General features: G+C 31.2%; 8 protein-coding genes and 1 pseudogene across 11 annotated transcripts in view; 6 read left to right on the top strand and 3 right to left on the bottom strand.

The window, feature by feature from the left end:
* The window catches only part of LOC111312337 (uncharacterized), a 4,378-nt gene extending 3 nt beyond the window's left edge, over positions 1 to 4,375 (top strand). The window contains exons 1-4 of the mRNA XM_022912512.2: positions 1 to 394; positions 496 to 583; positions 3,754 to 3,906; positions 4,156 to 4,375. The exon at positions 1 to 394 is cut by the window's left edge and continues 3 nt beyond it. Of these exons, the coding sequence (XP_022768247.2) occupies positions 7 to 394; positions 496 to 583; positions 3,754 to 3,906; positions 4,156 to 4,189 (663 nt within the window). The 5' untranslated portion in view covers positions 1 to 6 and the 3' untranslated portion in view covers positions 4,190 to 4,375. The remainder of the gene's footprint in view (positions 395 to 495; positions 584 to 3,753; positions 3,907 to 4,155) is intronic.
* Positions 4,376 to 5,314: 939 nt separating this feature from the next.
* On the top strand, positions 5,315 to 6,618 carry LOC111311258 (glucan endo-1,3-beta-glucosidase-like). The gene is made up of 2 exons (XM_022910631.2): positions 5,315 to 5,384; positions 5,548 to 6,618. Exons 1-2 carry the CDS (start codon positions 5,315 to 5,317, stop codon positions 6,489 to 6,491), a joined length of 1,014 nt encoding a protein of 337 aa, XP_022766366.2. The 3' UTR covers positions 6,492 to 6,618.
* A 3,746-nt stretch (positions 6,619 to 10,364) lies between these two features.
* LOC149520542 (uncharacterized) lies at positions 10,365 to 22,879 on the bottom strand (annotated as a pseudogene).
* A 1,062-nt stretch (positions 22,880 to 23,941) lies between these two features.
* LOC111311256 (glucan endo-1,3-beta-glucosidase-like) lies at positions 23,942 to 25,118 on the top strand. The gene is made up of 2 exons (XM_089764845.1): positions 23,942 to 24,011; positions 24,175 to 25,118. The coding sequence occupies exons 1-2, from the start codon at positions 23,942 to 23,944 to the stop codon at positions 25,116 to 25,118; spliced, it is 1,014 nt and encodes a 337-aa protein (XP_089620971.1).
* Positions 25,119 to 30,699: 5,581 nt separating this feature from the next.
* Positions 30,700 to 36,744, bottom strand: LOC111312336 (uncharacterized). The gene is made up of 5 exons (XM_022912509.2): positions 35,632 to 36,744; positions 34,636 to 35,417; positions 34,468 to 34,557; positions 31,616 to 32,389; positions 30,700 to 31,263 (listed from the first exon to the last, which is right to left on the bottom strand). The coding sequence occupies exons 1-5, from the start codon at positions 35,738 to 35,740 to the stop codon at positions 31,135 to 31,137; spliced, it is 1,884 nt and encodes a 627-aa protein (XP_022768244.2). The 5' UTR covers positions 35,741 to 36,744; the 3' UTR covers positions 30,700 to 31,134.
* A 3,899-nt stretch (positions 36,745 to 40,643) lies between these two features.
* LOC111312335 (mitogen-activated protein kinase kinase kinase 1-like) lies at positions 40,644 to 47,072 on the top strand. 2 transcript variants are annotated; one of them, XR_002692859.2, is made up of 10 exons: positions 40,702 to 41,897; positions 42,759 to 42,843; positions 42,974 to 43,036; positions 43,937 to 44,094; positions 44,623 to 44,695; positions 44,793 to 44,852; positions 45,502 to 45,612; positions 46,094 to 46,340; positions 46,690 to 46,865; positions 46,971 to 47,072. XR_002692859.2 is itself a non-coding variant. In XM_022912507.2 (9 exons), exons 1-8 carry the CDS (start codon positions 40,891 to 40,893, stop codon positions 46,301 to 46,303), a joined length of 1,767 nt encoding a protein of 588 aa, XP_022768242.2. In that variant the 5' UTR covers positions 40,644 to 40,890; the 3' UTR covers positions 46,304 to 46,340; positions 46,690 to 47,072. The 2 variants fall into 2 exon arrangements, 1 of the variants encoding a protein (XP_022768242.2); XM_022912507.2 differs by having other exon boundaries at positions 40,644 to 41,897; positions 46,690 to 47,072.
* Positions 47,073 to 47,818: 746 nt separating this feature from the next.
* LOC111312333 (uncharacterized) lies at positions 47,819 to 52,527 on the top strand. 3 transcript variants are annotated; one of them, XM_022912505.2, is made up of 3 exons: positions 47,887 to 48,055; positions 49,730 to 49,886; positions 51,209 to 52,527. In XM_022912505.2, exons 2-3 carry the CDS (start codon positions 49,870 to 49,872, stop codon positions 52,155 to 52,157), a joined length of 966 nt encoding a protein of 321 aa, XP_022768240.2. In that variant the 5' UTR covers positions 47,887 to 48,055; positions 49,730 to 49,869; the 3' UTR covers positions 52,158 to 52,527. The 3 variants fall into 3 exon arrangements, with proteins under 3 accessions (XP_022768241.2, XP_022768240.2, XP_089621304.1); XM_089765178.1 differs by having other exon boundaries at positions 47,901 to 48,055; positions 49,705 to 49,886; XM_022912506.2 differs by lacking the exon at positions 49,730 to 49,886 and having other exon boundaries at positions 47,819 to 48,055.
* A 563-nt stretch (positions 52,528 to 53,090) lies between these two features.
* Positions 53,091 to 54,114, bottom strand: LOC111311255 (uncharacterized). Its single transcript, XM_022910629.2, has 3 exons — positions 53,666 to 54,114; positions 53,412 to 53,573; positions 53,091 to 53,334 (listed from the first exon to the last, which is right to left on the bottom strand). Exons 1-3 carry the CDS (start codon positions 53,969 to 53,971, stop codon positions 53,275 to 53,277), a joined length of 528 nt encoding a protein of 175 aa, XP_022766364.2. The 5' UTR covers positions 53,972 to 54,114; the 3' UTR covers positions 53,091 to 53,274.
* A 5,737-nt stretch (positions 54,115 to 59,851) lies between these two features.
* LOC111312332 (nitrate reductase [NADH]-like) lies at positions 59,852 to 64,435 on the top strand. Its single transcript, XM_022912504.2, has 4 exons — positions 59,852 to 60,990; positions 61,102 to 61,242; positions 62,038 to 62,270; positions 62,819 to 64,435. Exons 1-4 carry the CDS (start codon positions 60,012 to 60,014, stop codon positions 64,148 to 64,150), a joined length of 2,685 nt encoding a protein of 894 aa, XP_022768239.2. The 5' UTR covers positions 59,852 to 60,011; the 3' UTR covers positions 64,151 to 64,435.
* Positions 64,436 to 70,601: the final 6,166 nt, after the last annotated feature.

Raw genomic sequence — 70,601 nt, 5'->3', positions numbered from 1 at the left:
AGGCAAATGATGCAACCCAAAATAATTGCATCGGTTAAAAACTTATCAGTAGCGATATTAATTAATCAAATATTAATGATAAATAATGACATAAAATCCAAAAAAAAAAAAGAAAAAACGAATGGGAGAAAAGGAAAGCTAATGTACTTGTGTATGCCTTCGGGAGGAAGGAACGTAGTAAGAGGGTTAAAAAAAAGGAAGAAATCGGATCGTTATTTCATTCTCAATAATTGGTTAGTTAATTACACAAAAAACAATCAAATGGATTTAGTGGAACTGTGGGCGATGTTCGGTCCCGGGGTCGCGGGCGCCGTGTTCGGTGCCGGCTGGTGGTTTTGGGTTGACGCCGTCGTTTGTAGCGCCGTCAATGTCTCTTTTGTCCACTATTTACCCGGTACACCCTAATTCTTATTTTTTTCAAAATATTTTTTCTGTTTCTTTTTATTTATATTTTTATCGATGTTTATATAGCTAATTATTTGTTTTTCATTTTAGGAATATTTGCATCTATTGCGGCTTTGATGTTCAGTTGTGTTAGAAAAGGCGATATTGATTACTCTCCTTATGAAGAAGGCGAGTGGAGGTTAGCTAATTCTTTTCTTATCCCTTTTAATTTCTTGTTTTTTTCAGTTGATTTTCTTTTTTCTTATCGAATTTAAGTTTGATCTGCTTTTCGGAGTTTGATTATGCTTACCATAACTGAACTGAATTTTGCTAAAATTGGAATCATTTTGCCTATGACTTGTAAGTTAAATAATTACTTAGGGTTAACTGTTCCTCAGTGATAGTGCTGTGAGTTGTGATATTTTCAGGTGAAATTGAGATTTTTTTTTATGTTAGCTGATTGACTAAAATTTTTGTTATTGAAAGTCTTACATTGAACTCCAAATTTGATAAGCATTAGGGCTTTGGAGTCAATAGTCTTGCGTCTCAACTAATTTGTTCCTTTTGGTATCAAAAATCAACAAATTTAGCAGGAAAGCAATTGAGATTTAAGTCCTTTAATTGAGTATGATGGTGCATATTTGCAGGCACTGGTCCTTAAATTCAGTTCAAAATTAGGTTTCTTGTATGTTTAGTGCCTATGTTTTGGGTTCAAGTGTGGACTGTTTGGATGCATAATTTCAGGTGATCCATCTAACTGAAGGGTCTTCATTTTCATGTAGAATCAATTAATATGGAACTGTCCCTTAAGATCATTTTCTATTAGTGTCCTGGTGTTGAACTCTCTCTTGCATACTTATCATTCAACTATGTTTGAAGCGTGGCATGACAATGCTGTGAGCTTGGAAGTTTTTTAGCTGTCTCTGTGACATAAATTTTGAGGAGCTGAGTTTTTGAAAACCAAATCAACTTTTTTGAGTTTTGAGGATTTTGCTTGTTGTATAGAACATTGATTTATATAAAGTATAACTTCTTACCCACCTTTTGTGCGTGTGTGTTGTCACTAAAGTCAACCTTTGAGGCACAGTTGTTTTGAGGAAGTGATTGTGATGATGATTCATTTGCAAATCATGTACCTTGTACACTTATATTTGATTTAGTTGCAGAAAATCTAATATAAAACCTGAAACTTATTGCACTTAATGCTGGATTACTAGTTTTCCTTGTAATTATAAGTGTTGGAATTTTGGTTTTACTGTTAGCAGGATTAAAATATAAGAAAACAGATAGAATAAAAATAACTTGAATGAAGTGTTTTTCTTTAGTTTATGCTCCATTTGCTTACAGAGTGATTATATAAAATTTGAATAGTCATGTTGTTTTCTTGAAACATTTCTTGATATGCTTCCTATAGTTTAGACTTCAGACATAAAATCGTTGTAATGAATTATATTTTGGTCATTCATTTTAGTGTCTGTTTGATTTTAGAAAACAATACCATTTTTTGTTTTTGTTTTCATGAAAAATAAAAAATGAAGGTGAAAATGTATTTGGTAATTAAAGAATGAAAACATTTTTTGGAAAATGAAAATGAAAATATGCCTGATTTTGAAAACAAACGAAAGTCATTTTCACTATTTTCAATAGAAATAGTATCCAAAGGTGAAAATGATGAAAACGTGGATGCTTTGAATTTAGCTAACGGGACCTATCCACCAACCGAGTTCGACAATAACCAAAAGCAAAAAAAAAAAAAAAAAAAAAAAAAAAAAAAAAACATTCATGCACAAAGACATGGTTTCATTCCATTATGTCCACGTGTTCTAATATAAGTGGAGAACATGTTTTTTCTCCATAATGATAGATTTAACTGTGTATGGCCCATAAATAAACTTCAACTTTCCTTTTTCCATTTTCTAAGCAAAAAAATACAATACCAAACATGATTTCATTTTTAAAAATAGTTTTTCTTTATCATTTGCCAAACACAATTTCAATAAATTAGAAAATAGAAAATAAAAACTATTTTTAGAAAAGAAAAAACACAAAATATTTTTTAAATCCAAAAACTACCTTAGTTTTTGGGTAAAATCCTTTGTGGTTGCAACTTTTCCACTTACACCTCCAATGGAATTTTTTTCCCTCTTATAACCCTAGAGTTTACTTCTCTTACTAGAAAGGAGTAACAGTCTTAAAAATAAGGGTGAGGGTAATTTGAAATTTCATTAAATTCTTGTTGATTTTTTACGTTGTTACCCCCTTCTGGTAACGGAAGTAAACCACAAAGTTATAAGTGAGAATTTCCACAGGGGGTGCAAGTGGGAAATTTGCAAAACACAGGGGGTGTATGTGGAGTATACCCTTAGTTTTTTATTGCACAAGAGCATAATTGATCCAACACATATGGTTTTGTGTCCATTTATGGTAGCTTGAGTATAGACATTGGACTATGGTGGGAAAAGGTATTACTAAGGCTTTATCCCTAGTTGAATAAACTTGGCACTGGCTAAAACCAAAAAAAAAAAAGTGCTAATGTTGTATGAGTTGTGGTTGACATTATTAATTTGTGCTTTGTGTTCTGTTGCAGTCTTAGGACTGGGCTTTTAGAAACTCTTCTTTTTTGTTTTAGATCTATTTTTCCAACTTATCCTTCATTCACTCGGGTTACTCAAATACCTAAGCTTGTTTATGCCGTATGAGTCACTACTGAATTTGCTTATGAGACACAAGAAATGCCCTTAAGGCATTTAAAGCTTTTTCTAATTTCATGCAGGTTCCATAATTGTAAGATAAATTGTGACAATTCTTAGTCAAAAGAAAGCTTAACAACCATCTTGCTTAATCAGTTCAAAACTTTCACAGTAATGTAAAGAAATTTGCACCATGTATTGATGCTGTCATCTGAGAGTGGATTGGTATATGTGCTATCAACATGCATTAAGCATGGTGTGTCCAGCTCACTCTTGTATTTAGTTATATTTAATTAATCTGATCTGTGCATGTGCTCCTGTTGCATGACAATTTCGTAGTCGGTGATCTGAGATTGGAAATCGGCACAATTATTTGGTTTTGTATGCATTAAAGCCATAGGGAATTACTAATGGTGTTTAAGCTTTTAATTTCCATTTTGTCTTGTTTTCTTTCTATGTGCCTTGTATCTTGTACATACTTGGTTTCAGATAATTGTGTCAATTGCTGATATTTAAAATTGCGCAAATGGAAAACTTCTAATCATCTGGAATGGACTGAGCTGGCCATCCTTGTATCTGTTCAGATGTGTAGTTTCACTCTAGCTTCTTTTTATGAGAATTACAATACTCCTTTGATAGCTTGTTCTGGCTAATGGATGCTAATCCCTCATTGCAACAGGTTGAAGCTCTGGCTTTTCTTTGCTTATGTTGTATCCTTTGTCTCACTGGCTGCTTCAGTGGGCCTGTTGATACAAGACTCGCTAGTGAAATCTGGTCCTTCAGTGTGGACTGGTACTGCAGGTGTCTTACAGTGTGTGTTTGTCTTAATCAGGTAAATTTTATTCCAGATTTAGAATTACAACCATCATCCATGTCATGTTAGGTAATTTTGTATAATAGTTTCAATTTGAAGATGAATATCTATCTTGTGGGTATGTGCCTGTATGAGAATGAGACACAAATAGTAATGCATACATGTACCCTTAATGTCATTCATATGATGTTCTTCAATTTCATTGTTATGTGTTAAATGTTGTTTCATCAACTCATTAATTTTGTTAATTTGAATCTTGTACCGCAGCGGTCTTATATATTGGACTTCTCACCCGGAATAACAGATGACTTGAATCTAGTGTTTAGACTTTGGAGCTTGGAACCACAAGTGTGGCAATCATATGTGCACGTATCATCTGTAACTGTACTTAAATCAATGGGATAGAGAGGTTTTTCACAGTTGTAAATTTTTGTATTGTATTAACTGTTTTGAGTATGAAAGTACAATTCATCCTGCTCTTTTGATATTTGTGATCTCATTTCAACAACCAGCACTCGACAACATTTATTATGTTCTATGTTTTCAGTTCTCAGTTCTATTCAGAATTCAGGTTCAAATCATCTATGCCCCCATTCAACAAAACCAAATTGGTCACACCAACCTCTTTCCCTGTTTTGCCAATTCGGCTTTGTTTCGTAATAAAGATCTTCGATTTGTCACTTTTAAGATCTGGTTGGTAAAAACGATGGTAAAAATATTTTAAGCTTTGTTAAGTAGGAAGTGTGAAAAAGAAAGATGGAAAGGGATAAGATTGAAAAATCAATAATCTAAAGATTAGATTTTATTAACCAATTCACAAACAAACATCGAAAGGAAGATACTTCATTCGAGCCAGCACATGGGTTGGATAGATATGTTTTCGTAGGAATTGAAAATTTTTAAGCTCATTATTGTATTTAAATAACAGGGTTGGTGGCCAGTTCATTTCTCTATGTGACCATTTTGATGAAATCAATTATACAGTGGTAGGTCAGTTCGTCTCTGATTGTTCAATTAATTTGTACAATGAAAACCAATTTCTCCTTCTCATATTAGAAAATAAAATAAATGATAGGTGCATCATACAGGAAATGACAACAAAGTGGGTCAATATAAGAATAACTATCAATTTATTGGTCAATATAAGGATAACTATTAATTTACTTTACTCTTTCACTGCTTAAGGAAAGCTTGTCCAATTGACCTAAAAAAAAAGGAAGTACATTAAAATGCATTTAATCATATTTCTAAGTAAATATCATAACAGTATTAATGTGTCCAAAAATAGAGAATCCTGTGGATATATAAACTTGGCAATGTTCACAAGAAATCAGAACCACTAAAATTAAAATTCCTTTGTCAAAAGCCTAGAAAATTGTTCTAGCTTTCCAGGTTTTGAATTTGTGAAGCAAGAGAAATAGGAAATATGGGTCCTAAATTGGCTCAGTTGTTTTTCTCAGCATTGGTGCTATTAACTCAATTGCTTTCTCTTGTCGGTAAAAACACATTTTTCTTGTGATTATATATCAAATATGGCTTAAAACATACGGCAAAAGCATGCATAAAATTGAAACTCTACCTTTAATCTTCATTCCATTTTATCTATTCTTTACATCATATATATATTTTTTATGTTAACTGATTTATCATATGTTGCAGATGCTCGCAATATAGGTGTTTGCTATGGTCTAAATGGAAATAATCTTCCATCTCCAAAGAATGTAATCAACCTTTACCAAAAAAGTCAAATTGAAAATATTAGGATCTATCAACCTTATCCTGAAGTGCTTGAAGCATTGAGGGGATCAGGGTTATCCGTCGCTATTGGTCCAAGAAATGAAGACATAGCGAGTTTCGCAACAAGTCAAGATGCAGCCAATGCATGGGTTAACACTAACATTGTCGCTTACAAGAATGATGTTTCATTTAAATGGATTACCATAGGCAACGAAGTCATTCCAGGGCCATTGGGATCAAATGTTCCAGCAGCCATGACTAATATAAAAAATGCACTCGCCTCAATCGGGCTAAACGAGGTTAAGATCACGACTGTACTCCCTGGAACTGCCTTGGGAGCGTCCTATCCTCCTTCAGCTGGTGCTTTTGCAAGTGACATAACAGCAACCATGACCAGTATTGCTACTATTTTGGCTCAAGAGGATGCACCCCTTATGATCAATGTGTACCCTTACTTTTCCTACTCCTTAGACCCTACTCATATTTCAGCTGAATATGCCTTGTTCACATCCACTGCACCAGTGGTAACTGATGGAAGCTTGACGTATTACAACCTCTTTGATGCCATGGTTGATGCTTTCAATGCAGCCTTGGAAAAGATCAACTTTGGCAATGTAAAAATTGTTGTAGCCGAGACCGGATGGCCAACCGTAGGAAATGCACCTTACACAAGTGTCTCAAATGCCCAAACTTATAACAATAACCTTTTGAATCATGTTATGAAGAATGGGACTCCAAAAAGGCCTAACTATATCATGCCGACGTTTTTCTTTGAGATGTTCAATGAAAACTTGAAGGAAAATGCAGTTGAGCAGAACTTTGGATTCTTCTTCCCGAATATGCAACCTGTCTATCCGTTTTGGTGATTTTAATATTGTTGTTGACTCTTTTGGTTTTTTCTAAAGACATTTATGTAGTTATCCCTTAGAATAAAGTAGAAGATTTGTCTAAATAAGATACAATATTTTGTAATGTTGAAAGTTTTTTTGTAAACTTCACTAGATTACTTCAATAAACCCAAGAGTTTTTCTTAATTTTTTTTTTTAAAATATATTTTTTATTAATACGAAGTTTAATTTATTGATTCATACATTTACCTTTTATGAAATAATATCTAACGAATTTAATATTCAAATTTCAATAATAACAACTCTTTCTCTTATTTTCAAGTTGTGGCTTCTTTTATAAAAAAAATACATTTTCTACTAATTTTCTCAATTTTATAAAAAATGAGTTGGCCTCGTAGGCTCATACTTCATATGATATGTTCAAAGACTAGTTATTTTGTAAAAAAGACGGTTCTAGAAACTAGAAAAGACCCTTAGACAACACGAGCCAAAAAAAATGTCATTTTGTAACAAAAACTTTATCTTTATCTATATAATTCATGTATTAGGATTAAATGGGATTCTAAATTAAGAGAATATGCCAAACATTCAAAGCACACGTTCTTGTAATCTATAATTAAAAACTCAGCTATTTTTTAAGCATATGAATTCTTCAAGTAAACAGTATATGCAGCTTGTATATCAATTTTATTCTTCTTCTGGACTAGTCTAAGCGTTTCTTTTTTATTTATTTTTTGTAATTTGTTATTGTAAATAATATTTTATTTTTTTTTTCACATCAAACAAAAAAAAAAAAGATTAAAAATTTAATGACTCAATTAATAACATTTAATCGTATTTCTCAAAGTCAATAAATCCTCAAAATTTTGAATGGTACAACAATAACTTATAACACGTAGCAAAAGTATTGAGCCTTTGAAAGTCTGTGCTGTAAAATCAACTACTACTAATTTGTTTGACACGAAGATGAATAGAATCTGCATTAAAATAAAATTTAAAAATAAAACACAACTTAAAATTTGACTTACGCATTTAAGTTTATTATTATCAAATTGAGCTCTTATTAAATGCACCTTTATTGAAAAGACGGTATTTTTTAACGATATTTTAATAATGTTGTCTTAAATGGGTTTTATATGGTGCAATTAATTCATAGATGGCAGAATATTAATTATATTATTGGTTTATACTTTATATGGCTAGGGTGCAAATTTCCTTTGCTTTAAATATATGCATATTATGAATTTAGGGCTTACTTCTATCTATTTATATAATTATATTATTATTTTTAAAATGTAACATCTAATAAATTAAAATTAAAATTTTAATACTTATAAATTTTTTATATTCTATTTATATATTAAAAAAAACATAATATTTAAAGTATTTGCGACACTAAAAAAATTAAAAATTCACGTGAGAAATGGGTTTCTTTCGAAATTGGTTGATAGTTGTGACATGATCATGCTAATGGCACATCAATTGCTTGCTTGTACTAGAAAAAGTACCTATTTTGCAGTTCAATAAATAGATTGATATTTGGAAAGATGCTTCATTTTTCATTTTTTTTTTCAGCCTTTTGTTTGCTTGTCGTAAGAAGAAAATATGCTCCTAGTCCAAAGATAAAGGTACTTGCTTAGCAGTTTTGCATTAATTATACACTTCAATTTCTATTATTTTTTTTTGTTCTACTTAAGCTTTCAGAATTCAAACTCTGATTATTAAAATAAAAATTTCAGTATTCTATTAAAAAAATCACATAATTATTGAATATATATTACAATTTCACTAAGGAAGAAAAGTTATTTATTACCAAGAATTTGCTAGGAGGGCCAGAGTCTAATGACTTTAAAAAAAATTGTAATAAAACCATTAGTTTAGATCAGGTAAATGCAATAATCTTTACAGTTGCATTTGCATATTACTTAATCGGGTAACACCAAGTCATGGGTTGAAAGCAAAAATTTAAAGGTCTATTACACAATTTAAATTGTGAGAGTATATTACATATAATTATTATAATATACTTAATCAATCATAATTTAACGTTGCATATGATTTATTGAAAAATTATGTGGAATTCACATTTTTAAATGATGGATCTCTACATAATTGCTTGATTGATTAATTGTAGTATTGTAGGAAAGAGAATTGATATGGACCCAAATTGGATATCCTATATTTGGATTGCATACCTTTTTACTCAACCAAACAACAAACTAAATTTGAAATTTGAAGTTTTATATTATTGCGAAGCTTTCTTTGCTTAACTTGTGATTAACAGCAATGTCATTTCCATGTAACCTTTGAATGGAAAACAAATTGTTCGTAACAATGATCAATCTAATGAATCTCAATCGAGTTTAGTGTCGGGGTCCTCTGAATTGTGTTTGTACGGAGAAAAAAGAAGTGGAATCTTTTAGTAGTATGAAACTATTAAGGCATGAAGAACCCATTCCAAGGCATCTAGAACCAAACCCTGCCACCTTATTTCACTTCTTAAATGCGTATAAACGGGCAGCATATAAGTTTCCCCCGAACCAGAAAAAAAAATAATCCAAAGCATCTAGAACCAAACCCTGCCACCTTATTTCACTTCTTAAATGCGTATAAACGGGCAGCATATAAGTTTCCCCCGAACCAGAAAAAAAAATAATCCAAACAAACCACAAATACACAAATAGCATAGAACTTTTGTAGTTCATCATTGGAGGGTCAAGAAATTTATCTGTGAGAGCCAATACCTGATGTATGAAGCATTACAGGGGTTGGAGATCCTAATCTCACTTGGTGTAATAAACGAGGAACTGAAAACCTGGCGTTGAGCCTATATGCAGTTAATCAATGGCGTTTCATTTGGTTGGGTCACGGTAGGTAATGAGGCAATATCAGGTTCTGGTTCAGCATATGTTTCGTAGCCATGGTCAATATGCCAAGAGGTGATGCTTGTTATGCAGCATTGGGAAAGATAAATACGACCAATGTTTCAATTGCCATAGCAGGAACTAATGGGGCCAAGCTCCTTATGCAAGTAAGGAAAATACACAAATATAATTCCAACCTCTACTTCAATATCGTTTGGAAAGGTACAACTTATGGATACATTCACTATTAGAAATGTTGGACAAGAATCAGAAAAAACCTGTTGAAGAGAAGCACTTTGAACTTTCCTATCCAAATATGCAACCTGTTTACAGATTTTTTGACGCTTGCTAATGGTAGAATCCAATTGTATTCCTTCAGTTCAGTATTGAAGTTTATATTACATTAACTTAAAACAAGTACTTGATTGAGAGGAATATATATATTCTCCGTGTGAATTTCCTATGCTTGTTAAGAATTAACATTCCCAAATTGTGAGAATTGAGCTATGCGACATAGTCCCCACTAGAATTTCCTTATTCACGTGTAACTACAGCCTTCACATAAAAATATGGGCTAAAAAGAATGAAGGGATAACCACGAAAAATAAATATGTAACATGAACTAAGATAAAAATGGAACTTTTTTATTTCCTTTGTTTTTTTCTTTCCATAAAATTGGCCAAAACACCAATAAGCTATTTGTAAAATTGAACCCTTTTGAAAGGAAGGGAAGAAGAGGACAAAGATGCAACTTTCCAGCATCTTCCCCACTGCAGACAAAATAACCCCCAATCAATCCTTTCCTCAACCATGAACCAACCAGCCTTAGAAACCTAAAGAATTCTCTGTTATAGGCGGGTAGGATTTATTGCACTATTTGCAAACTTCACATTCAAACCAAAATCCACCCCCCACGCCTAACTCATCAGGTTTCTTTCAAATAGAAGACATAAAAAAAGGGATAAAATGTGGGGAAAATAAAACCTAATCATCTGCCATAAAAAAAAGAGGAACTTCTTTGGATTTACTATGTAGGGACAGAGAAAGTCAAGCTTCAGATCCGGAGTCAGACAAGCTCAATTCAGAAGAAGCTCCATCCAAATTAGTTGCAACAGATTGAGCTAGCTTTGGCTGTATGCCACGCCAGAGTTTCAGAGATAGCCTCAGCTTCATGCACTAAAAAACCAAATGAATAGATAAAATAAGTAAATAGCATAAAATAATTGTCTAAACATTTAGAAAGATACTGATTAGCCATGGAATCAGATTGCAGATAAAAGCATAACAAATATACCAAATCTTCACGACTGTCCAATAGCTATAAAGATAAAACATATTCCATTATGTTTACCATCCAAATAATAGAGCGGTATTAGCTCCACATCATTTTCAGTAAACTTCAAGGTTCATTAGAGACACTAATACTAGGAAACAAGTAATAGAATGACTTCAATGAATATTTATTGAATAATCAGTTATATCAGCAAAGGGAAAGTACAGTAAAAAAGAAAAAAGAAAGATATATCTTACCTCCTGATAAAAAGCATTGATCTCCTCTTCTGTAGGGCTTCATCCTCACTAGAGTTCTCTTCCCAGTCAAGAGAACGAAAGAATGTAGCCTCTTCCTCATCTGGAAAAACCATAGCAGTGGAGCTCATATTCTTTTCACCATCATCAGAAAACCTTTAAGCATCTTGACAGGTGCCACCATTGGTAGTTGCTACTGTACCATTCTCATTAGCATTAGTAGTCACAGAAGCACTGACTGCTTCCTTTGAAACTTCAGATTTCTCTGTGGTGGAAGATGAAATATGAGGATCTGAATCTAAGAGACCAGCAGACGTGTTTATTGAGGCCTTCTTCTTTAGGAGATTAAAAAAAATAATTTCGGCTGTGGGTTCGAGCCAAAGAAGGTTTCTTTTCCACAGTGAACCCAGGCATTGGATTCAAGTAGCAGCACTACGTTGCCTTTTCGCCTTTTCGGTAATTTAGAATACGATGTATCTCATATTAGATAAAAAATTTTAATTATTGATAAATAAAATTAATTTTTATATTAATTTTATTCATATTTTAAATAAATATGTTTGAATAGAAATAATTATCATATGATAAATGATCATAACTGTTTAAATATAAATAGAATATTATTTATAAAAGTAATGATTATACAAAAAATCATAATCATTTTAATAAAAATTTATATATGTTTAGTCATTATAAATAAATTTTTTAGTATGATCATTTTCATTATTTCTGCTTGAAAAGTTTTGAGGCGTTATTATATTCTTTTATTTCTTTTCTCTTGTTTATTTTTTTCTAACATTTTAAAAGTAATTATACATTTATATTTCGTATAACGAAGATATAAAGAAAAGAAATTGGCATGATTTGAAAACTAATAATATAGAAGGCTCAAGATGTCAAAGGATTAATGTTTTCATTGACCAAAATGTTAATTTTCGTAAAGATCTTTATTAGAGGTATGTATTTTATTTTTTGCATAATTATTAATAAAAATATTAACTATATGAGATAAACACGTTAATAATTAATTTCATTAGTATATAAAGTCAAAATATAATATACAAAATATTGATTACATTGCATAAGTTTATATATTTACTTAAATTGGCTCCATAATTGGGTTCAATGAATTGTATTATATCTATTTGAAAAATCAATACTCATAAAGACTGAAATGGGAAAAAACCTAATAATATAAAAGATAATGACATGAATTGATCTATGATCAAATGAATTATCACTTGTTATTAAGTAACAAATTAAATTGGATTCTAATGGAATGATTGATTGTTTAATTGTCATCTCTTGGGTATATATAGAACATGCAAATTGTCCCATGATTTCTATGAAAACAATCAAAATTAGGTAAAGGAATTTACCATGAAAAATTATATATAGAAAACAAAATTTGACTGCAAGATTAGTTTTATTTTTGAATCATGGCATAAAATTGAGATAATAAGTTGAATCAAGTTATTTGTATGATTATATCTTTATTGGTCGTTTATAAATCAAAAGTTATTTTTTTTAAAATTTATTATTGGTTCAAAATTTGACTAATATTCAATTTTTTAAAAAACCAATTAAAATTAAATTGTTGTATGTGAATAATTATTATTAACATATGGAGTTTCATGGATTAATTAGTGGATAATAAACTAAATAATTGTTATTATCATAAACACGGGCAATGTGACATGTATTTTGCTTGTTGGGTGTATTATACTAGAAGTGATTTTACAAAATAAAATTTTATTGTAAACAATTAAAAAGTGAAAATTATAAATAGCTGCCAAAGAGTTAATTAATGGTTACACAAAAGCATTGTTGCTTTTCGCATATGAGAGAATGATTAAAAGGAAGGCCATGTCATAAACATTGAGACACTGGCCAATTATCATAGGTTTGATGGAAACTCATCCAATGTGTTATTAGTCATGTTTATGAATTTGAAAAGTTTTATGTTGGAATGCCATGGAGAAAATGACACAGTTTGCCATTAAAATAAATAAAAATAAAGTTTATTTTAATGCAAATAGAGATAGCTTCAATTGCCAAAATGATTTCTTGGTGAAATAAATACTAAACACAAGATAAATTTCTTATTACTATCTTTGTAATTTGTATATTCTACTAAAAGAATTGGTGATTAATAATTCATTAGAGACCTTGAGTCTCATTGAGTTTTGCTTTCTTTATTGACTATTCTTTTGATCTTTTGATTCTAAATTAAATTATTTAATTTATGATTCATGATTTTATGATATTTTATATGTGAATTTTCTTAATCATAGCATTGAATGGTCATGAGTATAAAATGGACATGGAGTACTTGCTAGCTTTGGTTATGAATATTTTATAACTTTATTATATTTTGATAAAACCGTGGTTATTAAATCAAAATGATAAAATTCTTAAGAATTACTTTAAGGCATAAAAGAAATTATGAATTTATAATCTTTTCGAAAAAGAAGCAAATATATATATGTTCTTATCATAAAGTCATATTTTATGGTCCATATTCCATGATTGCATTTTATTGACAAGATAATCACATTTCAAGACTTGTTTTGGTATGGTGATACAGATTTGAATATACTGATCACAAAATGATTGTAAAAATATTTGAAATTTAATGTTTTCAATAGTCATGAACTTGAAATTAGCAATTGGGCCATTGTTATGTATATTGAAAACTCATAGATAACATTTGAGATAGTTGGTTTTCACTAAAAGTCTTAAGTATAAATGAGATAGCATTAATAACAAAATCTACATGATCTAAGGTACGATGTTGATTATTGTGATTGGCTTAGAATAACCATAAACTAAAATTGATGCCATAATCTTAATCATGTTGTGCTAATTTTTGGTTATATACATGATCTAATTCATGACTTGTATAAATGATTTACATCTCAAGGTTTTATTAAAAGTTTTGAGATATAATGAAAGTATAAAGTTATATTTACTTTGGAAGTCATGAGTGATTCAAAGATTTTGTGAATAGAAAAAAATAGCAAGGTAAATACTATTTGACCAGTTTGGGTGATAGACATGGTTTTGCTCATGATAATAAAATGATTAATAGTGTCCATGATTAAATAGAGTCATAAGTATTTATGAATTGATATAAAAGTCTTAAAAGAAAATTAAAGAAGCATGATTATATTTGAAATATGTTTATTGATGTAAACTCTTATATTGAGTTAAAATATAAAAGTTTTAAAATTTTTATGAAAAACAAATATTAAGATATAAAATATTTGCTTGTTATCTTTTACTAAGGATGGATTTGGATGCCTTCTACTTAAAAAAAACCACTAAATAATGAAAAGATAAATGAAATCGTAACTTGATTAAGTATGTATGATATATTTATAGTTGAATGAGATATTTTTTAATAAAAGAATACATACTTGCACATGGTGGGGTGATAAGAATCAACAGAAAGAAAAATTACCACCATAATATTGTAAGATTTTAGCATAATTTTATGAGCAAATTATATAAGCTAATAAGTTTAGTATACTTATTAAAGTAAAATCATAAAAAGGCCCTTAAAAATTTTAAAATATTAAAATGGTTTGGTTTATTTATTGAGTTTATTCAATTGTACTATAAGTATAATTGTATTAAAGATATATAAAAGTATGAAAATTGAATGGTAGAAATTTATAAGTATAGAGTTGTGGCTACAACTAAAACTAACTATTTTTTAAAATGACAAGAATGATGCAGCAATGTCTAGAGCATATAAATGATACGCAAAATGAAAATTTTGGATATATTAGCTTGAAATGATTATATTAGATATTCAATCTAAAGTGAAGGTAATTACCATAAAAGAAAATTGAATTCCAAGATATTTAATTTGTAGCACTACAAGTAGAATGAATTTAGACCCTTACTATTAGACATTAGTAATGGGAATCCAACTTTGAACAAATTATTGTTATGTGTTTATTAAACACTAGTAAAATCGATTTAAATTTTAGAAACTAGTGTGATCCATTGCATAGGAAAAATAAGTTTTTATACTCTTAATAGAGTTTTAAATATCTAAAGTAATAGAGACAAAATGAAAACTCTACCTATATAAACATAAAAGTGGTGTCACTTAAATAAAAAGAATTAGAGTCTCTCTTGTCAATGTTTATGAATAAGATAAACATATGGCTATAATAGTACTAAAGCGATTATAAACCTCTAACAGAAGAGTAAATGAGTATTAAGTATGTTATATCTTCAATTTCAACACTAGGAGTTGAAGTTTAATCTATAAATACCATCAACTTTGTTAGAATTCTAAAATATATACGCTAATTAAAAGTTTAAATCAAGAGATACCCTTTTATATTCATAATATTTATTTGTGTGAAATGTTAAAAATTAAGTACTAACATTCCAAATTAATGAGGGATTGTTGATAGTTTAGAATGTAGTGCATCCCACATTGAATAGAGAGATTTAATTATTAATGAATAAAATTAATTTTTGTATTAATTTTATTCATATTTTAAATAATTATGTTTGAACAAAAATAATTATCATATGACAAATGGTCATAACTGTTTGAATATAAATAGATTATTATTCATAAAAGTCATGATTACACAAAATGTCATAACCATTTGAATAGAAGTTATGTTTGTTCATTTATTATAAATAAAATTTTTAATATAACCATTTTCACTATTTCTGTTTGGAGTGTTTTGAGGTTTTATTGTATCTTAAAGATAAAATTACTTTTAAAAAAGTATTTTTCATACCTTAAAGCCAAAATTTTTTTCTTTTATTTCTTTTTTCTTATTTATTTTTTCTAACATCCCCAACAAAAAGCTTTAGGTTGTTTGAGTTTCTTGTAGGAGCATATGTAACAATAGCAACAACATGTTGGCTAGTTGTAACTTTGCTACTCACATTTGTTGCTGGACTAGCAACATCTTTGTTAGTAGGGGATAAGACCCCATTCTCTTATACTGGTCTGAGAACCAAAAGCTTCTCAGATGCTTTTGGCATATCAAAGTTGACATGTCTATTAAGGGAAGATTGATTACCACAATGAATCCAAAAAGGTTGTTGCTGTCTACTTTTGAAAGCCATATTCAACTCACTTATTCTAACTGTAAGTTTGCCTTTCGATTTATCCACTAAATTAAAAACTTGGAACAAAAAATTAAGAAAATATTATCTAAAATTTCTAATTACTAAATAAATAATTCTTTTATCCATGCAGTGGCCTAGTAATGCCCTTGCCTAAAAAAAAAAGCAAATAACACACTAGTTAACTTGAAGTAATGTTGGCATTTCAAAATCCCTTAAAAATGTACAACAATAGTTTTAATTCGATCATAAGTCTATATCATGAAGTTATATCATAAAGATGAGTCCTTATGAACTTTAAAACAAAATTCAATATAAATAAAACTAGGGTGGAGAAGGAAAAAGAAAAAATGCTTGATTGGGTGGTGGAAGAATAAATGGTATTGTATAAATTTTTTTTTTAATTCTAATCCATCAAGAAAATAATGAGTAGGCTCTTTAAAAAGTTTTACTATTCATCAATTGAGTGTATTTATTTGATAACATTGATTAAACCAAATGCATAAGACCTAATGAGTTTCTTTTCAGAATCTCATTCTTATCTTTCAATTATGATATAAGAATATGATCAACAATCATAGCATACCCTTAAGACACAAATAATATAACCCTATATCTACCCTAACTTAAAATTTGTAACAACTTAAGGCAACATTATATATATGCAATATATTTTGAGTTCAAGTTTATGCTAAATCATAAATGCTAAAAAAGATTATCACTAACTGTAGCTTTAAGAAAATTCAGGGCATTACGAAACTTACCAAATCAAGTAATAATTTATATTAGATAAAACAAGAAATATGTCTGAATAGTACACTTGATAAAAGAGTAAGTTGAAATATAAATATTGCAAACATAAAAAGGCAGGGGAATGAAGTAAGTAAGTAATGGTGAAGGCAGCATGAGAGACAAAAAAATAAAGTGCCATTGGTGCCAAAATTCCTAAACAACATTACAATCAATCAAAATTTGGTTTGTTTTAACCAATGGAAAGAACATGGCATTTATGGTACCTATCTACAAAGTTTAACTTATAGAGAAAGTCAACTATCTTTATAGCCATGAAAAAACTTAGACTAATGCAGAACTCTTTACGTATCATAGGAATCATAAAAAAAATTAAGAAAAATCCCAAAATAGTTGCTTAGCTTCTTATTTTGACAAAATAAATTATACAGTGGTAGGCCAATTTATCTCTAATTGTTCAATTAATTTGTACAATGATAGCAAATTTCTCTTTCTTATATTAGAAGATGAAATAAATGATAAGTGCATCATAGAGAAAATGATAGCAGAGTTTATCAATATAAGGATAACCATCAATTTGTGGAGAATAGTAACTCAAATCCCATAACCAATTTGTTTTGGATTGGTTAGACATTGCTTGATGGACAAAAAGACTTACAAAAGAATAATTCTAAAAAAAAAAGATTTCTAATAGGCAAATTTGACTTACAGAAAAAAAATTCTAAGAGAAAAAAAATTCTTAATAGGCAAGTTTGTATGCTTATAAATAGATAGAGTCTGTATAGGGTTAGGGATGAGAAAAAAATATAAGAGAGTTATAAGATTTTATGAGATAGACACCCTATAAACTACTGGAGATTTACGTCTTATGGGTGTGTATGGATATGAATGTATATGGGTGGATTCGAGAAGATTGAAATGGTCCATATATGTATGATGCATGAGTGTATAAATAGATTATTTTTCATAAAGTTTATGATTATACAAAAAGTCATAATCATTTGAATAGAAGTTTATATCTGTTCATTCATTATAAATAAAATTTTGGTATAACCATTTTCACTACTTTTACTTAAAAATTTTTGAGGCATTATTGTATTCTTTTATTTCTTTTCTCTTATTTATTTTTTCTAACATTTTAAAGGCAATTATACCTTTATATTTCGCATAAAGAAGATACGAGGTCAAAAAATTGGCATGGTTTGAAAATCAATAATAGATAAAGCTCAAGGTGTCAAAGGATTAAAGTTTCTATTGACCAAAATATTAATTTTCATAAAGATCTTCATTAGAGGTATATTTTATTTTTTGCATATTTACTTATAAGAAGATTGACTACATGAGATAAGCATGTTAAGAATTAATTTAATTAATATGTAAAGTCAAAACACAATACACAAAATATTGATTACGTTGCATAAGTTTATACATTTACTTAAATTGGCTCCACAATTGGATTTAATAAATTGTATTATATTTATTTGAAAAATCAATACCTATAAAGACAGGGATGGGAAATAGCCTAATAACATAAAAGAGAAAGACACGAATTGATCTATGACCAAAAGAATTATCACTTGTTATCAAGTAACGAATTAAATTGGATTATAAAGGAATAGCTGATTGTTTAGTTGTCATGTTTTGGGTTTATATAGAACAGGCAAATTGTCTCATGATTTCTATAAAAACAATAAAAAATGGATAAAGGAATCCATCATAAAAAATTAGATGTAAGTGAAAAATATATGCAGAAAATAAAATTTGACTGCAATATTAGTTTTATTTTTAAATCATGATGTTAAATTGAGATAATAAGTTGAGTTAAGCTATTCGTATGGTTATATCTTTATTGGTCATTTATAAATCAAAAGTTGATTTTTTAAAAAATTTATTATTAGTTTAAAATTTGACTAATATTCAATTTTCATGAAAATCAATTAAAATTAAATTGATGTATGTGAATAATTATTATTAAGATATAGTGTTTCTTGAATTAATTGGTGGATAATAAATCAAATAATTGTTATTATCATAAACACTGGCAATGTAACATATATTTTGCCTGTTGGGTGTATTATATTAGAAGTGATTTTATAAAATAAAATTTTATTGTAAACAATTAAAAAGTGAAAATTATAAATACCGTCAAAATGTTAATCAATGGTTACACAAAAACATTATTACTTTTTGTATATGAGATATTAATTAAAAGAAAAGGCATGTATAAACATTGAGACATTGGCCAGTTATCACAGGTTTGAGGGAAACTCATCCAATGTGTTATTAGTCATGTTTATGAATTTGAAAAGTTTTATGTTGGAATGCCATGGAGAAAATAACATGGTTTACCATTAAAATAAATAAAAATAAAGTTTATTTTAATGCAAACAGAGATAGCTTCAATTGCTAAAATGATTTTTTGGTGAAATAAATACTAAACATAAGATAAGTTTCTTATTACTATTTTTGTAATTTTTATATTCTACTAAAATAATTGGTGATTAATAATTCATTGGAGACCTTGAGTCTCATTGAATTTTGCTTTCTTTATTGACTATTATTTTGATATTTTGATTCTAAATTAAATTATTTAATTTATGATTCATAATTTTATGATATGTTATATGTGAATTTTTTTAATCATGTAATTGACTGGTCATGAGTATAAAATGGACATGGAGTACTTGCTAGTTTTGGTTATGAATCTTTTGTAACCTTATTATATTTTAGTAAGACCATGGTTATCAAATCAAAATAATAAAATTCTTGAGAATTATTTTAAGGCAAAAAAGAAATTGTGAATTTATAATCTTTTTGAAAAAGAAGCAAATATATATGTTCTTATCATAAAGTCATATTTTATGGTCCATATTCTATGATTGCATTTTATTGACAAGAGAATTATGTTTCATGACTTGCTTTGGTATAGTGATCTAGATTTGAATATATTGTTCACAAAATAATTGTAAAAATATTTGAAATATGATGTTTTTAATAGTCATGAACTTGAAATTGGCAATTGGGCAATTGTTATGTATATTAGAAACTCATGGTTAACATTTAAGATAGTTGATTTTCACTAAAAGTCATAAGTATAAATGATATAGCATCAATAACCAGATCTACATGATTTAAGGTATGATGTTGATTATTGTGGTTGGTTTAAAATAGCCATAAGCTAAAACTATTGCCATAATCTTGATCACGTTGTGCTAATTTTTTGTTATATACATGGTCTAATTCATGACTTGTATAAATGATTTACATCTCATGGTTTTATTAAAAGTTTTGAGATATAATAAAAGTATAAAATTATATTTACTTTGGAAGTCATGAGTGATTCAAAGTTTTGTGAATAAAAAAATAGCAAGGTAAATGCTATTTGACCGATTTAGGTCAAGAAAATGGTTTTGCTCATGATAATAAGATGATTAATAGTGTCCATGATGAAATAGATTCATAAATATTTATGAATTGACATAAAAAATCTTAAAAGGAGACTAAAGAAGTATGATTAGATTGAAATCTACTTATTGAAGTAAACTTTTATATGAAGTTAAAATATAAAAGTTTGAAATTGTTATGAAAAAAAATTAAGATATAGAATAGTTGCTAGTTATTTGTCATTAAGGGTGGATTTGAAAGTCTTATACTTAAAAAAAAAAAAAAAACTACCAAATAGTAAAAAGATAAATGAAATCGTAACTTGATTAAGTATGTATGATATCTTAATAGTTGAATGAGATATTTTTAATAAAAAAATACATACTTGCACATGGTGGAGTGATAAGAATCAAAAGAAATAAAAATTTTCACTATAGTATTGTAAGATTATAGTATAATTTAATGAGTAAATTATACAAGCTAATAAGTTTAGTACACTTATTAAAGTAAAATCATAAAAAGGTCTTTAAAAATCTTAAAAGGATTAAAATGGTTTGATTTATTGATTGAGTTTATCCAATTGTACTAGAAATATATTTGTATTAAAGATATATAAAAATATGGAAATTGAATGGTAAAAATTTATGAGTATAGAATTGTTGTCACAACTAAAACCAACTATTTCTTAAAATAACAAGAATAAGGCAACAATGTCTAGAGCATATAAATGATATGTAAAATAAAATTTTTGGATATATTAGCTTGAAATTATTATATTAAAGATTCAATCTCAAGTGAAGGCAATTACCATATAAGAAAATTGAATTATAAGATATTTGGTTAATAGTACTACAAGTAGAATGAATTCAAACCCTTACTATTAGACACCAATAATGGGAATCCAACTTTGAACAAGTTATTATTATATGTCTGTTAAATACTAGTAAAATCTATTTAAATTTTAGAAACTAGTATGATTTATTGCGTGAAAAAGATGAGTTTTTATACTCGTAATGGAGTTTTAAATGTCTGAAGTAATAGAGACATAATAAAAACTCTACCTATAAATTAGTAATCTCTAATTACAAAGTTTAATGGGTAAAAATAAGTTATTATTATACACTAATAAAATCCATTCAAAATTTAGAAACTAGTGTGATTCATTGAGTGAGAAAGATGAGTTTGTATATTCTTAATGGAGTTTTAAATGTCTAAACTAATAGAGACATAATGAAATCTTTACCTATATAAACATAAAAGTGGTGTCGCTTCAACAAAAAAAATTGAGGTCTTTCTTATAAATGTTTATGAATAGGATAAGCATATGATTATAATAGTGCTAGAGCGATTATAAACCTCTGATAGAAGAATAAATAAGTATTATGCATATTATATCTTCAATTGTAACACTAGGAGTTAAAATTTAATCTACGAAAATCATCAACTTCATTAAAATTTTAATATATATACGCTAATTAAATGTTTAAATCGAGAGATACATTCTTGTATTCATAATATTTATTTGTGTGAAAGGTTAAAGATTAACCATTAACATTTCAAATTAATGGGAGATTATTGATAGTTTAGAATATGGTACAGCTCACTTTGGATAGAAATATTTAATTATTGATGAATAAAATTAATTTTTGTATTAATTTAATTCATATTTTAAACAATTATGTTTGAACATAAATAATTTTCATATGACAAATGATCATAACTGTTTGAATATAAATAGATTATTATTCATAAAAATCATGATTATATAAAAGGTCATAACCATTTGAATAGAAGTTTATGTTTGTTCATTCATTATAAATAAATATTTCAGTATAACTATTTTTACTACTTCTACTTGAAGTATTTTGAGGCTTTATTGTATCTAAAGGTATAATTATCTTTAAAAACATATTCTCCACACCTCAAAACCAAAGTTCTTTTCTTTTATTTATTTTTTTCTAACATCCCCAACAGAAAGCTTTGGGTTGTTTGAGTTTCTTGCATGAACATATGTAATAGTAGCAACAACATGTTGGCTAGTTGTAACTCTATTATTCACATTTGTTGTTGGACTAGTAACATTTTATTAGTAAGGGATAAGTCCCCATTCCCCTATACTGGTCTGAGAACCAAAAGCTTCCTATATGTCTTTGGCATATCAAACTTGACGTGTCCATTATGGGGAGATTGATTACCATGATGGATAGAAAAAGGTTGTTGCTGCCCACTTTTAAAAGCTATATTCAACTCATTTTTTTTAACTGCATATTTGGCTTTTAATTTATCCACTGAATTGAGAACCTGAAATAAAAAATTAGGAAATTATTATATGAAATTTCTAAGTACTAAATAACTAGTTCTTTTATCCATGCAGCAGCCAAATAATGTAAAAAAAAAAACAGATAACACACTAGCTAGCTTGAATTAATCTTGGCATTTCAAAATCCCTTGAAGATGTACAACAACAGTTTAAATTAGATTACAAGTCTATATCAAAAAGTTATATCATACAGAAGAGTCCTCATGAACTTTAAAACAAAATCCAATATAAATAAAACTAGCATGGAAAAGGAAAAGGAAATAATGCTTGCTTAGAAGGTTAAAGAATATATGGTATTGCATAATTTTTAAAAAAAAAATTCTAATCCATCAAGAAAATAATGAGTAGGCTCCTTAAAAAGTTTTATTGTTCATCAATTGAGTGTATTTATTTAATGACATTGATTAAACCAAATGCATGAGACCTAATGAGTTTCTTTCCAAAATCTCACTCATATCTTTTAATTATGATCTAAGAAGATGGTCAACAATCCTAGCTTATGCTTGACACACAAATAATATAACTCTATATCTACCCTAACTTAAAATTTGCAACAACTTAAGGCAATATTATATATATACAATATATTTTAACTTCAAGTTTATGCTAAATCATAAATGCCAAAGAAAATTATCACCAATCGTAACTTTAAGAAAATTCAAGGCATTATGGAACTTACCAAATCAAGTAATAATTTGTATAAAATAAAACAACAAATATATCTAAATAGTAGACTTGATAAAAGAGTAAGTTGAAACCTAAATACTGAAAACATAAAGAGTCGAGGGAAAAAAGCAAGTAAGCAATGGAAAATGTAGCATGAAGGATAGGAAAAGAAAGTGCCATTGGTGCCAAAATTCCCAAACAACATTACAGTCGATCAAAATTTGATTTGTTTTAACCGGTGGAAAGAACATGGCATTTATGGTGAACCCACTTACAAAGTTTAACTTATTTAGAAAGGCCAAAAATCTTTGTAGCCATAGAAAAACTTAGACTAATGTAAAGTTCCTTACATATCATGGGAATTATAAAAAAAAAAAAAAAGTTAAGAAAAATCCTAAGATAATTGCCTAGCTTTTTATTTTAACAAAATAAATTATAGAGTGGTAGGCCAGTTCATCTCTAATTGTTCAATTAATTTGTACAATGATAGCCAATTTTTCCTTCTTATATTAGAAGATGAAATAAATGATGAGTGCATCATAGAGGAAATGATAGCGTAGTTTATCAATATAAGGATAACTATCAATTTACTTTACTCTTTCAATGTTTAAGGAAAGCTCATTCAATTGGCCATAAAAAAAGGAAGTACATTAAAATACATTTAATCAGTTTCCAAGTAAACACCATGACATTATTATTGTGCCCAAAAATGGAAAATCCTGTGGATATATAAACCTAGCAATATTCACAAGAAATCAACACCAGTAAAATTAAAATTCATTTGTCAAAAGCCTAGAAAATTGTTCCAGCTTTCTAGGTTTTGAATTTGTGAAGCAAGAGCAATAAGGAATATGGGTCCTAAATTGGCTCAGTTGTTTTTCTTAGCATTGGTGCTATTAACTCAGTTGCTTTCTCTTGTCGGTAAAAACACCTTTTTCTTGTGATTATATATCAAATATGGCTTAAAACATATGGCAAAAGCATGCATAAAATTGAAACTCTACCTTTAATCTTCATTCCATTTTATCTATTCTTTACATCATATATATATATATTATGTTAATTGATCTACAATATGTTGCAGATGCTCGTAATATTGGTGTTTGCTATGGTCTAAATGGAAATAATCTTCCATCTCCAAAGGATGTAATCAACCTTTACCAAAAAAGTCAAATTGAAAATATCAGGATCTATCAGCCTTACCCTGAAGTGCTTGAAGCATTGAGGGGATCAGGGCTATCCGTCGCTATTGGTCCAAGAAATGAGGACATAGCGAGCTTCGCAACGAGTCAAGATGCAGCCAATGCATGGGTTAACACTAACATTGTCCCTTACAAGAATGATGTTTCATTTAAATGGATTACCATAGGCAACGAAGTCATTCCAGGGCCATTGGGATCAAATGTTCCAGCAGCTATGACTAATATAAAAAATGCACTCGCCTCAATCGGACTAAACGATGTTAAGATCACGACTGTACTCCCTGGAACTGCCTTGGGAGCTTCTTATCCTCCTTCAGTTGGTGCTTTTGCAAGTGACATAACAGCAACTATGACCAGTATTGCTACTATTTTGGCTCAAGAGGATGCACCCCTTATGATCAATGTGTACCCTTACTTTTCTTACTCCTTAGATCCTACTCATATTTCAGATGAATATGCCTTGTTCACATCCATTGCACCGGTGGTGACTGATGGAAGCTTGACGTATTACAACCTTTTTGATGCCATGGTCGATGCTTTCAATGCAGCCTTGGAAAAGATCAACTTTGGTAATGTAAAAATTGTTGTAGCTGAGACCGGATGGCCAACCGTAGGAAATGCACCTTACACAAGTGTCTCAAATGCCCAAACTTATAACAATAACCTTTTGAATCATGTGATGAAGAATGGGACTCCAAGAAGGCCTGACTATATCATGCCGACATTTTTCTTTGAGATGTTTAATGAAAACTTGAAGGAAAATGCAGTTGAGCAGAATTTCGGATTCTTCTTCCCCAATATACAACCTGTCTATCCGTTTTGGTGATTTCAATATTGTTGTTGGCTCTTTTGGTTTTTGTTAAAGACATTCATGTAGTTATCCCTTAAAATAAAGTGAAAGATTTGTCTAAATAAGATACAATACTTTGTAATATTGGAAGTTTTTTTTTAACTTCGCTAGATTATTCCAATAAACCCTTGTAGTTTTTCTTAATTTTTTTCTTTAAAAAAATCATTTTTTTATCAATGCGAAACTTAAAATATTGGTTTATATAATTACTTTTGATGAAGTAATATCTAACAGATTTAAGATTCAAATTATAATAATAATAATTCCTTTCCCTATTCTCAAGTTGTGACTTTTTTTATAGAAAAAATACATTTTCTATTAATTTTCTCAATTTTCTAAAAAAATGAGTTGGCCTCATAGGCTCTTTCTTCAAATGATATACTGAAAGTCTAGTTGACATGGTTTTAGAAACTAGAAAGATCCTTATACAACACAAGCCAGAAAATGTCATTATATAACAAAAACTTTATCTTTATCCATATAATTCATGTATTAGGATTAAATGGGATTCCAAATTAAGAGAACATGCCAAACATTCAAAGCATACTTTCTTGCAACCTCTAATTAAAAACTCAGCTATTTTTTAAGCATATGGGTTCTTCAAGTAAATAGTATATGCAGTTTGTAAATAAATTTTATTCATATTTCTGGACTGGTCCAGGCATTTCTTTTTTTTTTTTAATTTGTTGTTGTAAAAAAAAATTTTGTTTTGTTTTTTTTTTTGCTTTTCACATCAAAGGAAAGAAAGGATTAAGAATTTAATGACTCAATAACATTTAACCGCATTTCTCAAAGTCCTTTGAAAGTCTATGCTAAAAAATTGAACTACTATTTTGTTTAACATGAAGATAAGTAGAATCTGCATTAAAGTAAAGCTTATAGAGATAACACAACTTAGAATTTGAGTCATGCATTTAAGTTTATAATTTTTAGGTTGAGCTCTTATTAAATGCACCTTTATTGGAAACATAGTATGTCTTAATGATATTTTAAGAATGTTGTCTTAAACGGGTTTTACACATGCAATTAATTCATAGATGGCAAAATATTAATTGATTGTTGGTTTATACTTTATATAGCTAGGATGCAAATTAATTTCCTTTACTTTAAATATATGCATATTATTAATCTAGGGCTTACTTATATTTATTTGTTCATGCAACTATTTTTAAAATTCGAAGATCAACACTTACAATCCTTTCTCATATACTTCTTTTAGTAAAAAAAAGTTAAATTATAGATTTTTATACTTTAGTTAAATAGTAAAATTATTTCTTTTATCTTAATGTGTACAAATTGAATTCCTATACTTTATTTAATTATCAAATTTAGTAAATTGTTAATGATTCAAATTTTTTTCGTTAAAATTGATAAAGTGGCATTTTGACTTTTTTGACATAGCATTTTTGTTACATAGCTATTGACTTTACTAACGTGTAAAATTCATGTGGTCAAAGATGATGACATGGTAAAAATTTTTGACACATCATTATTTTTTCATTCCAATTTTTTTCAAATAATACAATTTGTCTTTATATGTTGGTTAAATGGTGAAGTTAGCTATTCTATCTTAATATGTGTTCAAATTTAATTCCTATACATTAATTAATATTAAATTTAAGATTTAACCTAAAAAAAGTAAAATAAAACTAAAATAAAAGACAAAAACTTTTCAATGCAAATAAGTCTAGTCGTAACAAAGTCAATACATAGGTAAACATGTGAGTTACACCAAATTCGTTTTCTAAAACGATACTGTTTCAACCTGTCATAAAAACAAAATTTTATTTTTTTAATTTCTCTTTTTCTTCTCTCTCATCCTCATTTTCCTATCGATTCTCTCTACAAGTCTCATTCAATGAACTCATATTTAAATGGAATTTTTGAAAATTAGTGATTGAAAAATTGAATGATCATAAAAAAGCAATTTGGGTTTGTTAATTATGAGTTTAGTTAAAGATCCTGAAGTATTTTATTTATTATTTGTTATTTTCAATATCAAAAAAATGAATGTCTACAATTGCTTTTTTTGTTGATTGTATATCTGAGTTTGTTAATTATGAATTTCTTGATCTAACATTTACTTTTTTATCATTTCAAAAGTTTATTTATTTATTATTTATTTTTTATATTTCAAATATATTAAAAATAAAAATTAACAAAAGATGAAAAATTGAATAGAACTTTTGATTCTTCTTTCCCAATATGCAACTTATCTATCCATTTTAGTGATTTCAATATTGTTGTTGGCTCTTTTGGTTTTTTCTAAAGACATTCATGTAGTTATCCCTTAGGATAAAGTGGAAGATTTGTCTAAAAAAGATACCATATTTTGTAATATTAGAATTTTTTTTGTGAACTTCACCAGATTATTCCAATAAATCCAACATTTTTTCTTAATTTTCTTCCTTCAAAAATGCATTTTCTGTCAACTCAAAACTTAATTTATTAGTTCGTACAACTATCATTGATGAAGTATTATTTAGTATATTTAATATTCAAATTCCAATAATAACAATTGTTTTCCCCTATTCCCAAGTTGTAGCTTCTTTTATTAAAAAAAAAAAAAAATTGCATTTCTATTAATTTTCTCAATTTTGTTAAAAGATGAGTTGGCCTCATAGGATCATACTTGATATGATATGCTCAAAGACTAGTTGGCATGATTCTAAAAACTAGAAAAAACCTTATACAATACGAGCCAGAAAATTTCATTCAATAACAAAAACTTGATCTTTATCCATATAAATAGGATTCCAAATTAAGAAAATGCTAAACATACAAAGCATATTTTCTTCCAGTTTTTAATTAAACACTCAGCTATCTTTTAAGCATATAGATTCTTCAAGTAAACAGTATATATTGCCTGTATATTAATTTTATTCGTATTCTTGGACTGATCCAAGTGTTTCTCTTTTTTTTTGTAATTTTTTATCGTAAATAACATTTTTTTTTTCACATCAAAGGTAAAAAATGATTAAAAATTTAATGACTCAATTAATAACATTTAACCGCGTTTCTCAAAGTCAATAAATCCTCAAAATTCTGAATGGTACAACAATGATTAGCAAAAGTATTGGCCTTTTGAATGTCTATGCTGTAAAATTGACTACTGCGATTTCGTTTGACATAAAGATGACTACATTAAAGTAAAACTTATAGAGATAACTCAACTTAGAATCTGACTTATCCATTTAAGTTTCTTATTCTCGGGTTGAGCTCTTATTAAATGCACTTTAATTGGAAACATGGTATGTCTGAACGATATTTTAAGAATATTTTCTTAAGCAGGTGTTTTATACAGTGCAATTAATTCATAGAGGGCAAAATATTAATTATATTGTTGGTTTATATATGGCTAGGATGCAATTTTCTTTTGCTTTAAATATATGCATATTATGAATCAAGGGCTTGCTTTTGTTGATTCATGCAATTATTTTTAAAAAGTTATATTCAATAAATCAAACTTTAAATTTCAACACTTATAATCTTTTTTTTATATTTAATTTGTAAAAAAAATTCATAGTGTTTAAAGTATATGCAGACACTAGAAAATTAAAAGTTCATAGGAGAAATGGAGTTCTTCTGAAATTGGTTGATAGTTGTGACATGGTCATGCTAATGGCACATCAGTTTCTACCTTGTACTGGAAAACTTCCTATTTTGCAATTCAATAAACATATTGATAATTGGAAACATGCTTCATTTTTCTTTAATTATTTAGTTTTTTGTTTGCTTGTCCTAGGAAGAAAATATGCTCTTAGTCCAAGGATAAGGTATTTGCTTTACATTCTTACAGTAATTTTATACTTCAATTTTCTTTTCTTTTTTTTTTTATATTTGAAGCTTTTAAAATTTAAATTTCGATCATTGAAATAAAGATTCTAATATTTTATCAAAAGATCATGTAACTATTGACCATATACAATAATTTCACCAAGAAAAGTTATATATTACCAAGAATTTGCTAGAAGGGCCCGAGTCCAATGAATTTACAAATAATTGTAATAAAACCAATGCTTTAGATACGGTAAATGCAATTATCTTTGCAGTTGCATTTGCATATTACATCACCAAGTCATAAGTTGAAAGTAGGAATCTAAAGGTCTCTTACACAGTCTAAATTGGTAGAGCATATCATTTACAATAGTAATTAACCAATCATAATTCAGTATTATGTGGGACCTAGAAAAAAATTATGTAAAATTCACACTTTTAAGTGGTAGACTTTTACATAGTTCTTGATTATTTTTTATTAATCCTAGCATTGTAGGAAAGAAAATTGTAAGTGATATGGACCACCAAATTGAATGTCCCATATTTGGATTTCATCCCTTTTTACTCAACAACAAAACAACCTAAATTTGAAATTTGAAGTTTTATATTATTGCGAAGCTTTTTTTGCTTAACTCATAATTAACAACCATGTCATCTGCACCCTTGAATGAAAAACAAATTGTTGGTAACAATTATCAATCCAATGAATCTCAATCGAGGTCAGTGTCTGGATCCTCTGAATTGTGCTTGTAGAAAAAAGAAGCGGAATCTTTCATTAGTATGAAACTGTGAAGGCATGAAAAATCTGTTCCAAGGCATTTAGAACTAAACCCTGCTACCTCATTTCACTCTTTTAATGCATATAAACACATCCTGCGGCATGCAAGTTTCCCCCGAACCAGAAAAAAAAAAAATGAATCCAAACAAACCACATTTATACAAATAGCATAGAACTTTTGTAGTTCATCATTGGAGGGTCAAGAAATTTATGTGTCAGAGCCACTACCTGAATATTTGAAGCATTACAGGGGTCGAAGATCCTAATCTCACCTTGTGTAAGAAACGAGAAACTGAAAACCTAGCGTTGAGCCCATATGCAGTTAATCAATAGCGTTTCATTTGGTTGGGTCACGGTAGTAATGAGGCAATATCAGGTTCTGATTCAGCATATGTTTACGGAGCCATGAACACTATGCCAAGAGGTGATGCTTGTTATGCAGCATTGGAAAAGATCAATGCAACCAATGTTTCAATTGCCATAGCGTGAACTGATGGGGCCAAGCACCTTATGCAAGTAAGGAAAATACACTGAAATATAATCCCAACCTTCAATATCGTGAAGAGAGGTACGACTTATGGCTTCATTTATTTTTCGAAATGTTGGACGAGAATCAGAGTAAACCTGTTGAAGAGAAGCACTTTGAACTTTTCTATCCAAATATGCGACCTGTCAAGATTTTTTTACGCTTGCTAATGGTAGAATCCAATTGTATTCCTTCAGTTCAGTATTGAAGTTTATACTACATTAACTTGAAACAAGGAGTAACTGATTTAGAGGATATATATATATATATATATATATATATTTATATATATTCTCCATCTGCCTTTCCTATGCTTGATAAGAATTAACATTCCCAAATTGTGAGAATTGAGCTATGCGACAGAATCCCCAATAGCATTTCCTAACTTTATTCACGTGTAACTACAGCCTTCATATATAAACATGGGCTAAAAAGAATAAAGGGATAACCATGAAAAATAAGTATGTAACATGAACTAAGATAAAAATGGAACTTTTTGATTTTTTTCTTTCCATAAAATTGAACAAAAACACAAATAAGCTATTTGTAAAATTGAACCCTCTTGAAAGGAAAGGAACTAAAAGGACAAAACATCCCTAAAGACGCAACTTTCCAGCATCTTCCCCACTGCAGACAAAATAGCCCCCAATCAATCCTTTCCTCAACCATGAACCAACCAACCTTAGAAACCTAAAGAATTCTCTGTTATAGGCGGGCAGGATTTATTGCACTATTTGCAAACTTCACATTCAAACCAAAACCCACCCCCTCCCACGCCCAACTCATCAGCTTTCTTTCAAACAGAAGACATCAAGAAAGAGATAAAATGAGGGGGAAAAAAAAAAAGAAAAAACTAATCTGCCATAAAAAATTGGAACTTCTTTGGATTTACTATGTAGGGACAGAGTAAGTCAAGCTTCAGATCCAGAGTCAGATGAGCTCAATTCAGAAGTAGCTCCATCCAAATTAGCTGCAAAAGATTGAGCCAGCTTTGGCTGCATGCCACGGCACAGTTTCAGAGATGGCCTCAGCTTCATGCACTAAAAAACCAAATGAATAGATAAAATAGGCAAATAGCATAAAATAATTGTCTAAACAATGAGAAAGATACTGATTAGCCATGGAATCAGATTGCAGATAAAAGCATAACAAATATACCAAATCTTCATGACTGTCCAATGGCTATAAAGAAAAAACATATTCCATTATGTTTACCATCCAACAGATAGTGCATGATCAGTTGCACATCATTTTTTATAAACTTAAAAGGTTCATTGGAGACAATAATACTAGGAAACAAGTCATAGAATGACTTCAATGAAAATTTATTGAATAATCAGCTATATCAGTAAAGGGAAAGTACAGCAAAAATGAAAAAAGAAAGACATATACCTCCTGATAAAAAGCATTGATCTCCTCTTCTGTAAGGCCTTCATCCTCACCAGAGTTCTCTTCCCAGCCAAGGGAACGAAGGAATGCAGCCTCTTCCTCATCAGGATAAACCATAGCAGTGGAGCTCATATTCTTTTCACCATCATCAGAAAATCTTCGAGCATCTTGACAGGTGCCACCATTCGTAGTTGCTGCGGTACCATTCTCATTAGCATGAGCAGTCACAGATGCACTGACCACTTCCTTCAAAACTTCAGATTTCTCTGTGGTGGAAGATGAAATATGAGGGTCTGAATCTGAGAGACCAGCAGACATGTTTGTTGAGGTTTTCTTCTTCAAGAGATTAAAAAAATCATTTCGGCTCTGGGTTTGAGCCAAAGAAGGTTTCTTTTCCACAGTGAACCCAGGTATTGGATTCAAGCTAGCCACCTTGCGTTCCCCAACAGAAAGCTTTGGGTTGTTTGAGTTTCTTAGAGGAGCAGATGTAACAGTAGCAACAGCATGTTGGCTAGTTGTAACTCTTTTGTTCACATTTGTTGTTGGACTAGCAACATCTTTGTGAGTAGGGGATGAGACCCCATTCTCCCATCCTGGTTTGAGAACCAAAAGCTTCCCAGATGTCTTTGGCATATCAGACTTGACATGTCCACTAAGGGGAGATTGGTTACCATGATGAATCAAAGAAGGTTGCTGCTGCCCACTCTTGACAGCTATATTCAACTCACTTGTTCTGACTGCAGGTTTGGCTTTTGATTTATCCACTGAATAAAGAACCTGGAACAAAAAATTAGGAAATTATTATCTGGAATTTCTAAGTACTAATAAATGGTTCTTTTATCCATGCAGTGGCCAGGTAATGCCAGGGAAAAGAAAAAAAAAAAAAAAAGAGCAGATAGCACACTAGCTAACTTGAGTTAATCTTGGCAGTTCAAAATCCCTTGAAGATGTACAAGAATAGTTTTAATTCAATCACATATCTATATCATGAAGTCATATCATAAAGAGAAGTCCTCATGAACTTCAAAACAAAATCCCATGTAAACAAAACAAGGGTGGAAAAAGAAAAAGAAAGAATGCTTGCTTAGGTGGTGGAAGAATAGATGGTACGGCATAACTTTTTTTTTTTTTAATTCTAATCCATCACGAAAACAGTGAATAGGCTCCTTGAAAAATTTTACTGTTCATCAAATGACTATTTATTTGATGACTCTGATTAAACCAAATGCATGAGAACTATTGAGTTTCTTTCCAAAATCTCATTCTTGTCTTTCAATTATGATATGAGAAGATGATCAACAATCATGGCATACGCTTGAGACACAAATAATATAATCCTATATCTACCCTAACTTAAAATTTGCAACAACTTAAAGCAACATCATATATATGCGATATATTTTGACTTCAAGTTTATGCTAAATCATAAATGCCAAAGAACATTATCACCAACTATAGCTTTAAGAAAATTCAGGGCATCAAGGAACTTACCAAATCAAGTAATAATTTGTATCAGATAAAACAAGAAATATGTCTGAATAGTAAACTTGATAAAAGAGTAAGTTGAACCTAAATACTGCAAACATAAAGAGGCTAGGGAAAGAGAGAAGCAAACAATGGAGAAGGCAGCATGAGGGACAGGAAAAGAAAGTGCCATTGGTGCCAAAATTCCCAAACAACATTACAGTCAATCAAAGTTTGGTTTGTTTAACCACTGGAAAGAACATGGCATTTATGGTGAACCCACCTACAAAGTTCTGTAACTTATGGAGAAAGGCCAAAGATCTTTATAGCCATGGAAAAACTTAGACCAATGCAGAGCTCCTTACATATCATGGGAATCATAAAAAAAGTGCAGAAAAATCCCATGATAGTTGCCTAGCTTCTAAGTTCAAATGACAAAAATAACATTAACCAATAGAGCAAACGAGTGGAAGGATATCATAAATGAGTACAAATGATTTTGATATAAGAGGACAAGGGATCAAGACCAACTTTGGAGGCTATAATTTAGGGCTAAACGTGGGGAAAAGCCCTGCAATTAAGAAGAGAGTAATAGTTTTTGAGAAGGCTTGCAATAGTAACAGTTGGATAAGAAAACTATAGGTCTGAAGAGTTGTTTGGCCGCAGTTAACAGTAGTCAACAGCACAAATAAGGTTTAAGTAGAATTAAAAGATCACATATGAGTTATATTCAAGTTTAAAAGTTGCTGGAAATCTACAGAACAAGCAAGAAGATATAGCTTTACACCTAAATTCCTATGGGCATCAACATTAAATAAAAAACATGAATTCAGGTTTTCTTAAAACTTAATCTTAACTTCTATTGCAGCACCTAACTCATATGGAAGACTGACGTTCAAACTCCTCAGAGAAGTAGAAACTAGGAAACCAGAGCAGAATATTATTTTTAAAGGATGAAAATCAGAAAGGAACAGGACATAAGATCAGGAACAGCAAATCAGAAATGACAATGTGGTCACCATAATGCATCTCTAACCAAATACGATTTATTATTGTCATCAAGCCATTCTAAAAGGGAATCAAAATATTCAACAACAAGAACATGCATCTCTTTTGTTTGATAATAAGTTTGGTTATGTTGCCCTATCGACGATTTGACTGAAAAAAGAATATGATCCAGTATAAAAGTACCACAATAAAGCTTTCATGTAACATATAAAACCTAAATGTAGATCGACAGGCATTAGATATAACCAATTCTGATCAATATACATGACGTGAAACAAGGTTGAAGGAAAGGGAGGGGAACCAACCTTGTTTAATAGGGCTAAAACTACAACTAAACGCACTTAGAGACAACATGTTGCTGAAAGCTAAGGCAACTGGCTTACCAAACCCTTAGGCATCGAAGGTGTCACAGGTATTAGTTGCCTTGATTGCTTAAGAGCCAGTTCCTCTCGTCTTTGAGTTTTGACAGATAACTGTATGAAAAAAAGGTCTAGTTAGATCACAGATAAAAGTTATACGTGTAATAAGAACTTAGTGACCTAGCTAGTTACCTCGGGAGCAGTACGGGCCTGTGAAGGAGCTTGTGCTAGTGCTTCAGCCATATTAAGACCAGCTGTGATACTTGGAGACCCAGAACCTGAGGTGGAGATGGTTAGGGAAGCAGGCAAGGAACCTGTGCCACTACTTCCAACCACACTAGGCACTTCTGCCAGAGCTGAGGTCCATCCTTCCCCACAAATCAAAGCTGAATTACAAACAGGCAAACTCTGAGAAGCTGAGCTCAAACCAGGAGAAGAAACTCTAGCTATCTCAGGCACCCCTTGCCTCTCTTCAGTTCCAAGTGAGGGAAAATCTTTCTCAAACACAGCCTTGCTGATGCTAGTCCCAACAGTACCCCCGGAAAGCAGACCATTTCCATTGTTATGGTTACTATTACCACTATCTCTTGAGTCCACTGCAATCCTTCGAGGCAAAGGCTCACCCTGTTTCCTAGAGACTATAGAATGAGAACGCTGCAATGTATCTATCTCAACCCTACTGGTCGAGATACCTCCTAATTTCTCAACCCTACTGGTTAAGATACTTTCTAAAGGGTCAGAAGAATCACGGTCCCAATGGTCCCCCAAGCTCAACCTCTCTTTATCCCTTTCTCGATCCTTATCACGGTGACTCCTACTAAAGCTACTATAAGCATGCTTTGCAGAACCATTATTAGAACTCCTCCGTGAATTCAACGAAGATGTCTGATCCAAAAATGCTGAACGAGGGGAATCAAAATCACTTATATTCCTAGAGTTTCTATGTCTCCCGTGATGCACCAACGAAGAAACATCTAATGTAACAACAAGAATACAGTTATTATATATTCCCAAAATGATATACAAACATTCTATAAAAAGTAGCATAAAGGCAATGAGGAACACATTAATGAGCATACTAAAGGTGTGTCTAACAGACAGACACATGACCAAAAGTAACATTGTAATCAAGTATAAATGGAATGAAAAACGCAATGGGTATTTAAAAATTGGCGTACCAAAGGGTACCTGAGTGAGAAGAAGAGGAAGCAAAGTGGTGGGCTGAATTGCCACCCCCAGTAACAGTGCCAGTACTTCTCAACCATTCTGGAACTAATGCTGGTTCACTTCTTTCCATTAGGGATACTTAACATGATCATCAGGAAAAAAGAACCACTTCTTCCACCTTCTTCAAACCCTAACTGACCAAATTAAATTTTCGTAGACAAAATCCCTAAGCCTATCCCTAGTCGACCAAAATCAAGGCCTCAAGGCCTGGGTCATTCAAAAATGGAAAAGAAGGAATTGTTTGATCAAAAGAAACAGATTGTTAACACAACGAAAACAAAGGCAATGGCAGGATATTATATTTTAATTATCACCCTATTTCTCCATCTTTTCAAAGATGGATTTGCAGATTGTTGATTTTCCAGTCTCAAATGAGACTCATATTCCCAATAAAAGAAAAAAAAAATCTGAACCCAACTTAGGCAAAAACAAACGCACAAGAACTATACCAAAACAATAGTTAACGCAGGAAAAATAGTCTATAGATTAAAAACCCTATATTAAATTTTAATTATAAATTCCAACTGCTAGGGTTTGAAGGTAACAAGAAATTTGAAAATTCTAGACAAATGACAAGAAGGCAGAAAGAAGAAAAGAGAGAGTACTAACCCTAATCCCCGCTACGATTCCTGGCTATTGCCTAAAAAACGTAATCGTTTTTTTTTAAATCACCGTCCCCCAATCCACAATGTGTTTCTTTTTCCAGGAAAAAAGGATTAATTAAGAGGAAATAATAAGAAAGAAAACGAGAGAGAAAGTTTCAGTGAAAGAAGGAAAAAAAACGAAAGCGATGCAGAGAGAGAATACAGAGGAGGAAAGATTGCTCGAAAAATAAAAATGCCTTCTTTTTATGAATGCCCAGAAATTAGGGTTTTGTTTGAGTTTGTTTCAAGGGTAGAGGAGGCGTCAAATTTCTTTTGTGTTAGTTTTTTTTTTTTTTTATACTGGGGAATGAAACGTATGAAGAACAGCCTCTTCTTCTAACCAAAAACAAAAAACTATGATTTTCTTTATTTTATTTTTTAAAACTAAATTTCTTTTTTTAATTTATTGTATTTATTTTGATATTGAACTGGACTTTTCTTTGAGAAATTTTGGCTTATATACGGTGTGCTGCTTTTCTCTAGGTTTCGCATTTTGTTTGGCAAACAAAGGCCCTACGTTGCTGGATGGTTGTTTTTGTCTATTATACTACTACTATCTTTTTGTTTTATTTTTCGTACTGTAGAGGTTTTTAAGGATCAAACATCTACGAGTTCAGTACGATCACATTGCCAATGGCACAATATTGATGAGGTTAAAAAAATTCCAAACTAGTATTAAGAAACCCAGAAAACATCTTATTCGATCGGGTTAAACCGGACCGATTTGCTATTAAACTAAGGTTTTTATTATTTGATACTTTCGTAAAATTCTTGTAAATGGTAAGAATTGAACTTTTATCTATTTAGGTTAATATTAAAAATAATATTTAAATTATGATTTTAAAATTATTTAAAATGATATTTGAAATATAATTTTTTAATTAAATAAATATTTATTTTTAATATAACTAATTTTAAATAATAATATATAATAAATAATTTTAAAATATTATATTAATTAAAATATTTATAATTTACGTATCTTATTAAAAATTTTTAAAATTTAAATATCTAAATATTTTTATTTTGTAGACATAAATTAAATATCAAAATGTTATAAGATGTCTTCAGTTGTTTAATTTAATAATCAAGATAATTTTAAAAAAAATATCAAAATTAAGGTTCGAACTTGAATCTTTCTCTCTCTCTCTCTTAATGTAAAACTCTACCCCATTGAAAGACAAAAAAAAAAAAAAAAGAGATTGTAAGATAAAACAACTTACAAACAAGGGACAGGTGTCAATATGGTAAATGAGAAAACTTCTTATCCTTTATAGTTAATACTTATTTTGATTAATGTCATAACTAATTTATAGTAAAAAGTACAAAATGGTATTTAAATTTAAAAAATGTTTAATATAATATATAAATTATAAATTTATTAATTAATATAATAATTAAAATATTATTTTTTATCATTTATCATTATTACGTTAAATATAAATATGACATTAATTAACATATTTATAATTTTAAAATAATTTAAATTTATTTATTATATTAAACATTTAAATATAATTTAAAAATCATTCATGGTGTTAATCATATTTATTTTTATAAAATGTATCCGTTTACGGTTGGCCACCTAGCTATTTATCAAAATTTAAAGCTCCATATGGTAAATATTTTTGCTTTTAACCAGTATTTATTTTATTTTTATTTTTTCTTTATACTCCCTTTTTCGCCAAATGAAAAGTAGAAAGCAAAAAATAAAAATATTTATCAAAGGGAACTTAAAAAATTTGAGTCTGAGTTAAAGCTACGACATAAAATTATGAGTTTATATTTAATATAATATTAGCATATAAATTTCATATACTTGTTAATAAATTAGATGATAATAATTTATTAATGAATAAATATTAATTTTTAAAATAAATATACATAAATTAAAATAACTTACTAATTAATAAAATATTATCATTTAATTCGACTCATTAATGAGTTATCATTATTTGATTTAATGATAATTTATAAAATTTATACATTAATAATATATCAAATATAAATTTTAAAACTATTACTAGAAATAGAAAGCTACATGTTAAAGCTAAATCGTTTATAATTTTTTTAGCTATAGGGCGAATAATATATATATATATATATATATGTTTAATGACATGTTATTTGTTTAAAATTTCAAAGTTAAGTGTCACTCAAATATTAAAAAAAATTGTTTACAAAATTTCAACTGCTTTCCTCTAATTATTTAATCTCGTAAATGTGATGTATGAGATTTTATTTATTTTTTAAATAAAACTCAATGAAACTTTATTTGGACAAAATTTGTTTGGTTCATAAAATGCTACTAACAATATTTATGTCCTATTCAAATGATTCATATCATAGAAAAAGGAGTATTATTCAAAATTTGGTGGCTTAAGGAATAGAAACGGAGGTCAAACATTTAATTTTGGTTAAAAAAAAAATCTAGAATTTTGACTACCAAATATTTCAAAACTAAAAATATTCATTTTCAACCTTCAACCATCCAATATTCTGTAATATATTTTCTGGTCAGAACCCAAGCTTCTTGTAGTGAACATATATAAATTAAACTCTATAAATTAAATTCCACAAAACAAATAATAATATATTGACCAACTTATGTTGAATATATCATATTGACTAAAACACATTATAAAATGAAATCATTAAAAAAAATAAACTAACAAAAATCAATGTAAAATTGTGCTAAAATCAGATGAGGTGAAGCTTTAACTCGAGACTTTAAATGTCAATATGTTCAATGGATTATTGTCTTCAACATTGATAAAATATCTTGATCTAATTTTTTTGGTTGGCCAAGTATCTTGATCCGATTAAAGTTAGCAAAAACAAGAGGAGAAGAGTTTATGAACGATGAAATATCTTGAATATTGATAGCTGTTTTGCAATGGCGTAAGATATGAGCCAAGCTAGTCGTCTCCTCGGCCTGTGGTTCCTAATCCCAATTGCAACCTTGATTTCTCACTTATTTTGAATTTTTGTGGTAGTGTTTAGTGAACCGTCATCCGTTGGCACCCAACTTTAAAATCGAAAGCTCGTGGAAGTACTTAGCTTTGTCACCGAGAGTAATTGACTTGACTACTTGATGATTTGTACATTTTATCATCTTCTTAATGTACACCGTAAACAAATAAAATATCGGTTTTTCTCTATCAATAAAATACCTTAAAATTTATTTTATAAACAAAAATTTAACATTTATATGATATATTCAAATTTTTATTTTTTAAAATATTTTATATTAAAATTTGATATCGATTAAAAAAATTATTCTCTTTTTTAAGGTAAGTAAATCTTAAAATTAATTCTATTCATTTATACCATTAAAAAAACTAAGATGCTATTTTTTTTTTTATACGTATATCTAATTACATCTCCTTAATTTTTATTGTATCCACTGAGCATAAGTACGATCCAAACTCTAAGGGTCATATCTAATGTAAATATATTTTTATTTTATATTGTCTATTTTTATAATATATAAGTACTATTATGTCAACTTCATTTTTGTTATGCTTGAATCTTTTTATTGTCATATCAGTTTTTTATTTTACATACATCAAAAGCTTACTTAATAATATATAATTTAACATTAATTTACAACATATAATCTAACATTAATCTATATTTTGGTTATTCATGAATTTAAACATTCATAAAATATCTATAATATTTATAAACTAAATTAATTATGAATAAATATATTTCATATTTTTTATTATTTAAAAATTTAAATCAAAATTCATATTTAATATTAATTAATTATGAATCAAATATAAATAAATGAATCAAATTATTCATGAATTTAATCATTCATAAATTTATTATATTCATAAATTTAATTAATTATTAATAATATACTTAATATTTAATATAATTTAAATTTAACATATTTATTAAATAATATAAATATAAATAAATTAAATTATACTGATAATAACTTGACTCAGTGATATAAATTGCATTGTTTCTAAATCTATTTTCTAAAATATCTTTAGGAAAAAAATAAATTATAAGTTAATAATATATCAAAATTTTTTTACTATAATACTTTTTAAATATAATTTCTCATGTTGTCCATGATTTGTTGTTATATTTTAATTTTTTTATTTGAAAATGAACATTAATATCAAAGCGCGAGATAGGATTTTATTTTAAATATTTTATTCTGCCAGCTGCCACGTGGGGTCTACCTGTGGTGCACGCCACAGTGGAGAATAAACCGGAAAGTTTACGTGGCAAGAAGTTGCACAGTTGGAATAATGGTCCCACCTCAAGCCAAACAAAATAATCCTTCCAAAAATTTCACCTTTTTCTGCCGCCACGTGGCACCGCGTCTAGCCGCTTTCTCTTTCGCTCTCTTCCGACGGCGTTTACCAATCTCTCTGTCTCGCATTTTGCCATTTTTCTCTCTCTCTTTCAGTCAGCACCTCTTCGCCCCCATTTTTCTCACCTAATATTTCCCAGGAAAGTTACGGAGAAAAGAAATTTCGTTTTCCTCTAAATTGATATTTCGGAAACTCTAAATTACTTCGATTATTGAGATTTTAGATGGATTTTGCCCCTTATGCATCACTTACAACGATTCTTTAGTCATAGAAGCGCCATGGATTCGAAGAGGAGAAGAAGAAAACCGAGACTCGAACGCCGCAATGCTGCGAAGCACATCGACTACGATGCAGCGTCGTTTTCTTCGTCTCTCGATGATTCCTCTTCATCTTCTTCTCTAATCACGCGATCGCTCGATTTAACCGATAAAACCAGCTTCCGTATCCAAGGAACCGAGGGAGAGTTCGACCTAATTTGTCGGCGCTTGGGCCTTACTGGACCTGAGGATTTTTCCATCCCAGCCGCCGCTTGGGAGGCCCGTAAAATCCAATCGTCATCAGATCTTCTGCCTCGGTCCAGATTAAACCGGTTGGATAGTCCGAAAGACGAGACAGCCAAGGTAAAAGAAGGCACTGAAGTAACAGTTGCTGAATTGTCTGATATGGTTTTGGCTACTGGGTTGACTGAGGATGACTCGGCTGAGTTAAAGTTAAGCGAGTCCTGCTTTTCTGATAGAATTGTGGTGGATGCTACTACTGTAACCGAGTTGAAGTCAAACGCATGTTGCGTTCCGAATTTTGTCGGTGGAGGAGGGAATAATGGAATTAAAGGGGTTAGGCCACCGGTTTTAAAGCCGCCGCCAGCGGTGATGAAGCTACCGATGATCGATAACACGTGCTCAACTTGGGATCTGTTTAGAGATTTCGGCCCCGGAGACGATAGAGTGTGTGTGGTTCCGGTTCACTTACATTCGTCTTCCGATGAAGAAGATAAAGGAGAGGAGGGTGGGGGTAATGAAGAAAATTCTAAGGAGGAGGAGAATTTAATGAGAATAGGAGAGACTGCGGTGCTTTCAGAGTCGTGGTCGTTTACGACTTCGAATGATGATGATTCTTCTAGTAGTACAACGGAGCCTATGTCTAATATTTCCCCTAATGGTAGGTTCAAAAGGACAATTACATATTGGGAGAAAGGTGAGCTTCTGGGGCGTGGATCATTTGGATCGGTTTTTGAAGGGATTTCTGAGTAAGTGATTGAATACTGCCTATAATAAAACGTCCGACTCTATTTTCATGTTGATTAGAAGATTATAGGGAGTTCTTTATTTCAAGTTAATTCATCTTCGGATCTGTGCAAACCATTTTGGGTACACCTTAATTCCACACAATCATAATTTTGTCATTTTGGGCGGCACTTTTTTGAAGATTAGAAAGCATCTAGGGTTAGGAGGTGTTATTGGTGTTAGTTGAGCATTTAGAAAGCGCCTTTCAATGACCCCTTAATTCCTTAGAGAGCACCATCCTATGTATGTGGGTTGATGGCTTAATGATGGTTGTTTCATCTTAAGATTGCTAGATATCAATTATATAGTGAACACGAATGGTGACTACTTTTTTGAACATCTCATGTTTTTGCTGTCTCAAACTTTAAGGGGCTGACATATATTAGCCTTTAGAACCGTCTGCCTTTAAGTGTTACTTTGTTTGCTGCTTGAATTTTTGCATAATTGATGATTTGATATACCCATGCTGGTTCACTGGAGATATCTTATTCTATTGTGGACTTCAAGATGATGACTTTAGTTGTTTACTGTTGTTGAAGAGTTTAGGGAAGCAAAATTGCTGTAGGATTTTTGAGATACAGAGTTAATTGCGGAGTTTTTGGATTATCTCAGGCTCTAGGCTATGTGATGGAATTTTCTTGAGTCACAGAAGGAATCATTTGTCTTAAAATTTTTCAAAATAGCATAGGAAAGCCCATTTTGTTGCATTAGTAATTAATTGGTTGTCCGCTTGTCTGATAGATTATGCATGCTTTTGTTTAGGAAAGAGATGTTTTTCTTTTAATCATGCTTTACTAATTATTTATCCATTCATTTCCCTGTAGCGATGGATTCTTTTTTGCTGTGAAGGAAGTTTCATTGCTTGATCAGGGAAGTCAGGGGAAGCAAAGTATTATTCAACTTGAACAGGTGAGACAGATTTTGTCTTTTAGTTCTTTAAATGTTCATTTTCTTTTGTGCTAATCAATCTTTTTTCTTGAGATGTCCATTTTCTTCTTGTCTCTGTCTATTTAATTTCCTTATTTCCTTTCTCTTTCAGGAGATTGCTCTTTTAAGTCAGTTTGAACATGAAAATATAGTTCAGTATTATGGCACAGACAAGGTACCAAATTCTGACATTTACCTTGATGAGTGGAGTTGATTACCTTAGATATTCTTTGGTTTTTGACAAAATTGAATATGGTAACCAATTAAAAAATTGTTTCTTTTGTTATTGTTTTTCCTTTTAAAGTACTGTAGCACACAAAAATTACCATATTGTTTGGCTACTTAACACAGTTAGCTAATTTGTGATTCCATTTATAACATTTTAGCCTCCTTGTTCCTATTTTTTTCCTCATCTAAATAGATATTAAACAAAACATTTCTCAATATGGCCATTTGCAGTGTAATTTGTTTTTTTAAACCTCAGCAAGATTTTTTTCTTTAAAATATTAAATTTGACAAAACGTGCACTTTCACAGAAATTTTTTATGGGAAAAAGAAAACATGGCTTATCCTGGAGTAGAGTGTAAATGCGCCAAAAAGAGTGTTAAAATATTGTGAGCTTAATTTCGGGTGGTCTTTGCTTGGTTTTGCCCTCGGAGTCATCTTTACTGTTGAAAGTTTCTTTTGATGCGGCCGTTTGAGGTTATTTTGTTTTGCTAATCTTCAAGTGTTATTGCACTAATGATGATTGACTATTAAACATCTACCTCACCCGGTTAATTCTTGCATTATAAGAAAGGAATAAATGCCAAAGTTTATGTTTAGTGTAGCCTTTTCTTGTTTAGCTATTATGAGTTGATTGAGAAAAAAGATTCTCATTGCAATGCCAAATATTGAACAAATATCTAACTCTTGATGCATGTAAATACCTACATTTATGTCTGCATTTTGGAGCATTATCATGCTAGTGATCTTAAGTTGGATTGTCGAGTACCTTAGCTTAACAGGATGACCTTTTAGTTAGCTTTTTTGTTAATTGCCTAATTTTTATCTTTTGATTTTATGGTCTTTGCAGGATGAATCAAAATTATACATCTTTCTTGAGCTTGTAACTAAGGGCTCCCTTTTAAATCTATATCAGAGGTATCATCTCAGGGATTCTCAAGTCTCTGCATATACGAGACAGATTCTGCATGGGTTGAAGTATCTTCATGACCGAAATGTGGTTCACAGGTAAGGCAAGAGACCTTTTATGTTGTTGCTCATATATTTATGCACCACTTAAAATTTTTGTTTGTTTTATCTAGCCAAATCTGAGTTTTTATTTTGTACTTCAGTAGTGTGTGTTTTATACTTATATTTGCCAATAGCAAATTGCTTCATATGGAAAATTTACCCATTTAATATGAACATTGCTGTACTTAACTGATGGAAGTTTTGATTCCTTATCTCTATTGTGTTTTGCTATAGTGAAACATAATCTGTATGTATATGTAATATTCCTTCTTGGAAGACATTTTAAAGTAAAAAATGTGATTTACTTTGATCATGGAAGTTTTTCTCAACATTTTACTTGTTACTATTTTGTTTTTATTTTTCCCTCGAGGTTGAGTACCTGCTTGATCTCTGTTCTCTTCCCTGATTTGGTGTGTGTTATAGTTTTCACATTGAAAGTAAAATTGTTTGTTCTATGTTATACCTAAGTTACTGCAAGCTTTGAACTTATGCTCTCAAGGCTCATCTCCTTGTTTGTTGATACAGGGATGTTAAGTGTGCAAACATATTGGTGGATGCAAACGGATCAGTAAAACTTGCTGATTTTGGGTTGGCAAAGGTTTTTGTCTGATCCTAAGACTTTGATCTTCTTTATTGTTTTTAGTAGCTTCTAAAGTGATCATATTAATGATATTGGTGCTGGTGTTTGTTTTCAGGCAACCAAGTTGAATGATGTTAAATCATGCAAAGGTACAGCATTCTGGATGGCCCCTGAGGTTTGTCTCTATTCTTTCCTTTCAGAAGTGATAACCTGTAATAGCTGTTGTTTGTTTTTTGTAGAGTATCAATTTCTTCTGTATTAGAGATACTGCTCAAGATATCTAGCTTATAGGAATACTCAATAATGACTATGGTGACAAAAGAAATGATGGCATACATTCTTACTAAATGTTTCTCTTTTATATTAGAGATACTGTTGGAGGTATACTCAATTGTGACTATGGTGACAAAAGAAATAATGACATGCATTTTTGACAAATATTTCTCTATGCCGGACAAAAAGATGTAAATCAGTCTTTCTGATCCACCATAATTCCTTGGGCTTCATTGATATGAACATGATTTAATTTCACAAGGCAGCTAGTTTTACTTGCCTGAATCTTAACATTTAGCTTACCATAAACACCTTTTTATTAATCTTTTGTATGATGATGGCACTTCTCCCTTTCTGAAACTCTGCTGCACTCTTGTTAGATCAGACCTGAATGATGTGTTTAGTTCCTAGTTAGATGGGTTCCAGTACTTTTTTTCTAGAAACGCAGTTATTGTTGTTGTCTTTGCTGCAGTAGTTGTTGTATACTTTTTGACAGACTACCAATAATGTTTAGTCTTCCTGAATTCTGATTATCAGCTGTTGAATTACAGGTTGTCAACCAGAAAGGTCAAGGGTATGGACTTCCTGCTGATATATGGAGCCTTGGTTGTACTGTGTTGGAGATGTTAACCCGTCAGATTCCATACTCTCATTTGGAATGTGTACGTTCCTCTTCTTCTTGATACAAACATTACTTTTCTTGATAATTAAGTGATCTTGTATAAGTAAAAAAGAAAAAAAAAAAAAAGAAACGGAAGAGATTCCGGAAATTTGTATGTTGTCATCACCAAAACCCAAAATGGCTTATAGAGTTTTAAAGCATGAAGTTGGGTTTCTACCGTGTAGCATTGATTGATTTAAGTGTGTGTAGTAGGATGTCTAGATCAAATGTCCAACTAAAAGTAAGTTGGAAGAGGAGGGGGTTGGGGGGATATTCCAGTTTGTTTCATATAATTTCCTTTCTTCTACAAGAAGTTGCTGGTTGTTGTGTTCACATGAATTATCTTGTTCTGATGCTGGAGAGCTATGAACAACTGCTATTGTTGAGTTAAAATTTTGATACTCTCCTTTTTTCATGCAATTGTAACGTTTGATGAAAATTGTTCTGTTGTTAATGACATCTTTTTCTGTAACTCGAAACAGATGCAAGCATTGTTTAGAATTGGCAGAGGTGAGCCACCACCGGTTCCTGATTCTTTGTCAAAAGATGCACGAGATTTTATCTTGCAATGCATACAAGTCAATCCAGATGCTCGGCCAACTGCTGCTAAACTCTTACAGCATCCATTTGTGAAGAGGCCTCTTCCAATGCACTCAGGCTCAGCATCTCCTCATCTTGGCCGACGGTTTTGAATGTTTAGCCTTGAATTAAATTGGAACAAGTAATCAGGTAAACATTTTCCTCTTATCCTATGTTTATATCTCCTTGTTGATCATACTTTAGTTTGCAGTTGAAACTAGCATGCTTCTTTGGTCAGAAGAAACATTGTCCTGGAATCTGCATTGTCGCAACATGTTAGCTATATGAGATCCTAAGATGCCTGAAACATCTTGTACCAATGGATATATTCATTCTTGTCCAACATGCCTTTGTTAACAACTTAGCATGGGATTTGGGGCTTTTTTATATTATTAGTTTGTGAAAAGCTACACTTTAGGAAAAAAAAAAAAAAAAAAGCTTTCGCAGAGTCTGGTTGATTTTAATTTTTACATTCAGATGTTTTTGCCTTTTTATGCAGCTCTGTCCATCATGAGTAAGAAAACAAGTCTGCCTCCTCAAGCTCTAGGCTATCCTTAGTTTTGGCTCTAAAGGCTCAAGAGTCTGAAATTTGTTGGTTTAAAACAATTCCGAAGCATTGCTATGGCCTAATGGCCCTGCCATAGATCTGAATTTCCATGATCCCGCCATGATGCTGTACAGAGCAGAACTTCTCTTAATCTTAAGTTATTTGTTGTCATATTTTTTGTCTGTTGTGGAATTTTGATTTAGCCTGTTTTTTTATTGGGTGAAACATTGTAGGGCAAGCTGTAGAAGAGAATTGTTGTAACAACGAGAAAGGATGCAGTCTCTGTACAGTTGAATCTCATTATTGATGCAAATGAATAGTAGTTTGTTTATGTATGTGGCATACAATCAAGTTGTGTTTTTATTCTTTGCTTTTCTTTTGAAAATTCTCCGTCAGAAAAGAAAATAAACTTGATCAAATATCTGATTCACATTACTGCATTAGGTTGATGAGTCCAACTGGCGGCGGAGTGGGTCCAGACTCCATACCAGAGGCAGTTCGAAGCTTCTGGTTTTTGCCAAAAGGCCCAAACTCTGGGCGTGATAGGTTTCAATTTCAGAACAAGACAAACAATAAAAATAAAAATAAAAATAAAAGAGACGTGCGTTAATATGAATTGGTTAACATAATTCGTTTGGTATATTACAAAAGAAATAGTAGTAGTAGATTGGCAGGTCAAGAAACTTAATCCATAAATTCTCGACTGAGCTCGACAAGTGAAGAATCTTTTAGCTTTGTTTTGCATCGACTTTTCAAATTTGAAAAAAAAAGGGGGCGGGGGGAATTTGTCGCATTTGAAAATGGGTTTAAAGGCAGGTTAAATGAACATTGATCAATCATAATCAGATGGTTGATAGTCTGAATATTATATGTTTTATTTCTTTTACGTAATCTTCTATCTTTTATAATAAAAAAGTCCAATAGATTATTAAAAAAAGAAAACCCGAAAACGTGGACATGAAATTAAAAAAGAGAAAAAAAAAAGCATTGAAAAGGTTGGGTTTTTTCTTTGGGCCTGAATTTAAGGCCCAAATAATTAATATCCTAAGTATCTAAAATTGCGTAAAAATATCGACATGGTGGCGTTAACGTGTTACCACAACTAACCCACTCGGTGCTATTTAGACAGAGATAAAAAGGACAGGGTGTGGGTGAGAAAACTCAGTCTGAGAGGGGTAAAGGCGTAAAAGTAAAATCTGCTTCTCTCTACGGGCACTGCAGCGCCAGAAGGAGCAGCGGCGGCGGCGGCGGCGGCAGCGGTAGCGGAAAGGAAACCTCCACTTTCAAACGCAAACGCTAGATTCCGATTCCCCTTTCGGTATCTACCGTAGATCTCTCCCACATTCATTTTATCTGATTATCAATTCCATGTTCTCAATTTCGATTTTATTGCTTTTTAAAGGTGTTGCATTTTTTATCTCAGTATTCTGATCGTGCTATAAAGGCTCAAGTGTTTTGTCCTAGGGTTTAAACAATGATTGCTTTCACTGCTTTTGTTATATAATTCAATTAGCTTTCCCTCTACTTCTTTTCCTTTAATCGCGTCTCTGGTTAGAAATTAGGCTTTTTTTTATATCTTTTTTTTTTTTTTTTTTACATTTAATGCAAAAAATGTTGATAATTAATTGGTGTTATAACTTTTTCTTCTTTTAGATTTTTCATTTTCATTTCCATTTTTGAATATTTCTGCACGTTTCCTTGTTTGCTTATCTTTTATTTTTTTAATTTTATTCATTTAAATGATTCAAATTAGTGATTGGAATTTCACATGCTAAATGCTGACAACTAATCATTCATTTGATTGGAGTAGAATCGAAAACAGTGTGATTGCTTTCAACAATTTAAGAGTTGAACTTTTGATTTTCAAGGACTAATGAGAAAAGATTCCACAAGTCCTTGCCTTTGTAGTTCAAAGGATAGAGTTTACACTTGAAACGTTCATTTGCTGGTGCTAAATAGTATATTCTTGTTTATTTTTTTCTATAATGTATAAGCAACAATACAAGGCAAAACCACATTTGATCATGTATTATTTTAGATTTTGCTTTTAGGCTCTGTTTTTGTTAAGGATGGTGTAAATGTGATCAGAGTATGGTGTACATTTTCAATTCCAGTGTTCAGCATATTTCACTCCCTTTTTTTCTCTTAAATATTTTATTATTCTGTCCTGGTCAATAGGAGGAAGCAAATGGTGCTTATTATGAAGTTCATTTTTGTCGTTTCCTCTGTCTCTTGCTTTCTTGATTGTATTGAAAGACCAATCATTTACATGGCATTGCTTTGTGATTTGTAGAAAAGGTTTTTTTACTTGTTACTTAAGCTGTGATTTATTACTAATTTTTGAATATTTAATTTTTCAAGAATACTGTCTGTTTCCCATTACAAGCTAAAATGCTTTATAATAAACACAGTAAAAAATGTCTGTGTGCTTTATGCGTGTATTAAAAGTTTGCAACTAAAGCTTTCTTTAAGTACAATTAAATCATTTTAGAAACATGTTCTATATAGTTAACAGCTTGATTCAAAAGTGACTTATTTTATACTACTTTGGTTTTAAACTTTTTAAAATAAAGGAATGGCCAATAGTTATTGGATGGAGGTAGACTTTTAAAGACTGAATTAATTGGTTAGCAATTTTTTATTCGTTAACTCTATTGAACAGTTTTTCTACTATTCTTATAAAGAGTGTGGAATCATTTTGTGTTATGTTAGTTCTTGTGTTTAAACTTTTTCTTAAAGTTATACAAGCTTCATCTTAATCTGAATTAGTTCTTTTGTTTATGCTTTTTCTTAAAGTTATACAAGCTTCATCTTAATCTGAATTAGTTCTTTTGTTTATACTTTTTCTTAAAGTTATACAAGCTTCATCTTAATCTGAATTGGGCATTACATTGAAGCCAATATATGTCCTTGAAAGTCGGAACTTAGAAAGAAAGTTTTTGAATATAATTTTATTGTGGTTTCCAGATAATTTGTAAAGGGTACCATGCAGGTAAAATATGTTCTTGTAACCGACAATTCTTTGGCGACTTTGATGGAAACTCACCAAGAGGTCAAGGTTTCAAACGGGTGGACCGTTTCTTGATCTGGTGGCTGCCATCCAATACATGCTATGGGGCGGGTTAGGGTAGCATGGGGTATAGGACAAGGTAAGAGTGCTAACAGTGTAATCGATAGAAGAATGGAAAGTGGTGATATATTTAAGCTTTTATGCTCTTTCATATTTTGTTTAGCACCGTTTTACACCTTTCGTGTCAACTAGGCTTCTATTTTCTAGTTTCAGTGAGCAAGGGTGTTTCCTGCTTTGAAACAGTTTTCTGGAGGGTACTTGTGCAGAATATTCTTAGTTGTCGTATATAAATTCCTGTTGTGGCTTCTCTTATATATTTGCCTCATTACATATTGTGAATATTCAGTTAACACACAAAACATATAGAGTAGTTAATTTGGTCACACAAATAATCAGTCCTTGGATTAAAATTTCTGGAGTGTCTTTGTGATATTGCTAGTGGTAGTATTATTAATAATTTCAACCATCATATGCCATCCACCAACAATGAGAATTAGTCTCTGATAGCGTGATGCTCTACGTCTGTCCTTTTTACTCTGGATCATCCACTAAGTGCATTGGCCTTTGTGTATTTTCATAGTATTGACGTTTGGGCGTATACCATCTAAAGAAATGAGGACAGTGCTGAATGTTGTCAACTGGCCTAGAAGATTTCATGCACGTGTCTTTGTCTTCTCTTGGCAGACCTGTCTGTTTATTATCAACTAAGATTCCAGATAATGCCTTGTCTGAACGTTGTTAATTGTGCTCAGGATATACCTTCTTGCTGCCTGATAGTGAAGACATGTTCTGCTTTGATTAGAGATATTACAGTTAGTTGAAAGAACGTACATTTTCAGTTTTTAAGTAACAAGAACAGGACCTTTGCCAGTCTTGAAAGTAGGAATAGCATGAATGCTCAAACAGTACTTCAGCTTCTTTAGTCTAATCTAGTCGTCAGGTCTATTGATATTGGTTGACCTTTGTTGGTTTTCAAAATTTTGGCATTGGATTCCATTCTTTGTTACCTTAGAAGTTAGAATTCTTTAGCATGTTAGGTGTCTTTTTCTGAGAATATGTACCCATTCTAACAATAAACTCTCCTTCCCTAGAGACACATCTACTTAGTTGTCCTAGGCTTTATCCCTGTTTTGTACCTAAAACAAAGAACATTTTTATTGTTCTACACATTTTTGCAGTATATGCATTAAATGCATGTACTGAACTTTGATTTAGCCAGCAATATCCTGTGTTGTGGCATGCAAATTTTAATAGGCTTTCCTATCAGAAAATATGGAATATGTGATCAAGGCTTTCTTCATCTCGTGTAAAGTGCTAGGCATTTGTTAATCTTGTTTATGTTTTACAAAAGTTTTTATTGTTAAATGGATCTGATATCTCTCTATCTCTCACCTGCTTTAGGTTTAAATTGCAAATGGCCAAAGTTAGCAAAGATAGAAAGTCTGATTCTCGTCATAAAAGGGTGAATCCTTATCTATTGCCATCTTGTCCTAAGAAGGCTTGCAAAGGCTCCCAAAAGAAAAAATGTTCCAAAGCTTCAGAGAAGAAAGATTGGGAAGGTGCAAAATGTTCTGTTTGTCTGGAGTTCCCGCACAATGCTGTTCTTCTTCTTTGTTCCTCGTATGATAAGGGTTGCCGCCCTTACATGTGTGCTACTAGCCGGCGCTTTTCCAATTGCCTTGAACAATACAAGAAGGCCTATACTAAAGTAACTTCAGGTGACAGTAGTTCGGTGGATAACTCAAGTCTTATTTCAGGTGTGGGGCAGCAAACTGAAAAGATGGAAGTACCAGAGCTTCTATGCCCTCTCTGTCGGGGACAAGTGAAGGGTTGGACAGTGGTAGAACCTGCACGGAAATATCTCAATCGGAAAAAAAGATCCTGCATGCAAGATAAGTGCCCGTTTGTTGGAACTTACAAAGAGCTCAAGAAACATGTAAGGGCAAAGCACCCATTGGCACGACCTCGAGCAGTGGACCCTGTACTTGAAGAAAAATGGAAAAAGCTTGAAAATGAGAGAGCGAGAAATGATGTAATCAGTACAATAATGTCATCAACGCCAGGGGCAGTGGTGTTAGGTGATTATGTGATTGAGCCTGGCTATCGTGGTATCTACAGAGATGAATATGCTTCAGATGACTCTTTTGACGATGGTTTCATTCACCTAGATTCATCTGTTCGCTTGCATAGAAGATTCATGGATTATGACCTATTTGAGGAGGATGATATTGGGATGCGCCGTGCTTTTCGTGCTGTTTCCCCTGTAGGTCGAACTAGGCCTTCTCGCTTGTTGGGGTCAGTGGGACTAAGGCGAATCCCCAGGGTCCGAGGACGTGATGGAAGACGATAACTTGTGTGTTTACCTCTTAAAGGACTGGACGTTAACATATCTGCAATTCAGAATATATGGATCTATTTACGTCACGTGGTGAAATTTATACCTTGATGTGATGTAACATAGATAGCAGGTAAATGAACAGATTGTAGGAGAGTCAGTCATTGCTAATTAGGTGGTTTAGTCCTCGTAGGTATATGTATCCGACTATCATCCGGTCATGCATAGCGGTCATTTGACAGTCACAGCAGCATAAAAATAAATCATTCTTTCTGTACTCTTGTTCTAGAGGTTGGCAACATTTCTTGTTGTTGCACTTGATGGTCCTTTGTACGCCACGATATTTTTTCTGTTGGAGGAGAATTAAATAATTCATTTGAGATCAGCCTTCGAGCTCAGTGAAACTCCCTCTGTCGATCCATGATTTGAGGCTTGCTTATTTATTTGTATGTTATCCCATTTCGCATTTTCGCTCATTAATTTGACTAATAAAATCACGTCATTTCAACTGCATATCATGATTTGTGTATTTTTTTTATTTATTTTATGTTAAATGTACAAAATATAAAAGTTATTATGTTATAATTTATATTTATATTATGTTAAATATAATTTTTTTTTTAATTTTTATCAAATTTATATGAGATATTTATTAAAATTTTAAATGTCATTTTATTTTTTTTATTTATATCATTACATCTTTAAAATTATTAAATTTAGTTTCAAGTGAAATAAATAAATAAATTTCTTTTCTCATTACGTTGCATTGTCCTTTTTTCACTAGCATGAGAGTGTGGTTGATAAACTATTGTCATGTGAGGTGGTATAACTCGTATCTTTTAAGATGAATAGTAATGTTTGGGAAAACGTTAAAAAAAAAGGGGGTAAGATAAATAGTACTAGTTGGCAAAAAATCCAACGGGGTTTCTCACCTTGAACGAGAGAAAGTTGAGCTGTCAATTGCAAGTGTATTCAAGAAAATATTGGATCTCCTTTTTACAGTTTAGGGATTCAAAAAAGATCGCAAATAGTGGAATAAAAAACGTGCAGGAGACAAAGTAAGCCAGCAAAATGGGCATCAGCTTAGGGATCCAAATCCAGCAATCTCCCCACCATTGGATGATCACTTCCATTACCCTTTCTTGCGTCGCCAAACAAAAGATAATCCTCTGAACATTCGCTTCAATTTTCTCTGCGAAACATGATTAAAAATCCTGAATGATTACGATTGAAGAATGAAATATAAATAAATAAATATACAGGATTTACCCAAAACTTTCTCCTCCCATGTTTGTTCTTCTTCTCACTACTGTTACGATTATCATCCTCCTCAGATGCCATGTGTCGATACTTCCATCGCCGTTTTTTCTTCCGAAAGATTCCCAGAAATGAAATCCCAAGTCTTCTAGCTGTAGTTGGGCACTTCCATTTCTGTTCCTTGTATCATTTATCAGTTATATTTTGCACGGATATGTATGATTCATATAACTGGAGGAGAAGAAATAAAAAGGGGTAGAACTTGCCTTTGATTTGTGCCTTGAACTCTTTTCGTTCCATTGAATTTGCTCGTCATTATCTGCTGCTCTCATCTCTTGAGCGTAAGCTAAGAGCTGAGCCCGGCGATCGTAACCTCCTTGGCCCCTCTTAGGCCTTTTCGAAACTGGGTTTATCTTAACTTTCTTGTCAGGATTGGATACGGAAAGTGGCTGGATGACCGAAGGTGATTCTTCATAGACAGTTATGACAACTCCATTCATGTTTGGCATCTCATTTGCACTCTTCTGCTTCTGCGTCTTCTTTTGATCTGTATTTCCTTGATGCTTTCTCATGGATTTGGTATGTGTCCCAAAAGAGAAAGTTGGCTGAGAATGAAACACTAGCGTGCAATCTTTTAATGGGCACTTTCCTGTCTATCCTCACTCTCCCTCTCTCATGCAATATGAAGAGAGAAAGAGTTCCTTTGCAAATGACCTTCCGATTAAGATTTAAAGGGAAATTGGGTTGTCAAAATTAACTACCTCTTTTGTTCTTAACTTGAAAGCTAACATTTGTAAATACGTAATACGACAAAATTTCATCATGATGATGAATATATGCATATAATGCAAGGTGGATTTGGTGATTAACTGCTTAATTGTTTTATTCTCTTTAATATTTTTCCTGATAGCAATGCAAGGAAAGTGATAAAATTCTAGGGATATTTCATTTTCGTTTGGACCATTCCTAACCCAACTAAAGTTCCATTATTTGAATTTTGGGTTGAAACATTTGATCTCAAAGGGCTTGTCCAATGACCAGAAGAGCTGCCGTTTTACCTTGATCCTATAGACAAAGGTGATGGAAAAGATGTTGGGCTTAGAATTTGTTGTGATCTCAGGCCGATCATGGGCTGAAATAAAAAAGTATCCAAAAATATCTCAAACCTTTTTCCTCTTTTGTTTTTGTCACTTCTCTTGTTAGTTTCCTTTCTTAATATAAGTTGGTGACCGTCAGCCCAACAGGCTAGCCCACCTAGAAACAAAAAATTAAAACCAAAATCAACAGAGGGTTAGCCCTCCTTTAAACTTCCAAGTGAATGTCCTGCCTGTTTTTGAAGATTGTCACATTTGATATAAAGAGAAAAATGAGTACAGATTTTGATGAAGTCCCATTTTTTTGAGATCAACATATAGCTAGACTCAATCAACCCAAAAAATTTAAAGAAAGCCAATATTAAACCAGAATCATCTTCTTGTTGTCAATATCACAAGCAGAAATTCAAGACCTATATATAAGGGTGCAGTCAAGTGGCTGACCTATTGGCAAAAAAAAAAGTAGTTGATTTGATGAATGCTTTCATATTATTCATTATTCATTTCAGACATAATTGCTTGTCTGTTATATCTTGTTTTCTGCTATCTGCAATGTAATCCTGTGTGCCAAGTTGCAAAATTAGCCAACCGTAAATTGATTTTGATCTTGAAAAAGAGAAAGTGAGAATCATTTGACTAAAACAAATTTTTGCAGAATCTTGAATATCAAACATTGTGCTAGTTCATGCTTGTTTTGCTGATGATGATTATTATGCTTCAATGGAATGGAATGTCTTAGTTTAACTTAATATATATAGGGAAATTATCTAAGAGGATCATTTCTGAAAACTTCACTTGAAATAAATACTATTTCCACTTTTGGTCCGTGTGAATAAGAAAAAAAAAAAACTATAGTCCCTCTTATGCAAACAACAGTTTTTGAAAAATCAACAATGTCTCCTACGCATCAGCTTTTCCACTGCCACTCCAATCTGCTTTGAACAGCTGATCAGACATCGATGAACATTAGTTGAACAACTTTAACACTCCAATTCTTGAATAAAATGTGAATATATATTGAAAAAGAAGTGGGGAAGCAGGCTCGAAGGCAGGGATGGTGAACATGAGGTGCCACTTGAGCAAAAATCTCATGCCACATGAGCAAATAGAAGTGTGGGCAAAAAGAAAACTGTCTTAAAACAATAGCAAAATCCAAATGAAAAAGCCCAAATCTATTCTCCTCCACATACAATCTTTGAGATTTTTATTTTTTATCTTGTATTTTAATGACCCTTTTCTAGGACAATCACATCGTACACATTATGAGGAGCAGAGTTGTTTTCCAACCATGTTCACGATTAGAAAACAAAACAAAGGCTTGTCAAAGTTGCCCCTCAATCTATGGACCTGATTCAAGTTTGACACAGCATTTTGTCTGCTGGCAGCAGTCTAGAGAGAGAGATGAGCTTCCAGAAACCAAGGTGGCTCAAAGCGTCACCAAAGGGCCAATTTCTCTCCTAACTTTACCCCCCTTGACACCCTGTTAGCCGCCTCCAGTTGTGATCACTTTGTTATTTGGTGACCCTTCCCATTGTTGTTACATTTAACCTTCAATCTCTCCTCTTTCTTCTGCATTCATCAAAACCCACCCCATGTGTTTCTTCATTGGCCGTTGGCCTCTCCCATGCGCCACTTCCCATTTGAACAGGCAATCAAAATTTGTCCATTTGCTTTCACCTTTGGCCCCCCTGGTTTGACACTTCTCCAATCTCCTCTCCCAATTAGTCCTTCCTCCCTCTTAACTTTTACGTCTTGATTAGTTGTCTAAACATTTATTCTTTGATAATTAGAACTCTCTTTGATAGTCAAAACTGTGTTATGTTACATTTATTAAATTTTATATTATTTGTAATTTTGTATTTAAATTGAGTTTTTTCACAAATAATTAATTAATTTTAAGTTTGTATTGACATTAGAATTCAAATTTTATTATATATTTTTTTCCTTATACTCCTATTGAGTTGATCACATGATATTTTCACCTATACGTAATAGACTTGTTAAAATAATATTATTGAATATTTATTAATTCTTAAATTATTTGTAATTTTATATTTAAGTTAAGTATATGAATTTATAATCAATTAATTTTAAATTAAATATTTAATATTAGTTATCACTGTTATTCTTTTTATAATGGGCAGAGTACCTTTTAGTTTGTTTTAATCTAATTTAGTCTCCCAATCAAATGTTTTTAAGAATATACTTTTTTCACGTCAACTTGCTACATTCAAAATTTTATTTTTATAATACTTACAAATATCAAATTTTAATTAATATGAATATGAAGCCCCTTTCTTTACAGACCACTAACCGTTACTCGTTCGACTCTCTTAATTATTGACTTGCCTCATGCAAATTCAAAAAATCTTTAAAATTTTAATTAGTCTAATGTACTAATCTACAATTTTACTAAACAAGTTTATGAAATATTTTATTTCAAAAAAAAATTTTGTGAAAGATTTAATTAAGCTTATCTAGAATTTGAAACTTAACTCTATTAATTTATGTAATTATTTTAAAAAATTTTGTTAATAAAATTAAAATTAAAATTTCAATACTTATAATTCATTCTCCTATAAAAAAAAAATTAATCTTGTATAATCAGTTGGACCGTATGCCTTTCACCTTTCGCCAAACGTGACCGGATTGGTATCTTATGAAGAAACTGGATAGATATTTGATGACATTTCTTAGCTCTGATTTTTAGATTTTTTGTGGTAGAAAATAGTAAAAGAAAATCTATCACAAATATCTATGAAAATTCTTTTCTCAAATTGTCAAAAGAGAAACTTGACAAATGATTCAATTTATAACCTTAAATTTTTATTTAAATGATTTTAGTTTAATTTGTCAATTTTTTTTTATAATTGAAATTTTATATTTAATTTAAAGCAGATATTATCTGCAACATAAAAAAAAATTAGAAGTATACCCTATACATATTTAAACGGTGGCTTATACCTCATTGTTCACAAAAATTTCTATTAGCATGGTCACTATATGTTGTAAAACATTAGAATCAACCAAGAATGGAGTTCTCATAACAACAACAACTTAGTTGGAAGAATTTCTCTTAAAGAGTTCTTTTTTTTTGGGTTCCTTTCCCACCAGACATAGAGGAAGGTAGCAGTCCAAACAAAACAGAACAAAATAATCTTAAAAAACTTACCCTTGAAAGGATTGATCGCCCATAAAAGGTTATCATCTTAACTTGTAAAAATCTTATTAACAGATCAATATTTATTAATTCGAGTGATTAAAAAATTTAATTTTTTAATAATAAAATTTTGATTTTAAATCTTATAAATATTAAAAAAATTTATTATTTTATGAAATTCGATCTGACTCGATTTTGAATTAATCGAAATTTAAAGTAACTATCAAATACTAAAAGATTTTTTAAAAAATCCTATTAACAGAAGATGTTTGGAGTACCATATAGAGAAATCACAAACAAAAAGTAAGTAATCCCTTCCTTCTTCTTCCTTCTGACATAGCAAGCAAAGAGCATTTCGAAAAAGAAGCCCCAGAATTTCATTCTAGCAAAAATAGTTTTTTCAACTTCAATATTTTGAGAGGCACTCAACCTTAAATGTCATGCCAAGGTGGGTAAAAAGTAAAAGAGAAATCATCACAAGGAAAAACCCTGCATGCACCCCAATCGTTTTTTCCTCCAAATAATAAAGGTTTTTTTTTTTTTTTAGCTTGATTAAGGAAAAGGTAAGCCTCGTTTTGTTTTGTCCTATTGAAATTAAAGTCAATGACTGAATTATCACAAAGTTTATTGCTTATAAGAAAGGATTTCTGATGCAACAAAATGATCCTTGACCGTACAGCTAGTCATTTGATTAATATAAATTCCATAGGCCTAAGTATGTAACATTCTTTATTAATCAACCAAATCACTTAATTATAACTTTCTAATTATATGAAATTTATTCAAAAATTCCATTCTCCTTTTGTACTTCGACGCTTCATCTTTAGGTAAAGTACAACTTTGGTGCAATACAATAAATATAACAAAAGTTAAAGTTGAAAGCTTTACCCTTTTCGTTGCTTGTTTCGAGCTTTGATAATGAGTGTTTTAAAGTTATTTTTAAAAATTATTATATTAAAATTTTTTAATTCATTGAAATTCATAATATTAAAGGTAAAATACACTTATACTTTTCAGGTTTAATAGCAAATACACTTATCCCAATTTACTTTGAAAAACACCTTATTCTCTTAAAATTTGGTGAAATATACATTAACCCCATTCTTTATTTTTTTTCTTTTCATTTTTCAAATATTTTAACTTTTTTTTGGTTCAATTACATATTAATTTTGAGATGAATGTATTACGTTATTTTATTTGAAATAAATTAATTGCCATTATTTAAAAAAATTTATTAAAATGAAAGGATGAAAAAATGAGGGTATTTTAATATTTAAAGTAAAAATTTTATTACCATATAATATTTAAAGTAAAATTTGAACAAATATTAATTTGATTAAATAAATTCTATTATTAGTTACGTCTTGAAAAGAGATAAAATGTGTTTTTAAACAACGAGGAGTAAGTTTATTTTCAATAAAATTTCATGCATGATAATTATATATTTTTTTCTTCTCCCTTTATTTTTTTAATTAATTATTTTTTAATCAATATCTTTATCACTAAAACTTATTTAAAATTTTAATTTGATTAAATTTTTGGTCAAATTTTTTTTTTAAAATAATGATAATTGATTTATTTTGAATAAATATAATTAAAGATGAGTCTAAAATATTTAACATATATTGAATTAAAATATAATTTAATTTGTAATTAAAAAATTTTGAGTACTATTAATAATGGTGTTTTTTTGTCTAGCTACCAGAAACTTATTATCCAGCAAGGGTTTAACCGATCAACATATATTAGCTCTATATTCCTAAGCCTAAAATAAATCCCTCGCCATTAATTTTTTAGGAAAACCAACGAAAATCAAATTATTTTTTTCTAATACTTTCCAGATATTTTCAAAAAAATTTACAAAGACAACAATTTTTGTTGCATAGTATTATTAATTAAAAAAAACAATAAAAACCAATTTTATCAGATATTATAGAATGGTGCATATTTATAAATGGAGCAATCGGTATTTCAGCCGACGTGACGCCCCCAAAACCAAGAACAGTAATTCTCTATCCGGAAAAAGGGAGATTAAAAAAATAAGTTTATGAAGTAAAAAGAAAAACAAAAGCCTTCTGATGTCACCAGATTTATAACGCAATCGTGCAATTGTTGAAGGCCCCATTTTCGCTTGACACGTTTCTAACCCCAAGTCCCCCACGAGCCTATATAGTCTTCACCCCAAGCCCAGTTCTTTCAGTTTCTCAGTGAAACACAATCCCAAAACCTGAAATTAAAAAAAAAAAAAAAAAAGGAAAATTTGAGTGAAAAGGAGGGAAAAGACGAGAAAAAAAAGGTGAGGGAAAGAAAAAGAGTAGTTTTTTTTTTCTTTTTCTCTTTCTCAAGTAACTCTTCATCATGGCGGCTTCTGTCGATAATCGACGATTCAGGCGCCTTGAAGCGGCTTTGGACGGTGTTTTTAGCCCCTTGAAGCCCGGTCCATCCCCAACCCACCGCCCCGTCAAACATGTTTTCATTAATCATGATTATGATTCTTCCAGCGAAGATGAAGAAAATGAGATTAACCATTACAAAGACTTGATTATCAAATCCAACAACGAGCTTGAACCCTCCATCATGGACCCTAGAGATGAAGCAACCGCTGATAACTGGATCGAGCGTAACCCTTCCATGGTCCGTCTCACAGGGAAACACCCTTTCAACTCTGAAGCTCCCTTGAACCGCCTCACGCACCACGGCTTTATCACACCTGTTCCTCTACACTACGTTCGTAACCATGGTCCGGTTCCTAAAGCTTCCTGGCATGACTGGACCGTTGAAGTAACCGGTTTAGTTAAAAATCCGATGAAGTTGACCATGGATCAGCTCGTTAACGAGTTTCAAAGCCGTGAGTTCGCCGTTACCCTGGTTTGTGCTGGGAACAGACGTAAAGAACAAAACATGATCAAACAAACTGTAGGTTTCAACTGGGGAGCTGCTGGGGTTTCCACTTCGGTATGGAGAGGTGTACCGTTGCGGGACGTGCTCAAGCGATGTGGGATCTTTAGCAAGAAACATGGGGCCCTCAATGTGTGCTTTGAAGGGGCTGAGGATTTGCCAGGTGGCGGTGGGTCCAAGTATGGAACTAGCATCAAGAAGGAGTTTGCTATGGATCCGTCTCGGGATATTGTCTTAGCTTACATGCAAAACGGTGAGCGTTTAGCGCCTGATCATGGCTTCCCGGTTCGGATGATCATTCCAGGGTTTATCGGTGGGCGAATGGTGAAATGGTTGAAGAGAATTATTGTTACCTCCCAAGAATCAGAGAATTATTATCACTATAAAGATAATAGAGTACTTCCTTCTCATGTTGATGCAGAGCTAGCCAACGCTGAAGGTAAAAAGGAAAACAGTTAATTTGCATTTTATACAGAGCAGTAAAAATCACTACTGCATGGGAAATGCTAGTGTTGATAATTAATGAAACATTGTGATGTAATGTTTGCAGCTTGGTGGTATAAACCAGAATACATCATCAATGAGTTGAACATCAACTCGGTGATAACGACGCCTAGTCATGAAGAGATATTGCCAATCAACTCGTGGACGACTCAGAGGCCGTATACATTGAGGGGCTATGCATATTCCGGTGAGTTTTTTGACAGATTTTTTTTTTCATTTTTCTTGGTTTTTAAACTTTGTTTTCAAAGGGAATCTTTTGGTCTTTTTTTCCAAATCGGAATCAACCGTACATACAAGTGACGTCGACATGATCTGCTTTTAGCTTAGGCCCATACACCACTGTAAAACTGGACAACAGCTAAGTTTGTCTTCTAATTACTTAGTATATTTTTATTAGATTAGATAGAAAAATGCTTTAAAAATATTGATCTGATCGATGGGAATCCATAATAAGTCTTGTAGATTTTAGTACATTACCATCTTCTTTTCTCTACAAAAAGCTATTTTTGTATGTTGGCTCGAGTTTCATGTCATCAACTCCTTTGGAATTTCTTTAAATTGGGGTTTTGATTTCCCATTTGGTCGTCATATGCATAGGAATATATGATAGATACAATGTATTTTTTTTACTTATCATTTAGGGGAAGGTGCTGCTCGTTTCGGCTACAAATCATAGGAATCCTGTAAAATTTTAAAGAGCCAAAATCTTTCAAAAAGGGAATTCTCTTTCTTTTGTCGAATAGCAATTTCTTTTCTGACATCACGGACAAAGACTAAAAAAATTTTAAGGTTAGTGGGAAAAGAAAAGCATAAACGTTAGGAAAAATGTATATGTCAAAGCTAAGTTGTTCGATTGAAACTTGTGTGCTAGGGAGTGCAAGTAGTGGGCAATGGAGTCAGTCTTTTTCCTGTTTTCGGAAGAGTCGTGGAAATGAAGGTAATCCCATAGCATAACATGCTTTTTGGTGTAAATTGACAACAGGGGGTGGGAAGAAGGTGACACGTGTGGAGGTTACCATGGACGGTGGTGAAAAATGGCAAGTGTGCATCCTGGACCACCCTGAGAAGCCAAACAAATATGGTAAATTCTGGTGCTGGTGCTTCTGGTCCCTGGAGGTGGAGGTTCTTGACCTGCTAGGAGCCAAGGAGATCGCGGTTCGAGCCTGGGATGAGACCCTCAACACCCAGCCCGAGAAGCTCATTTGGAATGTCATGGTAAGGGGAAGTAGTATCAATTTTTTACAGTTTATTTTTTAGGAATAAGCTCGGTATATACCAGATTACTAATGACCTGTGGAAGTTGGTTATCAAATCAATCTTGATCGTCTATTAAATTCTGACTAGTGTTAACAACTTAAGTGGTTAAAACTGGCTGATAAGACAGTCGAGGCCTATTAGGAACTGCAGCTAGTTAAGGTTAGGCTAGAGACGGGTTCCTTGTGCATTGGATTCTTGTTCTCTATCCCAACTAGCCTCTGAATGGCGTAGGCTATGGCCTTGGTGGAATTGTGTGCCTTCATCAGTTCATTTCCACCCCATGGGTAAATTTTTCCAAAGGCCATAAAAATAAAATAAAGAGTTCAACAAAAAGTCAAAAACAAACAAAGAGTTGGATATTTTTTCTTAAAGTCAAAAAACGTGTTCCAACTTAAAATACTAAAATTCAATAATTTTTTGGCAAAATAAGTATGTATTGTACTTGTTTAAGGGAAAAGTCAATGGATGTCCTCTAATGGAGTTACTGGTCTAATGATTTGTAACAGGGAATGATGAACAACTGCTGGTTCCGTGTAAAAACAAACTTATGCAAGCCACACAAAGGAGAAATTGGGATTGTTTTCGAGCATCCAACGTTACCAGGCAACCAATCCGGGGGATGGATGGCTAAAGAACGACACCTTGAAAAAACAGCCGATGCAAACCCGACCTTGAAGAAGAGCGTTTCATCTCCTTTCATGAACACTTCTTCCAAAACATTTTCAATGTTAGAGGTCAAGAAACACAATTCCGCTGATTCTGCTTGGATCGTTGTCCATGGTCACATCTACGATTGCACTCGGTTCCTCAAGGATCATCCTGGTGGCGCTGACAGTATTTTGATCAATGCAGGAACCGATTGCACTGAAGAATTTGACGCAATTCACTCTGATAAAGCCAAGAAAATGCTAGAAGATTATCGAATCGGTGAGTTGATCACGACGGATTATGCTTCCGACTCGTCGATGTCATCACCTAATAACTCCATGCATGGGGCATCGAACATGAGATTTTTAGCCCCTATTAAAGAAGTTGTGCCCACAAGACCTATAGCGCTGGTTCCACGTGAGAAAACCACATGCAAACTCGTCGAAAAAACATCCATCTCTCATGACGTTCGTTTGTTTAGATTTGCATTGCCATCGGAGGATCAAGTGCTAGGATTACCCGTAGGGAAGCACATATTATTGTGTGCCACGATTGATGATAAGCTTTGCATGAGAGCCTACAGCCCAACTAGCACCATTGATGAAGTGGGCCACTTTGATCTAGTGGTCAAGGTTTATTTCAAAGGGGTGCATCCGAAATTCCCTAATGGAGGGCTCATGTCACAATATTTGGACTCTCTGCCACTAGGGTCATTACTAGACGTAAAAGGTCCTTTGGGTCACATTGAATATGCAGGTCGTGGCAACCTTTTAGTTCATGGCAAACCCAAGTCTGCCAAGAAGCTGGCAATGTTGGCTGGTGGGACTGGGATCACCCCAATTTATCAAGTCATCCAAGCTATCTTGAAGGACCCTGAGGACGAGACAGAGATGCATGTGGTGTACGGGAACCGAACCGAAGACGATATTTTGCTGAAAGAAGAGCTTGACGGTTGGGCAAAGAAGAATGATCGGTTGAAGGTGTGGTACGTGGTGCAAGAATCAATCAGGGAAGGATGGCAATATAGCTTGGGTTTCATCACGGAAAGCATCCTGAGGGAGCACATCCCGGAAGGCTCCAATGACACTCTTGCCTTGGCTTGTGGGCCGCCGCCAATGATTCAGTTTGCTCTGCAACCTAATTTGGAGAAGATGAATTATGACATGAAGGATTCTTTATTGGTTTTTTAGAAATGAAGTTTGTGTATATACGAATAGTACATTCCTTGCATTATTTCCTTCTTTTTTTTTTTTTAATTTGTTCTTAGTCACTGTTCCTTGTATTATTCTTGTTTTTCCCCTCGAAAAATAGAAAGACAGTCGCTGGAAAGATGAGTAAATCTGTCTTTAGTTTTTTCAATGTGCACAATGATGTATATAGACAGTTAAAGGGTGTTCAATTCAAAAGAAAGAAAAAAAACCTTCTGTATCAAGTTCTATATCGTTTTCATCATAAAAAGTATTCCAAAATCCAAAGTCTTGGCTGAAATATATCTAACTTTGTGCTACTAATCAGTACTAACTTCAAAGATTATTCAATTAATGATGTTCTTTTCTTATCATCAACCAGGTCTGAATAGTAGTAGTAATTTTTGAAACAGTTTTGACGAAAAATTTCAACTAAAATTAGAGTTAATCAGTATCCATGTATAGTGAGCAATATTTGATATTGAGTTAATTCTTGATCCAATTCTTTTTTTTTTTTTTTTTTGTTGATTCGAAGTCAAGATACTCTATATGAAAATTAAGTTCTAACAATGATAAGTTTATATATAGGATTTATGTTTTATGTACTGTGTATAAATCTTATTCATTGTCAATGTATCAAATGTTGTCACTTATTAATTCATAAATTAAAAAAAATTAGAGTACTTAAAAGATAAAATTAAAAAAGAAAATTTAATAAATAGTTTTATTCTATTAAATAATTTTAGTATTTAACTTTAATGACTCTTAATTTTTTAAATTTATAAATTGATGAGTTGTCAGCATATGATACATTGATCATGTATAAAATTTATATGTTACAATCCATCAAATATAAATTCATATATATATATATTGTTCTTTCTTAATTTACATGATAATAAATTTTAATTTCAGTCATTAGAGTAAATTAATTTTTGACAACTTCAAATGCAAAAAAATTTAACATGATGATAAGTTATCTTTTAGCAAATGATAGTGCTTATGTCACAGACTTAAGGAAGAGTCATGAATTTCACATCGAATATAATAGGAGGGTTACTGGAGTATAAAAGGGTTCACACCACCTCTCCCTTGTGAGGTGCCTTTTGTAAGATAAAATCGTGAGGGATCAGAACGAACAATACCTCACAAGAGTGTGAATCGTGACATGAAGGCTGATTTGGGACACCGGATGAGTGAATGTCCGAATCTCGGAGCCGCACGAATTCAAAGCTTAAGTCTCAACCCGTGACACTTACACTTTCCTTCTCATATTACGGGGAACCAAATGGAAAATTATGGTGTCTATAAACACCTCCAAAAATTAAAAAAAAAATTATCCCCGAGATATTCTCCAAAATTTTTTCATGGATATTATTTTTGTCGATAAAATTGACAAATATATCATAATTTTTTATATATATTATAAGTAGATATTCTTAAAAATATTTTTGGATTCACCACTAAATGCAGAGATAAGGAATTTTATATATTAAAAATGAAAAAAAAAAAAAAGAAAATGTCTGCTTTTAATTTGACTGATTTAGCCGGCCTTCCAATTAATGATCAATGTATATCAATATCGTTCTTAGTCTCTTCTAGAAACGACAAAGCCAATGGTAGTCAACGAACATGAAACTCACCAATTTTTTTTACCAAGTTACATTTGTTTATTGGCTTGGAAACCATTTTTTCTTACAAAGAAAAGAGGGCTTGCCTACTTGATTCTGTAATCCCACTTGAAGAAAATGTTATACCGACCTTTTCCTGCGCTAACCAAAAAGGCATGTCGAAGTTCAATGCACTTATAAAGACTAAAGAGAGTTTTTTTTTTTTACACCACAAATTAAGCATTCAATTATGAACACTATAGAATATATAGAGACAGAATGTGATGTGTATGTGCGATGATAAACCCGAACCATTGTCATCGCTACGTACCAAAAAGAAAAAGAAAACCACGAGCCACAACGGGGGAATTAAGCGTGAATTAGAGCGTGGGTCCAATGGGAAGATCAGTGCTTTTTGGCCACCGCCGCGTCCGAGAGCTGCATGGCTGCTTCTCTTGCCGTGAGCCAAATTAACAACCCATCAGTTGGCACGTGGATACCTTTGGTTCTTGGGAAGTTGAAGGGTCACCTTTCGCTTAGTTTCCGCGCTCGCCTTACATTGGCCCCTTGCTCATTTTTTGTCTTTTATGAATTCATACTTTAAGAGTTCAGATCTTTCATCATATATATAGGTAATTAAAAATATTTCAGATCTTTGATTAAATTTCCAAATGGGAATCAATTCATCAAACTCAGCAAATCATTTTCATCCTGTTTTTCACCTGAGTTTGAGTGCTATAGTCAAATACCAAGGTTTATATGTACTAACTTTTTTATATGCTTTTTTATGGTAACAACATCTTATTTTACATTATATTTTACTGCTGGATTTCTAGCAGCTCCCCCTGAATCTCAAATGCTATAATGGGCAAGTTGTTTTTTATGTCAGGAATGTCCTGATCATATCAAGTCACTATACATTTGATTGAATCTTGTTCCAATCATTTTAAACCAAGTTGGCGAAATTAAACTCTGACTTAAATGATTCTTTTAGATAAAAGAACAGAAAGATTAGAGAAAACAAATTAAATTCTATCAGACTACCACTAATGCAAGCATTTGCTGAATCAACCAACCAGATTTTGAGAATGGTTTTGAAATTCAATCACTTTGTATGTCAGCATTTCACTAATGTTCAATCCTTTAAAAAAAAAAAAAATCTTTTCACTCCCACTATCTGAAAAACCAATCATGGTTTTCAATTCTTAATTTAATTGTGTTGGTGCAATGGGTGAATCATGAACTTTATTTGTGGATAGACAAATTTTAGTAGAGCACTTACACTTTATTCATAAAAGTGCAGTTCACTTTTATAGAAGAATGAACTTTAGTGAACTAATTACGTTGGTTGACGATGACCAAGACAATTTTTTTAATAAAAAATCATAATTTTAAAATAAAAAATTATAAATATTGACATTTTAATTTTAAATTTGTTAAAATTTATCTTTTAAAAATATGATATGAACGAATTAAATTAAATATTAAATTTATTTTTTTTAATATTTCTCTAAAATGCTAGGATATTTTGAGCATTTAGCAAAGCTTAATAAAACCATTTACTTTCCGCCTATGACTATGAGCCAGGCTTTGGAAACTATGGGCTTTAGCCGACGGTCTTGCGCCAGAAAAATGCAGTAAGAGTTCATTTAAAGAAAACTTGCGTAACAAATACTTCAAGGAAAAAAAAAAAAGAGATCAGCCATATGGTGAGATAAACGTCATAGCTGATTAAACTATAATTTCTTTGTTAGCTTTGAAACGTGATTAGGATAACTTAATTGGTTCAAATGGAAGTGGCATGTTAGTTGGTAGGGAAGAATATTGAAAGTCCGCACAATTTGGAAATGGCCTCCCAAGACTTTGGGTGGTGTAAATGGACAAATTATCTTAGAAATCCCTACACTTTGTCAAAATTTTAAATTTTGTTCATATAGTATAATTTATACAAATTTAGTTAGTATACTATTTTTATTTCATAATTTTGATTTAATCACTAATTTTATCAATTTGTTGTTTTGAAAAATGTTGACGTAATCATTGATTTGATGCCGTCGACATTAACTTGTAGTTTGGATAAATAAAATCAATTATTAAATTATATAAATAGTCTTTATACTCACACCAAATTTAAATTTAATTTATCTAGTATAATTTTATAAAAATTTTGTATTTGTACAAGTTGAATTTGATATTGTTAGTCCAATTATCAATAAAAATCATACTCTTTTACCTTTTTTTAAATCACATTTTAAAAATTTTTAAAAAATCAACATTTTGAAAATTTTAGAATTTATTTTTTATTCATTTTAATATTAAAAATTATAGAAAATTTATATTAAAACATAAAAAAATTAAAATATATATAATTTTATAAAAATTCTGAAAATTTAAAAACAAAAAATTTTAAAGTTTGATAAAAAATAAAAAAATAATTTTAAAAAAATAATTTTTGATTAACTGATCGAAATTAATTGGATAACTAATTAATTAATTGAATTAAATTAATTCGATTGATTAATTCGATTAAAGTAAAATTTTAAACACCTTTAATTCAGACAATTGAACTTTTGTGTTCTCTATATATTTCAAAAAAAGACAACTCATGTACATTATTTCTTGAATTTTATATATAAAAAATAAAAAAAATTCTGTTGATTTTTTTTAATTTGAAAAAAGAGAGGATTCAAACTTTGCTACTTGAACCAAAAAACTTACGTACTAGTTGTTGAGTTAAATGCTCGAATGTTTTTACATGATGCTTTTGAATTTTCTTCTTCTTTTGGCGTACCAATGGTTTCTTCCCGGTAAACCAATTCTCATACTTTATTTAACGTGAGAAACTGTTAATATAAAATTGTAATTGAGATAAACAAATTTTAAACTGCCATTAATTAATATTTAGAAACCCCCTAGCTATTCTCCATTTTCTTCTACAATAGGTTAATTCATCATTTGAGAAAGCTGTTTCTCAGTCAGCAAGTCAACTTAGTTCCAATCTGTGTACAGTAATTCATTGCAATAATAATTTCTCGTCACAAGTGGAAGTGGTATTGCGACATCCCTGCATGTTCACCTTCGTACAACACACTGAGGAGTCAATGATTCTAATAGAAACAAATTAATGCTGTCTTAATGTTGATAGCAGTGTCTAACAAATCGACATTGTTGTTTCCAAACACGAAATTGGCTGTCAGAATTTATATATGTGGGCATATGTTAGTAACTTCCCCCTTGATATTTTTCTAAGCCTTGAGAATGACTTTCTCATGGTAATATCATCAAACTAACCATCTTTTTCTCAAAACTATGTGTTTGGTAGGAACGATGGAAAAGCATCGAACTGACAAAAAAAAAAGTTTGAGAAAGATGCACAAATTAACCATTGGGTGGCGAGAGAGTTTTGTGTAGACAGCAATATTTATATGGATGATAAGATTCATATCTGTGGGGGACAGGTCAAAAAATGGGGATAAGGGGGAGCCGGTGGCTGGACCAGCTAGAACCTCATTGTCATTTGCTTTCCTATATTTTGTCTTACTCATATTCAAACATTATAAGCTGTTTCAGACCCAGAAGTTTTGAGGAAGCTTACAAAGCTACGGTAGCTTGGTTTGGATATGAAAGGACTATAGCTTGTGCTCACAAGGGCCGATAAGGACACCGAAACTTTTTCAGATTTTGCAAGCTGCTACCTTACCTTTCTGCAGAATGTTGTTTTCTCGAAAGTTAATTAATTTACGTTACAATATAGAAGTGGGCTAGTATCCCTTTCTGCAGCCGACAAGGCTCTCCTTTTTTTTCACATTGCATCTAGTATCCACTTGGAATGCTTAAGGCTTTCCTGAAAAGTTTATTCCAAAAGTCAAGTGGACGAAGTCGACGCAGTAGGTTGTTTCTATTTGGTTGGGGCAGCTGTTGCTCAGCTGGTGACGATGATAGTGGCGACAACACTGGACGTGGACTCCGTAATGGATATCCTTATGGTTCGACCACTTGCATTTGCGATGTAAATTTATGGGCCTACTGGGTCCGCTGTTGTTGTAGAAGACCCATCGGATGGATCAGAGGGTAGCCTACTTAATGTTGACCACGACACTGCGCAATAAGACTTGTAGACATTTTTACTTTAGGGTGTTTTATTCGTAAAATCATATATTTTGATAAAAAGTTTGATATTTAAAAAAAATATGATATTTGAGATTTTTTTTATTTTTTTAATATTTGGTGTTTAAATTTACTTATTTAGTTTGAGAGAATCTATACATATTAATTCTTAGATAATTATTATAATCTTTTTGACATATATGATGATAACTTTTTATTAATTTTTTTAATAATAAATACTTAAACGAAAAATGAAACCTTTAATAGCAAAAAAAATAAATATTTTATTTGATTACTATTTTTATTTATAAAATATCATCAATAAAAAATTAAAAATTATTTAGATGTTTTTTATTGGGAAACGTATTAAATAATCATTTTTATTTTTTTAAACAAAGATTATTTAAGCATTTTTGTCCAAAAGTGCTTTAAATAAATGCTATTTAAAAAATATAATAGATTATTTAAGGCATTTTTGGTCGAAAAATGCTTTAAATAATCTCTAATTTTTTTTAAAAGGGATTACTTAAGGTATTTTTTTTGTTCAAAAACGTCTTAAATAATCCACTTTAAAATATATCAATGATTATTTAAAATATTTTTGTTCAAAAATACCTTATATAACACCTTTTAAAAATATAAGAAGATTATTTGAAGCATTTTTTGTCCAAAAACGCCTTAAATAATTTTTTTTAATTTTTTGAAGGGCATTATTTAAGATTTTTTTTTATCAAAAA

This window comes from Durio zibethinus, chromosome 1 (genome assembly GCF_047325235.1).
Source record: "Durio zibethinus cultivar Kanyao isolate XHJ-2024 chromosome 1, ASM4732523v1, whole genome shotgun sequence".
In the NCBI taxonomy this organism is placed as follows: Eukaryota; Viridiplantae; Streptophyta; class Magnoliopsida; order Malvales; family Malvaceae; genus Durio; species Durio zibethinus.
The sequence above is the reverse complement of the archived record's forward strand: the minus strand, read 5'-3'. Positions and strand labels throughout refer to the sequence as shown.

Bases quoted from the DNA above. Each gene is read 5' to 3' on its own strand.
- LOC111311258 (XM_022910631.2), top strand. From the start codon at position 5,315: ATGGGTCCTAAATTGGCTCAGTTGTTTTTCTCAGCATTGGTGCTATTA. The intron at 5,385-5,547 runs GTAAAAACACAT...CATATGTTGCAG, and splicing joins TCAATTGCTTTCTCTTGTCG to ATGCTCGCAATATAGGTGTT.
- LOC111311256 (XM_089764845.1), top strand. From the start codon at position 23,942: ATGGGTCCTAAATTGGCTCAGTTGTTTTTCTTAGCATTGGTGCTATTA. The intron at 24,012-24,174 runs GTAAAAACACCT...AATATGTTGCAG, and splicing joins TCAGTTGCTTTCTCTTGTCG to ATGCTCGTAATATTGGTGTT.
- LOC111312336 (XM_022912509.2), bottom strand. From the start codon at position 35,740: ATGGAAAGAAGTGAACCAGCATTAGTTCCAGAATGGTTGAGAAGTACT. The intron at 35,418-35,631 runs GTACCCTTTGGT...TTGTTACATTAG, and splicing joins TTCCTCTTCTTCTCACTCAG to ATGTTTCTTCGTTGGTGCAT. The intron at 32,390-34,467 runs GTAAGCCAGTTG...TTTTTGTTCCAG, and splicing joins CTTCGATGCCTAAGGGTTTG to GTTCTTTATTCAGTGGATAA.
- LOC111312335 (XM_022912507.2), top strand. From the start codon at position 40,891: ATGCATCACTTACAACGATTCTTTAGTCATAGAAGCGCCATGGATTCG. The intron at 41,898-42,758 runs GTAAGTGATTGA...ATTTCCCTGTAG, and splicing joins GTTTTTGAAGGGATTTCTGA to CGATGGATTCTTTTTTGCTG. The intron at 45,613-46,093 runs GTACGTTCCTCT...AACTCGAAACAG, and splicing joins CATACTCTCATTTGGAATGT to ATGCAAGCATTGTTTAGAAT.
- LOC111311255 (XM_022910629.2), bottom strand. From the start codon at position 53,971: ATGAGAAAGCATCAAGGAAATACAGATCAAAAGAAGACGCAGAAGCAG. The intron at 53,574-53,665 runs GCAAGTTCTACC...TACAAGGAACAG, and splicing joins GTTCAAGGCACAAATCAAAG to AAATGGAAGTGCCCAACTAC. The intron at 53,335-53,411 runs GTAAATCCTGTA...CATGTTTCGCAG, and splicing joins ATGGGAGGAGAAAGTTTTGG to AGAAAATTGAAGCGAATGTT.
- LOC111312332 (XM_022912504.2), top strand. From the start codon at position 60,012: ATGGCGGCTTCTGTCGATAATCGACGATTCAGGCGCCTTGAAGCGGCT. The intron at 60,991-61,101 runs GTAAAAAGGAAA...TAATGTTTGCAG, and splicing joins AGAGCTAGCCAACGCTGAAG to CTTGGTGGTATAAACCAGAA. The intron at 62,271-62,818 runs GTAAGGGGAAGT...GATTTGTAACAG, and splicing joins AGCTCATTTGGAATGTCATG to GGAATGATGAACAACTGCTG.